At 33.5% G+C, this 72,089-nt stretch overlaps 2 protein-coding genes and 1 long non-coding RNA gene across 8 annotated transcripts; 1 reads left to right on the top strand and 2 right to left on the bottom strand.

Annotated features, from left to right (window-relative positions):
• Positions 1-88: 88 nt before the first annotated feature.
• Positions 89-3,900, top strand: LOC128993527 (diuretic hormone 45). 4 transcript variants are annotated; one of them, XR_008490764.1, is made up of 4 exons: positions 90-359; positions 958-1,166; positions 1,870-1,987; positions 3,597-3,900. XR_008490764.1 is itself a non-coding variant. In XM_054417492.1 (4 exons), exons 1-3 carry the CDS (start codon positions 123-125, stop codon positions 1,931-1,933), a joined length of 510 nt encoding a protein of 169 aa, XP_054273467.1. In that variant the 5' UTR covers positions 90-122; the 3' UTR covers positions 1,934-1,946; positions 3,597-3,900. The 4 variants fall into 4 exon arrangements, 3 of the variants coding, with proteins under 3 accessions (XP_054273468.1, XP_054273467.1, XP_054273466.1); XM_054417492.1 differs by having other exon boundaries at positions 1,870-1,946; XM_054417493.1 differs by having other exon boundaries at positions 89-359; positions 961-1,166; positions 1,870-3,900.
• Positions 3,901-41,953: 38,053 nt separating this feature from the next.
• LOC128992261 (zinc finger protein 883-like) lies at positions 41,954-59,219 on the bottom strand. 2 transcript variants are annotated; one of them, XM_054415746.1, is made up of 6 exons: positions 59,019-59,219; positions 57,709-57,978; positions 56,151-56,285; positions 55,149-55,212; positions 52,804-52,843; positions 41,954-44,736 (listed from the first exon to the last, which is right to left on the bottom strand). In XM_054415746.1, the coding sequence occupies exons 1-6, from the start codon at positions 59,045-59,047 to the stop codon at positions 43,643-43,645; spliced, it is 1,632 nt and encodes a 543-aa protein (XP_054271721.1). In that variant the 5' UTR covers positions 59,048-59,219; the 3' UTR covers positions 41,954-43,642. The 2 variants fall into 2 exon arrangements, with proteins under 2 accessions (XP_054271721.1, XP_054271722.1); XM_054415747.1 differs by lacking the exon at positions 41,954-44,736 and adding an exon at positions 50,216-51,891.
• Positions 59,220-66,737: 7,518 nt separating this feature from the next.
• On the bottom strand, positions 66,738-71,751 carry LOC128992644 (uncharacterized). 2 transcript variants are annotated; one of them, XR_008490727.1, is made up of 3 exons: positions 71,716-71,751; positions 68,239-68,383; positions 66,738-66,887 (listed from the first exon to the last, which is right to left on the bottom strand). It is a non-coding gene; the product is annotated as an uncharacterized LOC128992644 (long non-coding RNA). The 2 variants fall into 2 exon arrangements; XR_008490728.1 differs by having other exon boundaries at positions 71,649-71,744.
• Between the last annotated feature and the right edge of the window lie 338 nt (positions 71,752-72,089).

Here is a 72,089-nt window from a genome sequence, read left to right as displayed (position 1 = left end):
GCTGCCCGTCGCTGCAGCAAGTGGCGGGTGTCCCGGGACCTTACCAGGAAACCACTTCTTATCTGCATGTATCTAATGTCTCCTGTGTTGATGGTAGTGACGTCAGTTGCAGGAGAGCGCGCATGGCTGCACTACAAGCCGTGGTGGTGGCGGTGGCGCTGACTGGGGTGGCCGCGTACTACGACCAGAGCTCCCCTACTCTGCAGCAGGTAGCGAGTGTCCCGGCGCCTGACCCGGAGACCGCCTCTTATCTTCTACCACGCCTCGCTCACAAGTATCGTCCCCCCACGGGTGACTGGCTTGACGTCTCAGACCCTAGGCTATATCTGCTCACTGAGAACGAGAACGATGAGGCACAGGTAAATTATGGGTGTTTTAGACATATACATTTTAAGTATTTGTGTCAAGGAACGGTCCCCAAACACTAGACTTTGAATTAGACAGTTACACTTTGTTAGAAAACATAAATTGATTAGGTCGACCCCACATAAGAATGTACGATTAAGATTATGAATGGTAATTTGTATGTGTTGATTACATTGTAGAAAATTAAAAAAATCAATGAAATAGATTGAATAGCCTGGCTAACACTTGTTTTATTGTACATAAAATGGTTTAAATGTGTATTAGAGTGATTTGAATATTTGGCTATAGTGTTGCATACAGCCGTGAAAAATGAAGCTGTCACGAATAGGATATTTCTGTAAAGCTCTAAAACCTTGAATCTTGGTTAGCTATTTGCGGGTTGATAATGTGGATGAACGATCTAATAAATGCACAGGTTAAGGGAAGTCAGATTGGTTGAAGAGTTCATCTCAGTAACATCTTCCAATGTATTAGCTCAATGACAATTAGGAGTCTTCTACGATACGAAACAGCTAATAAACTTGATAAACTTCAAAATTTAAGCAGTATATCTACTACTATCAGAGCTATCAACACGATGTGTGTTCACAGCAGGAAGGCGCTCGACGACTGAAGCGGACGGGATTGGGCGGAGGCCCGTCACTGTCCATAGTCAACCCTCTGGATGTCCTGCGGCAGAGACTCCTGCTGGAGATAGCTCGGCGTCGCATGCGACAGTCTGAGGAGAAGATCCAGGCCAACCGTGAGTGGCTCAAGTCCATTGGCAAACGATCAATCAGTCAGGAGGATGCTGTCAACAAGTGAGTTCCAACGACATACGACACATTTATGTTGTCCAAAAGCAAAGTAACATGATTCACAAAGTAAATTGTGCAAAAAAATACTTTGGCACATTTACATTTAAAAGATCCTTTGTGTTTACCAAGCCGTTTTTCGATAGGTGAAAAATAGTAATCTACAAATGTTTAAATTTTATTGTACATGAAATGTTGAATACATACTACTGGTCTTATCTTACCATTTACACGTTCCATTTTATACGTGTTGCATTGACTTCAAATATATTTTGTAATTATTATTCAAGTAGAAAATCATCTCTTTCCCTAACAGACTGTCTTCTGGTTTGAATGTATTGTCATCTTTTCATACTGAGTACCATAGGTATCCTCGCCTCGATGGGACACCTCCTACCAGTACCTTCTTCATTTTGTTTTGTCCTTCCCTTCTCCTTCCACTCCTTTCTGGCCCTTCATCTGTCCTTCTTCTTCTTCTTCTTCTTCTTCTTCTTCCCCGTCTTATCATTATTATTCTTCTTTTTCGTCTTCTCCTTGTTCTCCATCTAATCTTCTTTCTCATTCTTCTCCCCTCTTCTTCACCTCATGTCTTTCTTTCTCCTTCTTCTCCTATTTCTCTTCCCTGTCCTTCTTTTTCATCTCCTACTCCTTCTACTTCTTTTTCTTTTTCTTTATCAGTTGTATCTAAATGTAATATATCTGTTTCCAGGCTGAGTGATGAAGTGTCCAGCGCACAGAAAGTGTCCGCGCCTCGCTGGACGAGCGCCTCGTAGACACATTCTACCCGTCAGTATCTTCTTCTTCTTCCTTGTCCTCAATTGTATATGGTTAATATACTTAATTCTGTTGTCCTGTTAACTGTCTCTTGTTTGCTTAGTAGTACGATGGCTAAATATTAATAAACAGGATCAGAGATTGGTTGTTGATCTTTTTCAATAATTAAATTTACTTTCCCAATAAAACCTGTTGTGCAATGCAAGTAGAGGTTATTGTTTTGATTTTATCCTCTTTTTAATTAATTAAACAATCTTTAACTTATGAGTTAACTAGTACATCTTCATGGATCGTACTTACAAATTGAACCTATTGAAAATAATTTAATAAATTGTAATAACATGTTTATGATTTAGTCTAACGTGTTGTTTGCCTTTAAAGAGCGCCGTTAGATTAAGAAAACAAACAAAAAACTAAGTATGATCGAAAGATTGTACGTTGAATATGTGGCAAATATAAATGGAACAAAATCATTCCATTAATAGTGTGGTACTGCTTCAATTCCATATAAAGTGTATCACGATTATTTAAGCAATATTTGCATCATAATTAAAACTTACTCGTTTAAAATGCTTGCCACTAAGACTGATAATTCGTATATATAATAGGTTACATAACTTGCCCTTCTTCAGTATAATGGGTAATTTCACCCGAAACTAGTATCCTAGGAATACTAATTAAGACTGAAAAAAGACAAGATACGTAACCTATTCAAACACATTTTGCTTGCGGGCCACAATCGTACTTCATCAAAAATGTACCGTACTTTACATAATTCTTGGAAGTCATCCTAAACCCAAAGAAATATAACTACTATTTTGTCAAAAAACATCTTTTTTGCATTGGAATTTTTAAAAACACTTCCAATTTTCCAATTGCATGTCTTCTTTTCCTCCCTGCTTTTTAACCCCAGTCCTACCTAAACAAAGAACCAATCTAGATAAAGGATTGAATCAGAGCCTCTTTGACTTCTCTGAACTAATTTAAAGTTTTGCAGTTATAATGGGTGTTGTCGTGGTCTTAACACGGCGATATTAGGTTCATTGTAATTTCAAAGCAGTTATTGTTAGCTCACAGTAGAAATCTCTATGCTATTAGTACATAATGTCAAGAAAATCACAGGAAAATGTCAATCGTTTAATTTAGTTATTGGTATTTTAAATGTTTTAAACTTTTCTTCCCACTTTTTCTACTTACAATAAGTGAAATAATTATTTTCAGGATATAGATTTTGCTATGCAATTATAAAGAAAACTTAAATTTGTTGTTATGTTATTAATTTTAAAAACACTATTTTAAAGTTTTAAATATTTTAAATATTAAAGTAAGGGTTTTTATTTATTTTGTCAGGTATATTTCTAAAATACATTTAGGATAACCGTTACGAACAGCGTTAACATTAGTTAATGTAAAAGTAATGTTCGGTTGTACGTTGTTAGACACTTATTTTCAATAATTACAAGTATTTTTTCATTTCAAAAATACGGTATCTAATTCATGCAATTCATTATTGCATTTTCAAATTGTATTTAGAATATGATTAGAAATAAAACTTACAACGAAATCTTAAAAAAAAAACAATTGTTTTTCTTTGTTTGAGTTGGTTAAATCTATGTTTACATATTTCCTAAAACTTTCTTATAGGTATTTTTCTGTTTGCAGGAGCAGACCATCCCCCAGCATTTGATACCTTTCTTTGTATCTGTAAATTAGCATCTATTGTAAGTAGTGTTAATGTACATTTATTGAGCAAATTATTTGTATTCATAGAGTAAGATTTAAACGAACGCTTCTTATCCAGTCCCGACTCTGGGTATTTTACATAGTTGTGCTAAAAGATATACTATAAATATATTTATTTTATAGGTTCCTTTATCAATGGACATATAATGATATTTTTATGTATTGCGTATTTTAGTTTATGTGATATTGTAAAAAGATTGTACCTGGAGAAATAAAAATGTTTGAAGTAAATTTCAAACAATTTGTTTTCGAATTTTTTACCCGATTTAACGTTCTTTAAAATGCAATAGCATAATCTTTCTATTATTGCTTGAGGATGCCTTAAGACCGCTTTTACTGTGCTAAAAAATATTAAATGCAGAAATTTGTGTGTTTAAAAACTTTTTTCACACAAAGTAATAACACGATTCCAACGTTTATTATAGAAACTAAACCGTCCCGTGTACAGTATACAACTGTCTTTGGTTGGATTCAGTTAAATAATATCAGGGTAAAATACATTAATTAAAAAACTCAATCCGACAAAAAATTGTATAACAAAATATTCACACTTATTTTTACTAACCTTTAGATTCATGTAAAAAATTGTCCATTGAATCGTTTCTTGTTAACGATCCAGTTTTCATGTTCATATCAATCCACTTCTAATTGCAAATTGAGGTCCTCAAAGCGTTGATCGTTGTTTTTACAGTTTTGATCAAAATAACAATTGGCTATCAAGGCATTATTGTTCATCAGCACAGTAACTATCCAGCGATGAAATGCATTGTTCATTTTAACTACCATGTGTATACGTAGAATCAGTTAAAAATCAGTTCCGCCCCAAAAATCTGTGTGCTTTGATGTTTTCGTTAATAAAGAACCCAATTGTATCAACTTGCATGTATGCAAATGTACTAAGATTTAATTACAAATTTTAATTTGTATGATTCTAAATCTGTCTAATTAGAACATCTGTACTAGGTGGCGTTCGCAGAGGCATCCACAAAATTGAGCGGAGTCATCAAGGGTTCATATTATATTGTTTTTGTCTTACTGCAGTAAAAACAGTATTTTTTCATGCATGCACTGCGGGTCTAAAGTAGCATTTTTAATATTTAGGGAGTAAAAATCGTTTTTAGCCTCTATGGAGTAAAAATCAGCTGTTGTCAACTCAGTTGTAAATTTCGATTGTAAACGATTGCATGTATCGAAAATATTATCGATTTGTGCTTCGTAATCATTTTAACATATTACAGTCTACAGTCTCTTCCCGTAGCATTTTAGCATTGCAGATACATTAATCCATTCCCAAACTCAACACTGCTCACCTTTACTACTTCCTTCACCACACCCTACGTCGTGGACCTGTTTCCCTCTCTTCCCATAGCATTTTAGGATTGCAGATACATTACTTTAATTGCCAAAGACAGTTCCCACACTCTGCGCTGTTAGCCTTACTACTTCCTTCACCATTTACTACGTCATTGGCCTGTTTCCTTCCTTTCTCATAGCATTTAAGTATTACAAATTCATTTATCCATCTGCTCAAACGGTTCCCCCACTCTGCACTGCCAGCCTTTACTACTTCCTTCACCACTTACGTCGTGGACCTGTATTCATCGCTTTCCATAGCATTTTAGTATTTTAGATACGTTAATCTAATTGCAACAAACATCCCCACTGCCCGTACTGCTAGACTTTACTACTTCTTTCACAATTTCCTATGTCTTGGGCATGCTTCCATCCCTTCTCATAGCATTTCAGCATTGCAGATGCATTAAAACTGCTACAAACGGTTTCCAGTTCCCAAACTCCACACTGCTCACCTTACTACTTCTTTCACCTGTTCCTACGTCGCGGATCTGTTTCCCTCTCTTCCCATAGCATTTTAAGATTGCAGATACCTGAATCTAATTGTCATAAACAGATCCCACACTCCGAACAGCTCGCCTTTACTACTTCCTTCGCCACTTCCCACATCGCGGACCTGTTTCCCTCCCTTTCCGTAGCATTTTAGGAATGTTGTGACCTTAATCTAATCGTCATAAACAGTTTCCATACTCCAGACTGTTCACCTTTACTACTTCCTTAACCTCTTCATACGTCACGAACCTCAAGCTAGTGTCGTCATTTGATTATAGTACCTGGGGACCGAGCTTTGCTCGGGGAAAATCATTAGTTCACTCTGAAAGCACCGTAGTATTGGAGATACATAAATCCACACATCTACATCCTACACAATATCCTACGTCATGGATCTGTTTCCCTCCATTCCATTGCATTTAAAGATTGCAGATACCTTAATCTAATCGTCATAAACAGTTCCCACACTCCGGACTACTCGCCTTGACTACTTCCTTCACCACTTCCTACGTCGCGGACCTGTTTTCCTCCCTTCCCATAGCATTTTAGGATTGCAAATACCTTAATCTAATCGTCATAAACAGTTCCCACACTCCGGACAGCTCACCTTGACTACTTCCTTCATCACTTCCTACGTTGCGGACCTGTTTTCCTCCCTTCCCGTAGCATTTTAGGTTTGCTGATACCATAATCTAATTGTCATAAACATTTCAAACACTCCGGACAACTCGCCTAGACTACTTCCTTCACCACTTCCTACGTCGCGGACCTATTTTCCTCCCTTTCCATAGCATTTTAGAATTGCAAATACCTTAATCTAATCGTCATAAACAGTCCCCACACTCCGGACAGCTCACCTTGACTACTTCCTTCATCACTTCCTACGTCGCGGACCTGTTTTCCTCCCTTCCCGTAGCATTTTAGGTTTGCTGATACCTTAATCTAATTGTCATAAACATTTCCAACACACCGGACAACTCGCCTAGACTACTTCCTTTACCACTTCCTACGTCGCGGACCTATTTTCCTCCCTTTCCATAGCATTTTAGGATTGCAAATACCTTAATCTAATCATCATAAACAGTTCCCACGCTCCAGACAGCTCGCCTTGACTACTTCCTTCACCACTTCTTACGTCACGGACCTGTTTCCCTCCCTTCCCATAGCATTTTAGGATTGCCCATACCCTTATCTAGTCGCCATAAACAGTTCCCTGACTCCTGACAGCTCGCCTTGACTACTTCCTTCATCACTTCCTACGTCGCGGACCTGTTTCCCTCCCTTCCTATTGCACTTAAAGATTGCAGATACCTTATTCTAATCGTCATAAACAGTTCCCGCACTCCGGACTACTCGCCTTGACTACTTCCTTCACCACTTCCTACGTCGCGGACCTGTTTTCCTCCCTTCCCATAGCATTTTAGGATTGCAGATACCCTAATCTTATCGTCATAAACAGTTCCCACACTCCGGACTGCTCGCATTTACTACTTCCTTCATCACTTCCTACGTCACGGACCTGTTTCCCTCTATTCCCATAGCATTTTATGATTGCCTATACTACTTCCTGCACTACTTCCTACGTCACGGACCTGTTTCCTTCCCTTCCCATAGCATTTTAGGATTGCAGATACCTTAATGTATTCGTCATAAACAGATCCTAGACTTCGCACTGCTACCCTTGACTACAATGTATCGAGTAATCTTAAGTATAATCTTTGCTCAATATTAACAAGTGATGTTTTTCCTTTTGTACTGTATTTGTAATTTCCTAGTATACTGTGGGTAGTTGGCTTATTACGAGCACATGCTAAAACTTCAAATCTTTTGTTTACTTTTTACTTGTTATTTAATTCAGCCAACATGGTTACCTAGCAACCCATAAGACTAATGTTAAAAAATGTGATTTTCAGTTTCATTTTTCTACGGATTCCTGAGAGACTTTTTTAACGCCATATAGATGTTGGCACTCACCGATATGGTCTTTATCACCATGCAAAATTTGAAAAACCATTGATTCAGCCGTCTAGGAGGAGTTTGCGTATTACGAAATGCATAAAAGTCGACGTATAAGAGCTTCGCTCGCTTCGCTCGCTCCGCTCAATTATAATTTAATGTTTATCTAATACAATGGAAATCTAAAAATTTTAGTTTGCGTCAGTGTGACTGATATTTTCAATACATTACTTTTAACTGCAAATTCTTCCAAGATTTATTTTTCTATTTTTTTACAGGTCCCTGATACCTTCAAACCTTCAATATCCTTAGAGAATTGTACTTTACCAAGATCATCTCAAAGTATATTCGCTCTCCAAATGTAAATTTAAATCATGACTATGGATATAAAAACTAAACCACTTCTTTTCAAAGTATATTAACATAACTTTGCAGCTTTGGGAGATTTGTGAGTAAGCCTCAAGCTCTTAAAATGTTCCCCAAAGAAACATTCGACTAATAGGAATATCCAAAGTTTGAAACTCAAGCAGTATTCTTTACACTGACTAATGCATATTTATGTGGACATTTGAAGCTAAATGTGCATATTTGTCTACATAACTCTAAGGTATGAAAACTACACTTGCACAGCAATATTGAATGCATTTTCAAAACGTGTACATGTTGGTTAAAGGACCAGTTCACCTTTGTAAAACTTTGATTTTAATCATTCAGATGTTAAAATAACAACTTACATCCAAATACGTTTTGTAAAAGATGTTTTAACCTCTACATGTGCAGCAAATAAGTGGCCCTTGTTGATTTGTTAGTAGTGTTTAAAATTTAACTTAGAATTTACAAAGTGGTTGCTAAAGTATTTTGAACTTTTATTTATCTCGTCGTGTTAATGGACCTGGTATTTGGTATTAATAATAAAATATCATTCCATAGTCTAGTAATTCTCTTTCAAGCTGGAATAGCATAGGTTTGCAATTTATTTAAAAGTCAGTGGTTTCAACAATATTTCTTGCAATAAAATACTGCATACATTAGTGATCCTGTTGAGCTAAACAAAGACTTCGTTTGCTTGGAAAAAGTTTGTTTTCCTACAGTTACCTAACAATGTACATGTTCTCTCACTGATTTGAGAAAGCAAAGGGCCAATTCGCTCATCAGTGAGACAATGTTAACATTGTCTCACTCTAATAACTTTGTCTCACTCCAGATTTGCAACGTGAAGGCACGAAATAGTGAGCGCGTAACATGCAGGCAACGTCGTATGCGCGCGAAATACGTTGGCAGTATTGGCTGTAAATCAGCTGGTCAGCTGTTGTACTGTTGTATTTGTCACTTCACGTTAAATGTTATATTAAAAGTTCACTTCTGTGTAAACATAGGTTATGTTTCTTCACCAATTTATTTGTTTTATGGTAACTGTAGGAAAAGTATAATGTGCAACTCGAGTTCAAAGTACAATTGCCTCACTCGAGAAACCATTCCTCACTCGCCTACGGCTCGTGAGTAAGGATTTCTCTTAGTGAGTCAATTGCTCACTTTTCTCACTAGTTGCACAAATAACTATTGGGTAGAGCAAATGCTATTTTGGGTAAGGAAAAGTTATGTTTGGGACAAGCAAAATCTTTCTTTTTTTGCTAGGTAATCGACGAATTTTGGATAGCTCAGCTTGTACGGAAATAAGCTATTTTCGTACAGAGTGATGAAAATAATATTGCTGAAAAATGAGTGTCAAAATGAGTTAAAGGGGAAAATAAACCATGGAAAGGTATTCAAAGTACTCCAATAATTTCGAAAAACCCCGCTGTAAGCGCTTACCAAATTAACTGTGTAAGTATTAAATTATTTCCATTCCATTTCCAGAGTTTCAGACTAGATAGTTGTCCAAGTTATTTCTGTATTGCTAACTTCACCAAAACATATCAGTAAACAGACTGTTCAAATGTTTATAGTTCGTGACTGCGAGGAACCGACTTGGATATATACAACCGAATGGGTTGTAGTCTATAATGCATTTGTATTTCAGCTCTAAATCTAGAACTGTGGGTAAAATACTGACACTTATCTTAGGTACAAAATAAGACTTTTTAGAAGGCTTACAGGAAGGTTAAATTTGTTTATAACTTAATCATGTTCTACAATCTACATCACAGCAGAATAAATATATTTATCATAGTAACCAATGTGAGATGGATAAAACAGAAATAAAATAGCTTTTACTAAAAACATTAACTTGAATCTCATGTAAAAATTTTAAACCATCTACTCTGTTTTATGTAAACTTCATTACACTTGTTATCAGTTTTGGATTGATTTAATAATATTTTTTCCTAGCGTATTACATGGATCCATCTTTTCTAAGATCAAACTATGAAAACCCTTTCTCAAGTTTAACAAGATCCACTGTTGATACAAACACTGTTTATAAAAACACAAAAGGTTATTGTGCACTTCAACTTTACTCTTATCCAAGGATATCACCTCAAGAGCTTCGAGTATCAAGAGGTCTGCCAAGGGCGTTACCTAGAGGAAGGAATCCATTATGTATCCAGGTCAACAAGGATTGAAATAACACAAAACAGCAAACGTCAAAAACTTTACATACTGCTTTGTTTTTTACTATACCTATTTTAACTGTGCACAAGTAATAATCAGTACATTTCCTACATCATAAAATAACTTTAGATTATGTGGGTGTATAGTTGGTCATGTAGGTCCGATGAATTTAAACAGCCTTGTTAGCAATAAGTACTAGCTGTTTAAGAATTTAACGGATGAACTTTTTGTCTCATCAAATTAACAACGTTATTTGAAGAACGTTATTTCAAAACATAAGGATTGCTAGATTGTTTTATTAAATTTGACTACCACAACACTACAAACATGTTTCAAATCAACAAAATTGTTTCATGTCTAGTTCAATATTTTGAAGTTTTGAACTGGAGACTGAAGGTATTTAAACCATTATATAAAATTAACTAGCTTTGATTATTAATGCTTGAATGAGATGATCAATTTGTACCTCAAGGCATGTAGTATTGGAAATCATACTTGCTCTACAATCTAAATTAAGAGTAAAGGGTTAATTTTGTTGACGACCGTCCAATTTTAAACAGTGTTAGGTATAAATGTCAAGAAAAATTGTTAATTAATCAATAATGAGGTTAATCAATTATTTAAATGTGAGGGTTGGAGTGATTTCAGAAATTTTTTAGGAAAGCATGGCTTTTCAAGTGAGTTTGCTGCAATCGTTTTTATTCTTGAAGTAACTTATTTATTTGAATTAAGCACTTTTTCATTTCACAAGTTGACATCTACAATTTTGATGTCTATTGACTCAGTTTGTCCGAATTCTAAGCCACAGGATTTCAATCAAGTCAATTATCGCCACTGTTTAATTGCATTGACCAGACTTCATTCTCTTCTTCACTTATTCAATCTATTTTTATTTTAGAATTCAATTTTTCATTTATTATACCATTACTCATGTATGGCTGTACAAAAGTATAAACGATTACTTTATTTATTTAATATTGTAAATCTAGAAATATTTTTGTAAGTTATGATCAACTACAAGAAAACACTATAAGACATTTTAAACATTACAAAATTTACCAAATTAAACCCCTCACAAGCAAATATTGTAAAAATTAGAAACATCTGTTTCAAAAAGCTTGTTAATTCACCCGATTGTTGACAATAATTAATTCGAACTCTTGGTTAACTGACAGCTCAATAGCTAGCTTTAAAGACTGTGTAGTGTTTTAGATTTAATCTTGATCAACAAATAATATTCTATTTTAAAATTACAAGGAGTGGAAGGGTTTATTTCATTCACATTTTTGTGGATTGTGTTTAGTATTTACTAAATCATAAGTAAATACCCCCGCCGCAGCAAACCTACCGACTAAGCGAATTTCCATTTGTCTGAATTGATATGCAATCAAATCTATTAAAATAACGTTAGGTTTAACCAGTATCTAGGTTTGCTGCTACAAGGAAACTAATAAAGCTAGTAGTTTTTTTTTTTTATATTAATAGCTTAGTATAAAATAAATAAATTGGCCAAGTTTGATCCAAATATATTAATAAACAAGCAAACTACATCATTTTACAATATTCTCCATAAGAGGGGAATTTCACAACATGGGAATTTTAAATATACAATATTTTTAATTTTTTCCGTTACCAATAACCGTACAAAAACACTTTGATTAGTAAATTTCTTAGTTTTTAAGCTCTTTAAAAAGGTCTAGAGAGAAATTGGACATTTTGTGTTTTGAGGGTCAAAAATGAGAAAAACAATTTCTTACCCGATAAAAACCTGTTTGCATGGCCAGATCATGCTGGTTAACGAATGGTGTTTTTGGCCTCTGGTGACATCAAAATGAAAAAGTAAATCGGTACCGGGCCTAGGTCTTGCCATGCCACCTACGGTAATAGCTACTTCCCTATGGGGAAATTCGATCAAAGGAAAACTATAGTAATTTTGAGGTTTCGAGTTAATTTTTCGTCACAACTGCTGTTTTAGTAAAATTTAACAAACCATGTTTAAAATCATTTTATCGCAGATCAATTTTATATGAGATATTGTTTTATAAAATCTTTTAACCTAATGAAAATATTATAAGAGTAAGTAATTCTATAGAAAAGTAAAAATACTATCACAAATCATTTTACCTCTGTTTTTATTGTTTTATTCCTTATGTGTCTGCACTGCTGTACTTTCTTCATACTCCAAAGTCATTTATTACTAGCCTACTGAAAACATTCAACTCAACTCAAAATATCTACAAGCGAACGAAAACACAAAAGCTATGCTATTTATTTTCAGACTTTATTTTTTAAAGTTCCACTACAAAACTATACACTATTAATGTATAAAGTCAGAAGTGTCATGATAGCCTCATAAAGCATTCATTACATCAAAATGTAGATTGTATATTATACATTTCAGTTCAAAATGGACAACTAAAATACATCCATAGTGTAATTGGGTTTCCTATTATAAACCATGCATTACTATTTGCTTTTGTTGTTACATAGAATTTTAAACAAGAAGTTATTCAGTCGTATTTTGTTTTAATAGCTTTTTTGTATTATTATGAGTTGTTTAAATTAATAATCATTTAGAATCAGGAATTGTGCGGGTAAAATGTTTTTATCTATTTTAATTAGTCGTATTCTACAGACAATTTATTTCATGTTGTTTTAATAATACAGATTATTTGTTAATATAATAAAAATGTTATATCTTATTCCAAAGTGTATATCTTACTCCAAAGCCTTTAAGAGCCACTTCACCGGTAATGCACAAACAATCTTTGGCATTTGTAGTTTATCTAGTTTTGGTTAAGATTATGTGTTTTATTTTGGGTCCTTTTGCGCCATTCTTATTTTACGTTTTAAAAGGGGGTGGGGTAAAAGTTTCTTAATTACAGGTACTACAGGAAATTTAGTCTAGTAGTAGACCACGGAGCTTCGGGTCCTGAGGTCCTGAATTCAAATCCCGCCAATCACCAAGGGATTTTATGATTTTGTCTAAGTAACAATACATCTGCCCTAGTATGAGGTAATCTGAAAAAAGGTTCAGTGCTAGAACCTGCACATAATAGCATTTACAAGTGAATCATAATACATACCGGTTGTCCTTCTACATTTTATCTCTATTGTATTTGTCCATTCACCCTTTTTTCGATTTTCATTCCAATTTCTATACACTATTTCCATTGTCTTTCTGTTTACATCAGTGATTTTCTACGTGTCAATTAATGAGGATAAATCTCAGGCACAGATGGAAGGTGTGTTAACATTAGTATGTCAATATAAGCACTAGAAGCTAGTGTTTTGGCATGTGAATGTAACATAAAAACCAGAACAATTTTCCTTCTACATCGTATGTCCATTGTCTTTGTCTATTCATACCTCTGTTTTGATTTTTATTCCAACTTTATCACCATTTTTTACCTCAGTGATTTTCTACTTAATCAGGATAAATCTCAAGTGCAAGAATAAATGATTTCCTACGTGTAAACTAATCAGGATGAATCTCAATTGCAGGAATCAACGATTTTCAATGTGTAAACTAATCAGTATGAATCTCAAGTGCAGGAATCAATTATTTTAAATGTGTAAATTAATCAGGATAAATCTCAAGTGCATGAATCAATGATTTTCTACATGTAAACTAATCAGGATAAATAATCTCAAGTGCATGAATCAATGATTTTAAATGTGTAAATTAATCAGGATGAATCTCAAGTGCATGAATCAATGATTTTCAATGTGTAAATTAATCAGGATACATCCCAGACGCAGGTGGAAGGAATGTTTGACTTCGGTCAATATACAGTTCGTCACCAGAGATTGACATTATTCCTAATGAGGAGAGGGTAGGAGAGGGAGGAAGTTGATGAAGTTAATTCCACCACTTGTTGAGTGTACAGGCTAACAAGCATACTGTTGAGTACAGGTCAATATAATCAACATGTGGATTTGTGCCTTTAAATACATCTGGGATTGACCACCGTATTGAAAGGGAAGTGTGTCTTTTCAATATTGAAATAGATTTGTTTACATGGGACACTGTGACATCTACCTTATCAGTACTGCAATATTCATTACACTTGAAAAACCTACAACAAATAAAAGCATACAATTTTTAATAATTTGATCTAAGTTATTAGATGATCAAGTTAATATAAAAAGATAAGTTGTAGTAAAAAAAAACTCTATTACATTAAAATTATATTACAATCATAATACTAGACGTTAGTTAAAAATCGAAAACATTATAGAGACTTTAAGTTAAATTAAATCATAGAGACTTTTATGTGGGTTTGATATCCAGTTTTTCTGTAATTTATAAATTCTAAATTGACTATCATTCTCCATCCAGATAACCAATCGTGGCTGTTCATCAAAAGACCCATCTGTGCTGGATACAAGAGGTTATTGCACAACATAACAACACTCAAGGGTGCCCTAGTGGCTAATATCACCCTGTATAAGCTGGGCAATAATCTTAATTTGTGTACTATTACGACCCATTGTACCATGCATCACACAATGCTAGGACCATTTGAACAACTGAGATGACTACATTCATCTAACCAAACCCAACCTAATGTAACATAAAATAATCTAACCTATAATATCCTATCCTATCCTAACCTAACATAAAGACCGATTCAGGTAATCAACTTTTGAATTCGTACTGGAGTATTGAATATTTCTTATCGTTCACTGTTTATATTGAACGTTGACTTTTAGATACTGAAATAGACATACCATCCATATGGACACACTCTCGCATATGTTTTTTTATTAGTTGAATGAATCAGTCACAGAGCGCGCTAGTGTCTACAATTAGTTCTATTTCTTTCTTATTTTTTGTACTGAGATAGATGACGTGACATGAAACGATGAGCTTACAATAAGTCGTCCTATCAGTTTCGCTTTTAAAAAATCCGCATGTTTTACAGAAATTAGTAATATAAATTATAAATTAGGAATATCTGTCAGTGGTTCACTTCAACTACAGTACTTCCATTTTGATTGAACATTGTGACAACTTCAACATGAGGATGAAATGTCTAGTTATAACAATAGTAAAAGGTTGAAGTCACGTAATTTTAAACATACCGTACACAAATGCTTTAGCTGATTCAAACACTGTAAAAAGTATACGCCATGCTTTTCATAATCCAGTAAATTTCGCATTTCAATACATTTTTACAATTTTCTTGGGTAAAACAGGGTTTCTGAGCTTTTCAATTTAAGTTTCATCCAAGCAATATTATCTCCCTCTGTAAATGCAGTTGAATATTATCGGAACGCTGATTCAGCAAATGCAATGTGGGTTTCTGTATGCGGGCTGAAGGCCAGTTATTAGAAATCCATACTTGGAACTCTGGTATTTTGTATAAAAATCATGTTTACTTGTGAATAAAAAGGTCAATAAATTTAAATTTCAAACAAATTTAAATTTCAAAAAGATTTAGTTCAAAAACTTTATTCTTGGTTGGGTAATTATCAACTTTCAGGCAAAAAAGCGTGGCCTCGGTCAAGAGGAATGTGTTATGAAATCAAATTCCTGATACTTATGAACAAATAAAATTATTTTAATTTTCGGATCTCACTATTATTATATTGGAATCCTATAATTCAAATAATCCGGATATTATAAGTCAGATATAATTATTAGGATTACTTACCCCACTGAAAGTTGGTCATTGACGAGATCTGAACCTGAATACCCCTCCTAAAACCGAAGTATCTCCTCTAGCCCATATCCGTATCACTTTCCTTAGCTGTGGTATTTAGCTTTTGTTCTAAAAATAATCAGTTTGAAAAAGTAATAAACTTGTAAAATAAAACATGTTGAGTAGTTAAATAAATTACTCCGTAGATTCAGTAGCCTATGTACTTTATGTGCACTATGTGAAACAATGAAATGGTGATCAAATGCAAGGGCATAAACTGAAAAATTGTGTATACTGTTTGTGTGGCACAGTTATTAGTAATTAATTTCACAATAGATACTTTTAGTATTACACATTAATTGATTTTTTATAGAGGTTGTAATCCTTCGCCATAAATTATATGGATCAGTCTCATTCATTACATCACAAATGATTTTATAACAAAAGCCTTACTTTAATTACCAGTCTGCCTGAATTGTTTATTTCCATTAGCTGTTACATTGCATTACTATTACGATTTAGATGCCAATGAAAAGCAGGCAACAACGTATTTTAGTACTTTTCCCATTAAATGGTGATAATCCAATGTTAGGTTGTAATGCTATAGGAATTGAGTTTAAAAGGCATTATACAGTTAACACTGCTATACACTTGGGCAAGGCATAATCGACATTTCATTTATGGAAAGTATTTATTACCTTCCATCTGACTCATAATATTAAATTGTACAAGTATCAGCAAATATATTTAGTTAAGTGTGAAAATGTATGGTTTAAGTAGTGGTACATTCAATTAATAACTAATTAATTCAATACTTGATTTAATTGATAGTAAATTCAATTATTTCTAACTGAGTTTACCTGCAAATAAATTCTTAATCAGGAGACAAACAGGAATCGAGATAATTATTGAACCTTAAGTCAAATAGACCACAGTCTTTTTTATGGTTCCTTCTTTATCACCGAGTTTTTTTAACCAATGGGACGTTTTATTTCATACATTTATCAATTAAGTCTACATGAAAAATAAATTAAAATTCTCACTTGCTTCCGCATTTAAAATTGCCTTCCATTTCCATTCTTGGTGTATTTTCCATCAAACATCTTTAGAATTAATGTTTTCTTTCTTGATTTCCTTTTCTTAAAGAGACTTACCTTTGTACATAGATTGTGTTAAGACTTCCCAGGGTAGTCGTGTAAGTGTTGACCTTACGTTTAACCCTTAACCCTTCCGAGGTCTCGGGGGTTGAAGTGGAATTAACCTCCCATCTGGGGCTGGAAAGGTATTTTCTACAGGAAAGTCATTTGAAGTAAACCCTAATGAATGTGTGTAATTTCTTGCAGTTGAGTTGCTTTTTGTTTGTTTATAGTGAAATACCCAGTTAATTCCCCATGGGTTTGATAATTGAATTATATATTTTTCACTAATTTAACTGACTGTTTTATTTCAGATTACAAATCTGGGAAAATAATTTTTGCACTTGTGTATAATTTAATTTACAAAATGGACCAGAAGATTCGAAATATATTCAACAGTAGAAAAGAAAAATTATTAGTTACCGTTTATGGGTAGAGATTGTTTTTAAAATGTATTTAAAATAAAATAAAACCCCTCCAGACTTTTAAAACCTATCATTTGCTTACTAATTTGTCATCAGATTGTCACTAACAATTTGAGATACATGTGTACGGTTTTAACATAATATGGTATGACGATTTTTGCGTTGTTCCGTTGACATGGAATATCTCGGTTCTATTAATTGTACGAAAAAGAAGAAAATAAGAATGATATCAAACTCTAGAAGGTCTAGAAAGAATTGGTCTAATAACTTAACTACCATATTATACTGCTTCTGAAGACAGCACGAAATCTAATAACATTTTACCAAATGTATGAATCATCCTATAATCAGCATGTGCCCACCACTATACAAATTAAACTTTTCCCATAAACTACTGTATAGAGGATTTTTTATTTAAAACATATAAATTTAATCTCAACCACACAACACACATCAGCTGTCAAAGTTCTAATGACAAATGCTGACATTCGTATGGGTAACGATCTGATGTATTACTCTATCATTTCATGTTTCATTCCGTTTTTCTGATAAAAGGGGTTACATTTCCAAAAACTAGAGTAACAAATTAATTTAATATATTTTAATTTGGTTTTAATGTTTAAACTGTTAATCCATTCATTAATTAGTTATTAATTAAATACGATGACACTCAAAATATCCCTATAATTTGTTAGTTATATCTATGGTTGTTCGACTGACTTTAACGAGATACAAACTTATGGTTGGATACTTAAACTGGGTAAAAGTTGATATAATATTCTGTATGAAATTTTAAATGGATTTAATAAGACAAAAGTTTCTTAAAACACCATTTAATAAGCATGCTTAGTACCGAATATACTTGTAGTATGATAGTAAAAGTGTATACATCACCTAACAGTCAGTGTTTACTTTTTTTGGTTCTGGCAGTTTTGCCGCCTTGATCGCACTTAAGGCGTCTTTTACAGCATCGTTGGTCTTTGCTTCTTTCCCCTTCTTACCGAAGTCTTTGATGAGAATGTAGGTAGATCCGCTAGAATATGGGTCATCATCGCACTTCCAAATCGCTAGCACACCAGCCTGGGAGTTTAGATACACCAAGTGATTCTTGTATTTGACTTCACCATAGTTTGATGTCGGGCATGTCTGAAAATAAAATCCTACTTCGGTTTGATCATACGTACAGTCCAGGCCGACATCATGTCCGTATTCGTTGATTATTCTTGAATGTCCCCTTGACCATTCAGCGTCGACAACCTCCTGATAGCATTTCAGCTTTCCGAGGTCCTTGGACATCATGTAGACGGTCCAAGTACGGTCGTGCCAAAAAATGCGTCTTTCTGGATCATGGCGGCCTTCCCATAGCTTCAGAATGTTCATCAAGTCCGTTCCCAAGCATACTGATTGAATCCCTGTTACACAGATTGCCACCACAAAGAAGATCTTGAAAATCATGATAGAGTGAACGCGAACATCGGAAACTGAATGCCACGAGTCAGTGAAGGTTAAAAACTGTCGTGAATTTAAACAAGAGTACAACTGAGGTGTTCACACAGCAGCTCTGCAACAATTAGTAACAGTTCCAACTGTTTGGGCCAAAATAAATGATAGCGAAGCAATTAAACTGTCGTTTATAAAATGTGTACACCACATATCTAGGTGATTATACAGCTGCATGTGTAACTGACTAACTGATCAAGTATACAAATTCTAACATACTTCTAGAAGAGCCTCTGAAGTGTTTCACAATTTTAGTTCTTCGCCCTATCCTCTCATAATCCAATGTATCACAATAACCCATGCTAGCTGGATTTAAAATACAGTTTTCTTCTTGCAATATTGAGCGGAGCAAGCATAAAAAACAGATTCTTTTGAGATTTTTTGTAACCACTATTTGATAGTTCGGGTTAAAAGCGTCACTCTGGGTTTTATTGATGAAATACAAATTGTATAACGCTAGTGACACGAATATTTTGTAAATATTAAAAATATATGTTGCAAACTCGGGTGTAAACTCAACTGTACAGTTAAAAGGGTTAAAGTAACATTTGGATGCACTTTTATGCTCAATTTTCTTTTTTACAAACAAAGGTTATAGATGATTTCAATTCTGATCTAAAACTGCTTAATTCATGTTGAAATTCTTTTTATGTGAGTTTGAGTTTCGTAAGGTCGCCATTTCAGAAAAAATATAATATAGTAAAGTATCAAAGTAGTTTGAGATGTTGCCAAAATTTTGTTTTTGGGGGAAAACAAAAAGACTATTCATATAAAGATAACATCTCAAAACAACTTCTAAATTGTTTTCTATTTTAACAAGCATCTGTTTAGTAAATTATTCCAATTATTTCGTTCATTACGATTTTGTTAGTGTTCATTATACCATCGATACGTCGAACTATTGACAAGAATGCAACATTAAGCTAAAACCCATTAACGAAATCAAAACATAAATTTCAATACATGCGATTTTATACAATCGAATTTTACATCAGAGTTTAAATCAGCTGATTTTCACTTCCTATGGAGAAACATACCTACCTTATACGGCTGTTTTTTTTTCTGCAGTATGACTCTCCATTTGGAGTGTGAATCAGTGTTTTATTAAATATTTGATAGTTTTAATCGATAGTGTAATGCAGGTTAAACTTATATAATTCATTACCGGGACAACACCACGCATATGGAATGGTGTTAAAGGAAGCAAGATACAGGAGTAACTAAAATTCAAAGATAACCTCTTGGTTAATTTTACCAAAAATATTTAGGTTATTGTATAAAATTTATTGACAAACTTTTTACACACTATTTACAGTATAGTACTATTGACTATTGGATACTGAAGTAGACTAGAGAAAACACATTAATTCCTCATTTACTGCCTGATCGTCCTTAGTTTTACCAGGGTAAAACGGTTATTGCAACTTATGTTATTTTCCTATAACACCACTACCTACATCATAGTTACTCCCACCAACCCTTGATAAAGGTTGTTGACAAGTTAATGGGAGAAAGTATGTCAGCAATGAATGTTTTGTGGTACGGTTCGCCTACATCAATAGAATCGGTGACAAATCAATCGGTGACAAATCAATAGAAAGTAAGGATGTAAAGTTGTCTTTTAACCCAAGATCAGCTGATATCTTATTGCTGGATATAAAAATGAACCAAGTGTATTTTAAGCTAGTATGCCTGTACAGATTACAAAAAATTCCAGAAAACTCATTTTTAATAGATTTATCTCAGCTGATGTTAGAAATAAAAAATAATGCAATTATTATATTGGTGACATAAATATTAATCTTTTGGAGGAAAGTGCTATCATAGATAAAACATACTCCCTTAGTAGATTTCTCATCCTTATGGAACAGCTGAAGACAATTTTATTGTTAGTTCTGTACGGTTTATGTAAGAGGTCGTGTTTTGTTTACAATTTGTTTCCCGTTATTACAGCCATTTAAAACCTCATTTAACCAAATAATACGATCTAATCATAAACAATAACTTGTCCCCTAGTTATATAACCAGTAAAGCACAAATCAAGAAATTAACCCTAAAATAATAGAAACAAAGTTTCGTCGACACTAGCGCCTTTGTGTCACGTACATGAACTAGACACGAAAAACGTGCTTCAAAATTTACAATGGGATGAGAAGTCTACTTGTGTTGGTTAGTCTATGGTGCTATATCTGAAAGCTACAATAGTGTCCTAAACAATAATGGGTTTATATCCATAGTTAACTCTCCTACTAGAATTACTCACTTTACAAAAACATTAATAGACCACATGTTTGTAAGAAATAGATATATGCAACAGTTTTCCAGTGGAGTATTCGATTTAGGTATCACTGACCATTGTGTTCTAGGTCTTAAATTTAGATATTTGTCCAATACAAAAACTGTTAACACATGTGATGATAACATAAACCTTAAGAAACAAATACTTGATTTTGATCTTGTAAAAACTAAGCTTAAGAATACTAACTGGGAAGATATTTATTCTGAATTAGATGTAAACAATTGTTTTAGTATTTTTTATGAAAAATTAATGAACGTTGTTAATACTAGTAAAAAAACTGTTCATGTTGACTCTAAACTGAGGAAAGCAAAGTTATCGAGTCCTTGGATTACAAAAAACATTTTTAATCGAATAAAAAGGAGAAGAAAGCTTTATATACTTTCCAAAAAAAGACCATATGACACTGCTTTCAACACCTATTTCAAAAGATTTACAGACAATTTAAAAGTTGACATTGACACAGCAAAAAACTTATATTATTCAAATAAACTTCAAGAATGTAATGGTAATATTGCCCAACAATGGAAAATCATTAATAACTTGACTGGAAATGTAAAAGATAAGAACATTGATAGGATTGAGCTAAACGATGGGACACTGATAACAGAGCCTGGCCTTATCGCCCAGGAAATAAACAACCACCTTGTCTCAATACAGGCTGGACAACCAATCACTTTCCCTGCAGCAATTCTACCTCCTATGTACATCTGTCCACAAACGTTTTTTATAGCACCAACTACAGTGCAGGAAATAAAGTCAGTTGTTAGTAATTTAAAGAACAAAAAATCTACTGGCTTTGATGGCATCAGTGTTAGTTTACTTAAACATATAATTGACGAAATATCTCTTGTTTTAGAATACATATTTAATATGAGTTTCAACAAAGGTATTTTTCCAGAGACACTCAAATTAAGTTTAGTTGTACCCATTTTGAAAAAAAATAATTCTTTTAATTTAGAAAATCTCAGACCCATTAGCTTACTTTCAGTTTTTTCTAAAATACTCGAGAAGCTCATGATGATTAGAATTGAAAATTTTTTAAATAAAACACATTTTTTCAGTAATAAGCAGTTTGGTTTTATTAAAGGCAGGTCAACAGAAAGTGCTTTATTGGCAGTAACCGATCACATCTTCCAAGGATTAAACTCAAAACTGAAAACAACAGGTCTATTTATTGATTTTAAAAAAGCTTTTGACATGGTAAATCACAACATTCTTTTAAATAAATTGCAAAACGTAGGAATAAGAGGTACAGCTTTTGAGTGGTTTAAGAGTTTCATCACAAATAGGAGGCAACAAGTAAAAATAAACAATGACTACAGTAATCCTCTCATTGTACAAACGGGTGTGCCCCAAGGGTCAACGACCTCAGGTATTTTATTTTTAGTGTTCATCAACGATTTATTAAATCTACCTTTTAACGGAAATATCTTTGCTTTTGCTGATGACATTGCTCTTTTTTACACACAAAACGATTTGATGTTGATGGAAAATTTAATAAACGATGATCTTTTACTTTTAAGAAATTGGTGTTTGATCAATAGAATGCAGGTAAATGTAAACAAAACCAAATTTGTTAATCTCCACTCAACCGGTTTTGAATTACCATCTCCTTTAATTTTTCACTCCTCAAATTGCAGTCCACAACTATGTAATTGCCAGCCGTTAGAAAAAGTAAAATCTATAAAATATTTAGGAGTTCTACTCGATGAAAAAGTCACCTTCGAACCTCATATATTAAATCTACATGCTAAGATACGAACACAAATAAGAAAATTTTATTTTTTAAGAAATTTTTGTAACGAATCACTTTTGAGAACATTATACTTTGCACTAATCAACTCAAGATTGCAATATGCCTTGCCATGCTGGGGAGGAACTTATAAAACCTTGATAAATAGATTAAGAACAACACAAAACTTTTTTATGCGGATAATTTTGAAACAACCTAAAAGAACAAGTTCATTTCCACTCTACCAACAGTTAAAAATTTTGCCCATACAGCACCTTTTTGTTTTCAAAGTTCTTAGACTGTTTTTTGTTCGAAGTGGAAACAGAGTTAACGTCATACCAAATATTACACACACATACATAACAAGAAGCATTACCAATAATACTCTGAAACTACCCAAAGTAAATAAAGCTATTTTTCGTCACTCTTTTCAATATCTAGGTCCAAAATACTATAATTATCTACCACTTCAAATAAAGAATAGTTTAAATTTAAAGCATTTTAGCAAAGCAACGATAATTTGGCTTTCTTCTCAGCAGGACATAAATTATATCAATAATATCCTGTTGTAATAACTTTCATTCTTTATTAAAACAGTTCTTGTTTTTGTCCATCAGATGCACAGTTCAGGCGGAATTCAATGTTTTATAACAGATGCTAGACCATAAATTACAACGTCATGTTAGCTGATAAGTTAGTTTAAGCAAACTGGTTACACTACTGGATCAAGTAGCCAGTTCTATTTCTCTACATCTCATGTATTGTTATATTGTGGTTTTTTGTGGGAAATAAACTTCATTATTCATTATTCATTATTCATTCATTATTCATTATTCATTCACATTCTTCCGAAAAACACAAGTCGCCAATTTACCAAATGGGTTCGAGACAGAGTCCAGATGGACATAATTGTGTTAAGCATTCATTGTGATCGAACTGGAAAACTTACTTACAAGTTGATTACTGATGTGGAAAACTTGTCCCTTTAACTTCGAGATACAAACTTGATGTACATTAACAATGAGTAAAAGTAGATAAAATCTTTGGAAGATACAATTTGGTCATATTTATTCATCCTATTTTACCATACGATAGATTATTAACATTATTTTTCTTTGATGTTTAGGATTTAAATAAAATGTTGGCTTTGAATTAAATTGCAGAGTCCAAACAACAAGCACGATTAATATCTTAAGGTATTAATATATTAAGGTTTAGCTCAATAATGTAAACTAGTGTACATGTTGCTCGAATTCGAGCAGTTATAAAGTATTACAGGAGTTTTAGAGTTATTTCAAAATGAATAACAGTCATATTTACAATGAGTTTAAAAGAGTCAACTCAAAGATTACCGGTGTGTAACTCAGACCATGTTTATTCGTTATTGATAAACCTAAAGCGTTCCGGCCGGTTTTCTCCTTCTCAAAATGCCTAGCTGTACAGACAACACAGGTCATTGATAGAGGGCCAATTGAGAACGAAAAGTCGTTTTGGGGTAGTGTTGGGGCGCATTTGTAACCTAATAGTTTAGATTGTCCCGGGTCAGATACTGACTATGATGAGTTAAGCCTATTACGCGCCACTGTTCTGTAGCTGCGGTCGTTATCACGATTACGCCTCCTGTCTATGTTTCGTTGTCGTCGCGTCGGAGGAATTTAAAAGAAAAAAACAACAAATAAACAAATCATAGCTACACAAAACAACGATAAATGCACAAATTTAAGATACAACCATACTAACACGATCCGTCTTGGGGCTTATGTTTACACAAACTCAAATAGTACTCAATGCGTTTCGAATTGAAAAATAAATAACAGCAATTAAATTATACAGCTGATCAAAATGTAAACAATTATGTTACTCATAAGGATAACATGGGAACTTTCGAAGCCACTGGGGTAGAGCCCAACGGACTTTAAAAAAATGTAAGGCCAGTTTGCAAATCTACGCGACACGCTCTTTCCAATGAGACGTCAATGGATAAAATCGGTTAAGAAATGGCGGAGGAGTTCAACCGACAAAGTTTCATGTAGCGTATTAATTATATAGATATACTAGCTGACCCGGCGAACTTCGTATCGCTTAAGTTATAGGTTTCCCCTAAGACAGACCGATGGAAAGAAAGTACCGTTACGTTTAATTTTCAAGATGATCTCGTTCGCATCGCTCAATCACGTCCTGGTTGAAGTTCGTTCGCTACGCTCACTCACCTTTGGGTTGGAGCTCGTTCGCTACGCTCACTCACCTTTAGGTTGGAGCTCGTTCGCTGCGCTCACTTGCCTTCAGGTTAGCTCGTTCGCTACGCTAACTCGCCTCCAGGTTGAAGTTCGTTCGCTACGCTCACTCACCTTTGGGTTGGAGCTCGTTCGCTACGCTCACTCACCTTTAGGTTGGAGCTCGTTCGCTGCGCTCACTTGCCTTCAGGTTAGCTCGTTCGCTACGCTAACTCGCCTCCAGGTTGAAGTTCGTTCGCTACGCTCACTCACCTTTTGGTTGCAAATTAGCTGTTGTCATAAATGTAAAAGAAATAATAGTGCTGCACCCTGTTGGTAATCCTTGTAACTTTAATGCTATTGAACATCATAGAACAGAACCAACTTGTTTAATTGAAACAGCTGTTAAGATTCATTAATTCCATTTCTCATAAGCCGGGTTTACACGTTGCCAGTTGGCGAGACAATTGTCTTGGCCAGTTGGCATCACGTGGTTTTGGAATTGTCGTAGGCCAGTCCAGTTGAACGCGGACCTGTTCACACGTGGCCGACAATTGCCTAGGCATTTTACATTGGAACATGGCTGAGTGCTCGTCGTCTGTCGTGTCCCGAGAGGACCTAAAAATAATTTATAATAACTTTAAATACTCAAAAACGGCTGATTTTAAGAAAAAACTTCAAAAACAATTTGATTTAGCATTTTTTATTCCCTATCAAACCGAGTTCCAAGTTAAAAAAGATCCAATAATATATAGTTGAAATATTATGATTTTAATTGTAAAACCAACGCATTTTAAAACTAAAAATAGTAATATTTCAACTATTTCTTTTCGATCTTTTTGAAGTTGGTATTGTTTGATAGGGAATACAAAATATTAAAAAAGTGCACCTGACATTTTTTCATAAAGACAGTCGTTTTAGAGTAAGTTTAAAACATTAAAAAGGCCGCCATTTGAAATTTTAACAAAGTTTTAAAGTTTCATAATGATCGGTTGAAAAAGTGACGCAAGAGAACTAGTGTACTACCGGTACTGTCAGGTAAGGAGGCAAGACAGCGCTACTGGACTGGCCTCTACACCGTTTACACGGTGCCAATTGTCACGACAACTGGGTTTTCGAAGGGTGGGGGCCTCACTGGGCCCAGCTCATTGTCCTCAGTCTACTCCCGGAGACAACTGAATTTCGGGACAGTTGGCGGGACAATTGGCTTGCCAATTGGCCTGAAGTGTTTACACGAAGCCAGTAATTCCAAGCCAGTCAGTTGTCTCCTGACAATTGTCTCGCCAACTGGCATCGTGTAAACCCGGCTATAAGGTTAAAATGGGAAACTCCAGAGCCACTGGGGTGGAGCCCTTTTAAGAATTTCGAAACGGAAAATAGTTTACGTCCGATTCGCATACCTACAGAATTTACACACCAAATTTCATAACGATCGGTGAAGTCGTTCCGGAGGAGTTTGCAGACAAACACTGTGACACGAGAATTTTATATTAGAAGATAGATGTAACAATAGATAATGTGCTCAATGTTGTTACTCTTTATAATATTTTTATGTTTAATTTGAAGAGGGAAATTAATATAATGAAAATACAATAAACTCATTTACAACAATAAATAATTTGATTCAGTTACACGGGGTAAGTTAATAACAAAAGTTGTTCATCTCAAAGAGTGTTTTATGAGATTAGCTAACCTAATGGTTTCCAGAAAAAAATGTTTGGTTTTAAACAAGTTAATTTTAAGTGGCTTATTTTTTTTATATACACACGACTGGATTTTTATACAGAGATTTACGAATCTTTTTTCAAACAAATCAACTTTAGATGAGTACATTTTATTATAGTAATCTTCATGGTAGGGTGAAGTGTGCTTTTTAGAGCCTTCTAGCCAAAATGACGTTCAAATTGTTTATATATGTATTTTAATAAGTTTGCTTTGTTGTGTGTTATTTTAATGTTAATATATATATATATATATATATAATTTAGACATTATAAAATTATATTTCGTTATTGTTAGTGCCAAGTAAAGTTTGTTAACTATGTTAACTAATAAATCATCCAACTTTTAATTTTAAGTTATTATTATTCTAATACATGACGTATATAAATACAATATACAGTAACAATGAACTTGATATAATGGGTCACCGTAGGGATATAAATAAAAATAGAAACAAATAACTTCCAAGTAACGTATAAAAACGTTATTACTCGAACAAAGCACATAACTACAAAGCAGTACGCCTCACACAACTATTAAGGTCAGGTAAGCTACCACCTTTACAGCAATTTTATGACAACAATGAATACAAATCAGCTGTTTTACAGCTGATTTACGCATGGAATACTCCAACGAGAGAACTGTTTTATGTTTATAATTTCGACAAAATCTAATTTATATTTTACTGAACGTTTAGTAAGTAGACAATTGTGTTTATTTGATGTTTTGTCGTTTCATATACTTACTTATAATTATGAAAAAGTGTTTGTTTTAATTTATTTTAAAACATTTATTTGTTTTAATTTAATTACATAAGTTGATATGTGCAACTTATGTAAGTAGGTTACAAATACGCATTTTTGTTAACTATTATCATAACTATGATTTCACTAAAGAGAGAAATTAAATTATTACTGATAAAACTATAGAATTGATACAGTTTGGGATACAAATTTAATTTTTTAACAATAGAAATCTAAGTTCAAATCAAAAAAGAGGCAGTAGTTTAGTAACATTGAAAAATATGTTGTGAAAATGAGTCCTTGGGCCTTTTGGTCCGTTCAAATATTTTTAGTTCAAATATGTTTTTTTTTTCCATATTTAATTTGTTTCACACATTCTTTTGTACTAAAAATAGCTTGTTTTTATGGTTCCTTCACAGTTAATTTTGAACATTAAAAGAGTTAGGTTTAAGATTTCTGCAGCCTCTAGAAAAGAAATCTAAACAAATGTTAAAAGCAAATTATCTCAACAGATGTCACAATCTGTTTTGTAGTAAATATAACGTTCATTTGATTTTTTCCTATCTGAATTTGTCCCATACTTAAACAAAACAAATGCAAATTTTCTAAGTCTTTTTAAGGCCTTCAGATACATTTTAATCCAGAAGTAGTTAAAATATTTTCACGAATACACTCTTGACATTAGACAGTTTAGTACACTGATAAACAAAGCTTTCTGATAACATTTATGGGCAATAAAACCTAACGATGCCTTCGGGCAGTTTCATCTACTGCATACAGGATAACATCACCGAACTGTGGAATATTGTAGGGATAATCTAAAAAAATCAAAACAAAAAACTTAGCTCTTGATCTCCAATAAATTTTAAAAAATTTCAGTAATTTAGTTTTCGTACAAAAGGTTTAAAACTTTCGGAGTGAATCCAAACAAAAACTAAAATATTGGTTTGGTGACTGGTTGGATGAAAAAAACTTATTGAAATTTAGTGTACAAATCATAATAAAACAAAACAAAACAAAACATATTCCATAAATTTTCTACACGCCAAATTTTTCACAAATAAGTTGAAGTCAAAACTATGGGTCTTGACGTAGACGAATATATTTAGGCGTAGTAAAAATCTATTGAGGAATATTAGTTTGAATTATTCTAGCTAGAAAATCATAGTGAGTCAATGCAAGTGTTTTGCTTCGAAGTTGTCGGAATTAGTATCGTCTAACTAAATTGTACTAACATTAAGCCTGCGGTATAAAAAATCTATTTGTAAACAGAAATAGACCAAACCCCTTTGAAGTTTGATATTGCTTGAAAATATGTGTCTTCTAAACCTCTTGGAAAGGGTTAAATATATGTTGGGGGAATAACCATTCAAACTGTCTTTTGACACACAATGATATATGAATAATTTAATTGACGTTGATACCGTATTTAATGACATTTCAATTTAAAACCATTTAAATATAAAAGTAAAATCCTAATCCTAATTTAAAAATAAGTCATGATAAATTTTAACTCTCAGAATATAGTAATAACCTGAATTTTCACCACCTTAAACACTCCCGTAAAAATACTGTAATGTCATTTTATAAAGAGAACATATTCAGTGCGACAGTAATATCGTCCATTTATGATCCACCGTAATTATTTTAACAACATTCCAACAACGAGCACCTGTGTTTAGCGTTGGGTTGATGAAAGGCTTAATTTCATTAGCGTCTGTGTGTCTTCGTCAACATTGGACCTCAGGTAGCAAATGCATTCTAGGAAATATTTTATTTAATTAGAAATACAGAGGGAGTCATATTACTCAGGCTTGTTAAATACCTATTCATGAAGATGAATTTTAGGGTCCGGGTTTGTTGTTTGGTTAGTTTTTATTAAAATCATAACATCGTTTCGGACGCTAAAATTTGTTTAAGGTAAAAGAAATATGCATAAGAGATAAAAAAAATTACAAACTGGAATTTTATTGCAATAATGCACATTTTAAAAACTATGAAAAGTCTACCAATTTTAGTAGACAAGGGTACTAAAATGACTACAAGTAATATATATATATATATAAATATATCAGGGAGTAAGAGGGTCTAGTGGCAGAGCACAAACTTCAGTCCCAAAGATCTCGGGTTCAAATCCAGCCAAATATCAATGGATTTTATCGAAGTGATGATGCCGTGACCCTTTAAACCTAGCCTTTAAGTAATGTAATAAACAAGCCCGAGAAAGAACCAATCAAAAAAGGTGTCCAACTGTAATTTATATCAGAGAGTAAAAGTAAAACATTAAAGCACGTAATTAATTTTGGTTGAACACGTCAAGAACATAAATTATCTTCTAATAGACAATTGTGTTTAGACGAGAGACCCAAATGAAATCAATCGGCAGTTTCTTTTCCAATCTCCCAATACGAAAATAGCTGAAAGAGTATATATCTTAAGTTATCGCAACATTTTACTCATTCCAAATACAGTACCTTTCTATCCACAAACTTCAATATCTACCTTAGAATTAAACTTATTAAATAATATTTCTAAGTCAAAACAAACACAAGATATTCCACAAACCTATAAATGCATGTTACAATGAATTTTGGGAATTTTCTCCTTTATGCAAATTATACATCTCCCGTATTATAACAAAGCATAGTCCAGTAAACACATGCAAAGTTTTTCCAAGTGAGATACCCTCAAGTTTAGTACATCTCGGCGTAAACATCCAGTCGTGTGTATAATCTTCTAATTCTCTACAGTAGACAAGGTTTTAACTGAATCATTACTACCTGGTAACTATTTCTACCAATACTTTTATTTTCTATTTAATTTTTTAAAGGATGTGTATTTTCCGATTTGAATGGGCCCAAGAGCAATCACAACAAAGTAATGTAAGAAACTTTCATTCAAATTGCAACCCATAGAACAAGAAGATAATATGCCAGAGAAGTTCTTTAATGGGTAAAAAGTCTTTGAAAAGAAGAGATTCTATTCAATGAATTGTTATATGTAGATGTAAAAGAAATTGAATACTAAGTCGGTTCGTGGTTATTTCAAGTTCAAGTTTATTATTTCAATATGTCCAATGGAAAAACTTATATTGAAAAAGAGTGTAATATGGGTCTTCTTCTGACATTGAATTGAGAAACTTTTGATATCCAAACGGTAAACATAGCTTGAAGTTTAATATAGTTTGTAACAGTGTTTCTGTAGTTGTATCGAGCATTTATTAATGCTATCTTAAGTTGTAACAACTTAAGATGTTGTTCTATAAAGGATATACTGAGTAACAACAAACTCAAAGCAATAAGAACTAAGAGTTATATTTTAGGACAGGCGCATTTGAATGTATTATATACTAGCTGTTACCCACGGGCTCCACCCCATTTTACTACATTAGTATTAATAAAACTATTGATTGGTTAAGTTAAGATGAAATAAACAAAGCAGAATACAAACAAATAAATAACAGCTGAGGTATTTTTAACATTAGGTAAATGGAAAGTTCCCTTTGGAAAGCAATTACGACCTTATAGGGCAACTTATGAAATAATGGATAATTTTGAGCAAGGTTTCTCGTCATGACGAACATTTTAAGTATATGGTTTATGGGGGTGTGACTTGTAGTTTTCTCAAAAGTTCATGGGTACTTTTGGCTTTATATAGACTAGCTGTACCCGCGGGCTTTGCCCCGTTTAACTTCACAAGTGAGCTCGTTCGCATGGCTCAATCACGTCCTGGTTGAAGTTCGTTTGCTACGCTCACTCACCTTTAGGTTGGAGCTCGTTCCCTCCGCTCACTTGCCTTCAGGTTAGCTCGTTCGCTACGCTATCTCGCTTCCAGGTTGAAGTTCGTTCGCTACGCTCACTCACCTTTTGTTTCCAAATTGGCTGTAGTCATAAATTAAAATACCCCCGCCGCAGCAAACCTGCAGACTAAGCGAATTTCCATTTGACTGATTGGATTTACACTGAAATGTCTACTTAAAAATATAACATTTATTCCCGATTTAAATAGAATTAGTTTAACAAGTACTTAGGTTTGCTGCATCAAGGAGGGTAAAATTGTTTTTTTTTTTTGTAAAATGTTAATAGTTAGTAAGAAATAAAAACATTTTCCAAATTTGATCAAAATATGTTCATAAACAAGCAAACTACAACAGTTTACTTATTCTCCATAAGAATAACATGGGAATTTTAAATTTACAATGTTTTGGAATTTTCTCCGTAACCGTTAGGCGCATAATAACGCTTCAATATACTAAATTATTTGTTTTTTTAAGCTCTACAAAATGGTTTGGAAATAAATTGCAAAATTTTAAGTTTTTTCGGTCAAAAATGGGCAAAACCTATTTTTACCCCATAAAACCCCCCGTAAACACCCGTTACCATGGTCCGATCATGCTGGATCGCGAACTCGTTCGAATAAACGTAGGTTTACACGTTTGTGCCAAATTTCATCAAAATCGGATCATTTTTGCTTGAGTTATCGTGCTGACGGACACATATATATATATATATAAATATATATATATATATATATATATATATATATATGAATTTGAACGGATGGTGTTTTTGGCTTCTAGGGACCTCAAAACGAAAAAAAAAATCGGTCCCGCGTCCAGGTCTTACCATGAGTACTACGGTAATAGCTTATTCCCTGTATGGGAAATTCGCTAAAATATTCCCTGTATGGGAAATTCGCTAAAAAAAATAATAGTGCTGCACCCTGTTGGTAATCCTTGTAACTTTAATGCTATTGAACATCATAGAACAGAACCAACTTGTTTAATTGAAACAGCTGTTAAGAAATTCCTTTTAAATATGAAAAATCATAAGGTTAACATGGGAAATTCCAGAGCCACTGGGGCGGAGCCCGAAAGCCTGATCAGAATAAAAACTACTTAGTTTTCCTATTTAATGTCCAAAGAATCGATGTACCGAATTTCAGCCTCCTAGGTAAATAGGAAGTTGGAGAATTAGTGATGAGTGAGTGAGTGAGTGAGTCAGTCAGTGAGGGCTTTGCCTTTTATATATTTAGAAGATATAATCAGCTTAAGTTACATTGATTTTCAGTTTAGCTATTTAAATACGGTATGAGCAAAGAGAACAGATACCTGTGAAAATACATGCATATACTACCTTTACAACAGTTAATAAATCAGGTATGTAGACTAATATTAACAATAACTGAAAAACGCAAACTAGCAAAACACTTATTTAACTTAACCTCCAACACCTATTTCATTTACCAAAACAACTGTATTTGTGATTTATGATGTTATTAAATGTTCATATAAAATTTTGACGATTCAGACTTCCTTGATGAAGGTCAAGATGACAATTAAAAGTTTTCAGACGTATAAATGTTAACTGCCGAGGTTTGGACAATTAATAACTCTGAAGGGTTGTTATGGTAGTTCTCTGTTTTGTGCTGTTAAATTAAATTGATGTGCTAATGCTATAGTCAGAAGCTGAAAGTTACACTAATCAATTGACAGCGAACTTAAAAGAATATTTTCGTTCCATCTATTTTTGTTAAATTCAAAGAAGGAGCCTCGTTTAATGTAAGGCTATGTGTTTCTTACATAAAATGTTTTAAGTAATAAGCATTTTGCTGGTTTTAATCCCCTACACAGATTTATATCGTTTGAAATATTCTAAACGTCATCTAACATTTAATATTTTTTAAATACTTTTTACTTAGTCTGGGGCTATGCTATTTGATACTTTTAATTTAGAAAACATACAAACAATTACAATTAATTATTCTTAAAAATATCCCTTGTGTAATTCAAGTAATAGATTTTATTTGTAACTTTTATATTATAGCTAAAAATATTAACAAAGTCAAATTATTGAAACTGTATGTAACTTATCAACATTAAATAATTATAAAGAGTCTGATAGACTTCTCATAGCAGGAAATCGTCCCAGATTAAATTTTCAGTGTATTGCCATACATATCAAGTGGGCTGTAGGCTTCAATTAAATCATAATCATACTATTACATATTTTACAAACTTATCATTGTCAAGTAGTTTGATGCAAAAGTGGCTTCTGAGTTTTATTAACATACCTAATAAATTTGATTTCTAAAACTATTTAAAAAGTTATTCATGAGGATGAAACTGTGGAACAAACATAACAAGCACGACAATGTTTTAAAGCTCTCCTGCAAAGTTCGTTTTGAAAACTCTTACCACCGGATTCGTTTAACTCGGTAAACGCAGGAAGTGGATTATCTCAAGTGTAATTCTGTTTCCATATTCTTCGATGGAAAAACTTGTATTGGCATGGGAATAGGCTCAACTGAATATTGTTAAAATAACAACATTATCTCCTACATATGCCTTGGGAAACAACTAAAGTTTGATTGGTTTTACCTTATTCCCACTTAGTCAATATTATATTACAATCATGACATATGAATTGTGTTGTTTTGAAAATTATGTATTTTTAAGGGAAGGTGTTGTAAATATTTAAAAAATTTGGTTTTCTTTTCCGAGGTTGTTTGGCTCTTCTACCAGACCGATTTTCATGATTGAGGTCTCAAATTGAAGGTATGCACGCACAGATTTTACGTCAAGCATCGGCATATATCGGGTGTTCAAAAAGTCCGGACACCTCTTAATATCGTTTTCACTAAATTGGTTAGAAAATTCAAACTTTGCGCAACTACATAAATGTATAAAAACTACTTTTTGCAAGCATTGCCATTTTTTAGCTTTACGGGGGGGGGGGGGCTACGAGGATTAAGTACAAAATCTTTGTTGTAAGCATAAGTTGATATGCACATCATTTTTAAGGGTACATTGATCGATGATTCAATGGATGGATTCGAAATGCATTGAATTTTCTGTTAGGTATTTCCCAGAATTCCACAAGTATGTATTGACCGGCTCATTTAAAGCCCTTTACGTATTCCACTAGTTCGAATATTCTATGTGTAAATCAGCTGTTTTACATTCATTGTTTACATAACATTGCATTGTTGTACATGTGGTATATTACCTGACCTCAATAGTTATGATGTTCTGCTTCACATAATATATGCTTTACGTTCGTGCAATACGCTATATTATTTACGTTACTTGGAAGTTACGTTTGCTTCTCTTATTTTATTTATGCATCCACAGTGACCCATTGTACAAAAATACTTTACAGTTTGTGTAACTAGTGTTTTGTATGAATTGCATTACCCTTTATGTACTCGAAATGTTAAAAAAGAAACACGATAATTTATTTACACACTTCAGGCAACTTCAGCCATGACATTCAGTCACCGTATTTTATTCGATAGTTTATATATAATCAACAGCAATTTAATATAATTGAATATGAGAAATTTGAATAAATGTGTTGTCATGTTGAATATATTATTATAATGTTTTTAAACATTTTAGGTACGTCTGTTTGCGTTTGAAATTGATCAATTCAACAATTTTATTCTGCATACACCACACGAAAAATTGCTCACATCCTAAAATAGTATAACCAGGCACAACAACAATGTAGTAACGAGGTGGTAAAACACATTGTAAGCGATTTTGTACCGGAAAATTACATTTTCACAAATCTCGGAAAAGATAAAGAAATAAACTATAATCGGTGAATATTAACTTCAATAAACAATGAAATGTTCAAAATATAAAAACTAAATTTAATAAATACGAAAATTGTACCACTTGATATATGTAATAACAGAGCGTTAACATTTGACATTTTTACTGAAAAAGCCACTTAAATATAAGTTTATAAAACTATTTTGTTAGAAATTATTTATTTTGATAATATGAGTTTGCAAATTCCTGAAAACACCTTTTGAGTTCAACTTTGTAATACAACTTATTTTGTGTGCTTCTAAATTAAAAACATCTATTGTTGGGAATAACTTTACTTTTACAAAGTATTTATTTAATCTGTTGAATTTAAATTATGATTACAGTCATTACATTTTTATAAAATGTTTAGCATCTTAATATGAACAAGCATCTTTTTAACTATGTTTCGACAAAACATTTACCTCTTTAAATTAGTTGGATTGTTTAGATAGGCCTACCAAACTTGAAGTTTGTATCTCACAGTTAAAGTCAGTCGAACAGAAGACAAGTTTTCCACATCAGTAATCAACTTGTAAGTAAGTTTTCCAGTTCGATCACAGTGAATGCTTAACACAATTAAGTGCATCTGGACTCTGTCTCGAACCCATTTGGTAAATTAGTTCTTTCACAGAATATTGGTCCAATGGTAATTTTTGGTCCGATGAATATGTGTGATATTAAATTAAATACGTAAGCTTGTATTTTTTAAGCAAGCAAAAAATGGAAAATATCAAGTATAAAAGAAGAAATTCGCCCATTAATACCACAAAGGGCATTGAGAACAGAACTACTAAAGAATTATATAAGTATAAAATTCAATTCAAAAACTTCAAAAATACTAGTGATTTTTGCTTACCGGCTCTTAGCTAAGGCATTGAGTATGCACGTAACCTCAATGGCTAAGGTAAGTATCCCGGATCATGCATACTCATGCTGCAAAACTAAAGGAAAAGCCCTCAGGGAAAGTAGTCACATCTTTTTTTTTTTAAAGAAAATAGCCCACCTTCTATTAATTGTTGTAGTGCTTATAGAAATTGCTCTTAACTCCATTGAAAAGGTGTTTCCTTAATTAGCTTTATTTTTTATTTTTGCTTTTCATATGTATGTAACTTAATTTTAGAGTTACTTTTAGTCCATTTTAAAATATTTCTTCAAAAATTTCACTGTAAGATCTATTTTCTCTGAATGTAACCTTTGAATATTAATACAACGTCAATGATGTAACCCATTGTTTAACGAGTACTAAGATTTGGTGCTACAGAACAGAAATTGGTAGCTTAAGGAAGGAAATAAATAAATCAGAAAAATTTTACTATAGAAAAAAATATATAAAATTATAAATAGACTAGCAGAGTACCCGTCCTTCGTACGGGGTAGGAATATAAGTATAAAATGCTTATTGCAGTTATACTCAAGCTTTGCGTTTGCAATAAGAGAGGACACAGTTTGATAAAATTTGCTTTTTTAAATTTACAATATTCTATAGGTACACATCTACCATAGCCATAATGTTCTACCACTTCACCTAAACAATAGAGAAAAATAAATTATCAACAATTCGCAAAATATCACAAATTATTCATGAAATGAAAAACATAAACATAACTGTAAACAATCCTACTTGACAGTTCTCATTGCGAATCACAGTTTTTTGTTGCTGCTTAGTTCAAATAATCTGTTTTCATAAATGCAAAAAAATATAGTGCTGCACCCTGTTGGTAAATCTTATAACTTTTTAATGCTTTTCCATATTTTTACCAACACCAACTTTTTTAGTTGAAACAGCTGACTAAATTCTTTAAGTCCCTTTAAATATGAATACTCATAAGGTTAACATGGGGAATTACAGAGCCACTGGGGCGGAGCCCGAAAGGATTTTTGAGATAAGAATATGCCTATATGTTAATCGGGAATGTAAGCTATCATCATGCCAAATTTCAGCCCAATCCGTCCAGAGGTTTATGCGTGATTGAACTTCAAACACACAAACAAACAAACAAACAAACACACAAACACACAAACTTTCCCATTTATAATAATAGTAAGATTATTATATCATGAGTTTGTTATTAAACTTAATTAACTTAATTTAACGTGAAAATATTGAAGTGGAGATGATTTACACAGAAAACAAATTAGTTAGGTATATGTTTTTATAGGTTAAATCAGTTCTAAATTGATGGTTATATTTTAACAGGTTCGCTTGATTTAGACATATTTTTTATGTAATTCAGTATAAAAACTAATCTCTTCACACTCGTATAAATATGCTCTAGACTCAACAGCATTTAAAGTAAAGGCTACTACATTTTTTGTCTCACAAACCATTGAAACTACATTATACAGCAGAAAACCCCATCTTAGAGTATTCGGAGTATTTATTTGCACTTTTTACTACAAATTTTGCCGTTTTTATGCCGCTTTAACTCATTTCTAAGCGTAGATTCATTAGTGAAATTCATTAGTTTTGAATAAAAATAAAATTTTCTTAAGCCTAGCACAAAACTGTCTACCAGCAATCAGCTAACTAATTAATTAAAGTCAGTTAATTGGTAGAGGAAACCCGATGTCAAATATAGGCCACTAAACTGTAAAATAGATTTATTATTATAGAGATTAACTCTTATACAATGGCCCAGATAAAAAAAACTGACAATACTGTAATGATACTATTTTTAAATACAGCATTTTTACTTCGGATTTTTTAATTGTGTCAGTAATGCGAGTTTATTTAGGCGAAGACAATGATTTTCAATGACTTGAGGTGACAGTCCTTTGCACAAAATGTTGCGCAAATATCACCAATAGTGAGCACGATAACATTATATTATAGTCTATAGTTTGTTTTATACATATTTTATAATATAATGGAAGCTGTACATATGTAGGCATATGTTTATTTTTCAACGTCTCCTACAAATTAAACCCCACGATGCTAGGTCCCCTGGTACTATTATTTAAACCCCGTATAAAGCTGCCAAATTCAAGGTAATACTTAAGTGAAAATCCAATCAGGTAAATGAAAATTCACTTAGTCAGCAGATATTAGAGTGTTAGAACCATTGACTTTATATCTGTTAGAACTGTATTGACCTCTGTCCACCATGTAGGCCTTTACATACATTAAAATGAATAACGATGTTTGAATATTGAATAATTAAACTTTTAGGCAAACTCTGTAAATTTTCCAATAGGCATTGGTCTTGTTAGTTGGAATTTTTAAGTTGTCAGAATTATATTTAGGCTGTTTTCAGGTTCTTTCTATTGGGCATGCGAAGATGGATTTGAAACATATAAAGAGAACGAACATGCCGGCCAAGAAGGGTATGCTTGCATTGAGTGCAAGTCGCAAACAGGAACCAGATTTGAATGTGATCATGGCCTCGATTGTATTACGAGGAACACAAATCCTGATGGATCTAGGACACGTCTGTGTCTCCAATACCAACCCACGTGACTTGTAAGAAAAAGAACCTCTAAAGAAATGCCACATAAATTATGTTCGTTATTTTTAAACTTTAATTACCAACATTATTGAGGTAAGCTTGACGGTACTGTATGTTGAACAATGTTGAAATATCAGTGGAAAATTAAGCTACAAAATTTATCCTCACCATAAAACCCAAATTTTAATAAAACACCAACAATCAGTACCCCATAACCAACATTAACATTATAGAATCGATAGCCCATAAGCGGAAGTTAGGTATTATTAACATCATTCAAACTTCTGTCCTATACGACAAGGTTTCAGAAGTTTGTTTTTGTGTTTTTTGTTTTCGTATTTTCCATTTGGTGTTGTATTTTTATAAAACATTAAGTGCAGGTCATGACCCGAGAATTTCCTGTCTACCACAAAACTTCCTGCATTAAAATATATATGATAGTATTCTTACTAAGCTAACAATCCATCAAGGGCCTATTTAATCGTTAAATAAAATCAACAATTGGCTTACCGTATAAATAGTTTAGACTTTTACATAAGACCAAAGTACTTTAAGAGTCCTTGGAGCCTAGACGTTCTAACTCATAAAACAAAGAACTAGGCTACAAAGAAAGTTTCTAATCTCACAGTATACTAGATATTTAAACTACAATCACTCTGGTGTTTGAACAAATATTTTTGGACGGTAAATAACTCTTAAGCGGCTGTTTTAAATTAACGAAATTTGACATTGCTCATATTGCGGGCAGATCCAAGATGGTTGTTAGCTTCCAAGGACTCTCTTGAAGAATAATTCAAAACTACAAAGAACATAATACTAATAGATATTTAAATTATGATCACTTTGGTGTTTGAAAAAATATTTTTGGACGATAAATAGCTCTTGAACAGCTGTTTGAAACTATCCAAGATGACCTCCTAGGACTCTTAAGAAGTGAGGACCCAATTGGCCTCTCCTTGTCTAATAAAAACATTTTCTTTCACCTTCGTGTTTACAGTGTGGAATTAACTTTTAACTCGGGGCAGGCATTCTTGAATTGTGTAAAATTGATTCAGTTGGTACCTTTTCAATAACTAAGTTTATCTTTTAAATATTGTAACATAAAGATACTTGACAAAAATCTATTCCAATACAAATTTTATTAAAGTCATTATATTTAGTAACAAAGAAATAACACCACTCTATGGCAGAAGGGCAATGCGATTCTGTGCCTGATTGGCAATAAAGTTTAATTAACTTTCGACTCATATGGATAACGAACGCGTTAAAACTATAATTAATTACTTTTGTAGCTGTCCATAGTTGATCGAAATATTACTGAATTTATTACCAATTCATGTTTAAAAAACTTTGTTCCAAATACATTTTTGAGAAGTGAGTTTTATGCCTTTGAATTTAATCAACATTCTTTTAACACCAATAACTTCAACAATGATTATCAATGTATTTTTTTTTTTATTTGGATAACAACCTTAGTAGAAGTTGGTGTGAAAATATTGATATCAGAAAAGGAAATAGAGGATTAGATTCTACTAGTATCTTCGCAACGGTGGAACGTGTTGCTGTAGTGTGGTGGAGCGGGAGACTTCGGTCCCTGGGATCACGGGTTCAAATCCCGCCAAATACCAACTGATTTGATCTAATTCCGCAATCCTTAGGTCTAGCCTGAACATGAGGAAAACTTTACCGGGCTAGAACCTTACGTCCTAGGATGGAAAATATAAAAAGTATCCACGCAACAAGTTATGATACAGAATAGAACAAGCTGCATACCTTGGCCCTCTTCTTTGAAAAGGCTATGTGTTTCAATCACTTTGTATATTGTGTAAAGTCATTGACTATTGGATACTGAAGGTAAAATCTATAGCTTTGGGGAAACATAAACAAAGAAAATGTTTACTTGCAGTTGTATCTTAGATCATAAAGAGTAATCAATATTTACTTTCAAACCCCACCATAGGAGCTTTCATTTCTTAAAGCCTGGTGTAAAGGCCTAAGGTAAAAAAATGAAAATCGTAAAAGATCTAAGTAATGATGGACACACTACACTCTAATATGGATTTGTGACACAAAAATGAATTCACGCCAAAAAATCGTGTTTTTATAAAATTATTCCTCACTTGTTTCCCTAGTATATGTAACACTGTATTTCGGTCTGACTTGACAAATTTGAACTTTTTATATTAGTGATAAATGGTATCTGTATTTTATGAACTCAATACTAGAAAAAAATTCTGGCAACTGAGAGCCTATTATTCACTATAATGATGTGGTCATTAAACGCTCTTGACATGGCTATTTTATCTTCACATTTTATAACATGGTGGACATTTTTCAAACATTCATATTTTTTACTCGTCGATGATTTATGTTGCAGATTAAATAGCCGTGTAAAGTGATATTTCACGTGGCAGAGCGGATTTTACAATTTTTACTTGTTTTACTCCTAGCAAATACAATATACAAATTAAAACCTACCATAGCAAACATAAAGTGTTATTTTTAGAAATTAAAAAGTAAAAAAGAGGTTAATTATTTCAACAGATCCGGTACAAAAACATTTTCTCTTAGACTTTCTGGCTCATTGGGTATTTTTTAGTTTTACTGCTACAAGAAAAACATTATAGTTTCATTTTAAAAGCCTACATCAAAGTCAAGAAATTCACTGACGCAGCATGTCCACAAATAGGTAATATACAGAAATTTTCCCCAATCTGAGGTGATCACTTTTAAAACCATTGGTTAAAATACTTCAAACATACAGCGCAAATGAAGTTTTCATAAAAATATTAATTATATACAATAGCTATGTTTTAAGGGAAACAGCCAAAAATATTGTCACTTAATTCTATGGTAAGGGACTTATTCCAAACATTTTAATTGTATGAGTAACAAAGTATTATAAATTTTAGGTGGCAAATAAATAACAGTAGCTAAGAAGTTAATTTTCGCCCCTGTTAAGGTGGACAACTGAAGTAAAACAGCCACCTCGCCCCAAGCAACTGCAATTCAATATCTTTTTAAATTAGTTTCCTGCAATTTTGTAAGATTAGAAGTCAGTTTTCACCAAGACCCATCTTATTTTATTTTCCTCCAACTCTTCAAATGTAAATTTGTTATGTCATGTCCGATTTGATTTCCTATGATAAAAATCCTGTGGATCAATTTTTCATTTTTATAATTTTTAATTGTTTTCTCTATTGTATTTACTATATGTTTATACTACCCATTAATTTTTTTTGTAAATGGTTTTTAAATAAAAGTTTATGATTGAAAAAGTGTAAAAAACACCAAAACATATTAAGACTTTCATAAAAGGAACACTTATTTCCATTTTGTTCTTAGAGATTTATAAATATAGTGTTGATTTATTCTTCTTAATTTAAATTTGACCTTGAAATGCACATTTCATGATCATGCAAGATTTTGGGATTCAAATTATTTTACAACAATTAGTCTAAAAATTTCTTATTTGTGCTTTTACATATATTTACAAATATACAAAAACACTATCACCTAAAAAAACAATAAAACTCTTAAAATAAAACATAAGTTAAGTTATCATACAATTAAAAAAATCCTATCTTTAGCTGGGCTACTAAAGATTATTTTAGCACATTTAATAAAAACTATCTAAATAAAACAAAACTGGTAAAGCAATGATCGTTGTAACTGATTTCTGTATAGGTGGATTGTTTTGTGCATGATTAACCAAAACCCTATTATGATGAACAATAAAATTCAAACAACATAACAAACAATAAATAATTTAAATGTATAAATTGTTAGACATATAGTCTAACTTTATAAGTAACTTTATTGTATATTTATTTAGTCTTAACAATGTACTCTTTTATTTGAGATCTGTAAAATCAAACCACCCTAAGCCTAAAAAAAAGTAAATTTAAGAGATTTGAAAAGCGCACTTATAATCTAGAACCTTTTATTATTAATGGTTTGCCAGAGATTTTACATACAAATATAATTCTAACTAATAAGATATTATAAAATAATAGACAATAATTTCAATTCCTACAATGTTAAAATTCAATTTGCCAAGTTGTTTTTGCATTTGATTTTAACAAAAATAAATGAATTACTTACAAATTTAATTAACAAATATAAAAGATTATTTACTGCACAAGTCAAACAGAACCTTGCTTACTATAATGCTCAACTCAAAATAAAGATCTGATGTAAATGTTAGTAATTTTTATTAATACCGTTGTACCTTACAAAACTATGTTTAGTAATTGAAAATACTATGAGATAATACTTCTGAAAAGTATTTAAAAATTGCAATTGCTAGTAAGTTTAGCAAAATAATAATTCAAATGTCTTAGCACCCACATACATCCTAAACCAAAGAGACATTTTAATTTGTTCATGTTTCTTTATTTTACAACATTAATTGTGGGCAGTATTCAAGTTACTTATTCTAGTTACTTATTTTTATATTTTGCACTTTTACTCAATTTAATTCATAATTAATCTAATTTTAATTCTACGCATATAACAACAATTACTTTATACCATGAGGTATTCTAAATAATATTACTTAGTGTCATTAAAATAATAAGTAGCACTGTGTCATTAGTGGTATACTTTAAATTTATTATATAAAATATCGGTAGGTAATTAAGTTTTTTTAAGATGTGATGCAATTTTTCATTATTCCACTTGCACAACAGATCAAGGTTTAATATTTGTAATTGCAGCACATAAAATAAAGCTTTATGAAATTTTTTTCATTCACTAATAACTATCTTAAAGTTGCATATTTTTCATCCCAGTTTCAAGGACTTGTATTTTAACCCAAATATGAGTGAAGGATGAGTTTAAAATAAGGTAAGATGCTAAAATCAGCTGTGTCATTAGCCAGGACCATATATTAAAACCCCAATGTTTTAGGACAGCTGGGTCCAATTTCAAACGATCAAAAAGCTGCATACTTTTCTCAGGATAGAAAAATCTATATCCAAAAATTAATACAAACACTGATTTGAATGATACTCATCTTAATAACAAGTTAATCAGTACTAAAACAAGTAAATTAATATACTTTCACACACAACTATTATACAATCAGTACGTATTGATAATTCTTTATATAAAACATTTTTTCTACTTTTACACCAATTCCGTTAAATCAGTTAGCTCTGTTTCTGTTTTTCTCTGGGGTGCGTGGTGTAATGTTCGTGTAGTTTCAACCGGCTGAGAAACAGTTTTCCACACACTGTACACGCTAGTGACGGAGCTTGTCTTTCGTGAGCCCCTGTATGTCTCTTCAGCGCTCTCAGTCTAATAAACCGAGCATTGCACACCTCACAAACATACGGTGGTAACTTTCCGTTGTGTTTGTACTCGTGATCTCTAAACGTCGATCGACTGTTACACGCAAACTTGCACAAATGGCAGTTGTACGCTTTTTCGCCTGTGTGCGCTCGCATGTGCGACTTGAGCGTGTACGCAGACTTACACTTGAAGTCGCACACTGTGCACGGGAACGGCTTCTCATCCGAGTGAGTACGCAAGTGTTTGTTGATCAGTCCTCGGTACGCGCAGCGATAGTTGCAAATATGACACTGGAACGGTTTTTCACCCGTGTGTTGCCTCATGTGTTCCGTCAAGTGTCCGGATTGTTTGAATTTTCTCTCACACAGTGTGCAATGGTACGGAGTTTCACCAGTGTGTACACGCATGTGTTTACCCAAACTGTTTTTTGACGAACACCTAAACGAGCACTCATTGCATGCAAACGGTTTCTCCTTGGTGTGTGTTCGGAAATGCTCCTTGAGGTACGTCACTCGTTCCGTTTTATACGGACACTCAGTGCAAGCGTAGACGTTGTGATGTTTACTCAAATGCGCTCGCAGTCTCAGGTACTTATTAGTCTTGAATTCACAGTTGGGGCAAACGTACGAGAAGTGGTCTGGATGATCGTCCAATAAATGTTTTGCCAAAATGTCTTTGTTGTTTGTTTTAAAGTCACATATAACACAGTCAAAGTACATTTTGCTCGAGTTTTTTATTCTCCTGTAAGGACGTAGACCGCGGTTGTGTTCTCCGTACAGGTTGACGTGCACCTGGACGTGAGCCAGGAAGGTGTCTTTTCCGAGTGATCGTTCGCCGCACACTTGACAAAGGTAGGTAAGGTAACGTCCGGCCATTGGACTGTTGTATTCCGATAACAAATCTGCTCTCAGCCCAGTTTCATCGTCCTGATAACCGAAGTATTCTGGTTGATCTGAAATAAACGCAATTGTTATAGATGTTGTTTGATAGCCCCAAAAAAATAAAAATGGAAAAAAAAACAATATTAATTTAATTGAAAACTTGTAGCCTACTATAAAGAATACATTGATAAAATTAATCTATACACAAGACATAGCATAAACTAACAAAAATAGACTTCTCATCGCATTGTAAAATCAGAAAAGTGTGGTTCATGTTCCTGACGTTAAATGCTAGTGTAAACAACATTTTACTCTTTTTTTATAATTTTATGAAATTAATTTTATGATTAAGCTAAAAAAAAAGGTACTTATAAACAATAGCTCGGCCTCTGGTTTTATAACCAAACAGGAAGACACAAAACATCAAATTAACCCTGAAATAAGAGAAAAACATTTTGTCAACACTAATTTATGTTTTGTGCACCATTTTGTGGGTTCAATGTTACCAACTTCCACACGTAAAAAAACAAGCTTCAGATTTTACAATGTGCTGAGAAGTCTACTTGTGTTAGTTAGTCTAGTAAAATTATTTTTTTAAATATATTGTCCTTATTATCTCCTAAGTTAACTCCAGTTTTATATACCTACACTTGGTGAATTAAGTTTCTTCTGAGTCCCAGTCTTTAACACTTAAAGTGAAGCATATGTTCTCTTTTAGAAAAATTATAACAGAAATTGTAAAACTAATAATTAGAAGTCATTGGTAAAAAAAAGTGCACTTTTCAAATACTCTTAATTATTCTACTCTTTATGAAGACTTGGTTCAAGCTTTGCCAGCTTTAGTGAAAACTTTTATGAATTTTATAGTTTATATTTTTATTTGTAAATATAATATTAACAACTATTATATGGACACCTTTTGTGATTTCATCAGTTATATGGAAACTAAAATAAAAGGCCGTTTTAAATTTATAATAAGTATTTATTTCAACACAATCAGGATATTATATGATCTACGTATAATAATTTGAATAGCTGGTATAGATTTATTAAAAATTCTTACATTTTAATGGAACAATGGTTTGATAGAAAGTTGATTTTACATATTGCCATAACCTACCATAACAAATGGATATAATGCATGATACTTACATCAGTAGCTAGAAAATTAAAAACAATGGATGATCGGAAAATATTAACTATACTTGGTTTACAATATTTACACAGTTTAAGGAGAAGTTCCCCCACCACTTTTTTTATCTAATGTAAAGGTATATTGCTTAATAAGCTGTTGAGCTATTGTTTCAAAGGTAAGGGTCAAGTGGAGGGGATAGATTTCTTCCCCTAAAACCGCCTAAATATTGTGAACGAAGTAAAATAAGACCAATTTGAAAATTGTTCTATCAATACAATATAGTATATTTCATCACTAGAGCCTAAAGTGACTCTTTTTGACCCGAGGTCCAGTTTTACGGTCGAGACGAAGCCGTGGTCGGAAAATGAGCGAGGGTTAAAAAGACACCTTTTACCCGTGTGGTGAACTATATTTTTTGTCATATTGCATCATTATTATAACAAATAAAGCTAGAAAACGAAATAATTTTTATGTAAAGATAACCTCTCAAAATGACTTCCAACTTGTTTTCAATTCTGCTAATGCAAATAAGCAGCTGATTAGTAAGTGATTCAATAATTTCTTCTATTACTATTGTACATTATAGGATCAATATGTCGAGCGATCGACAACAATAGGCTAAAAACTTCCATAATGAATCAATAGATTAATAATTTCAATCGATACAATTTTCACAATCGCAATTTACAACTGTTTACAACAGCTGATTTTTACTCCCTAGAGACTAAAAATAATTTGTACTCCCTAGAGACGAAAAATAATTTGTACTCCCTAGAGAGTAAAAATGCTAATTTAGCCCTGCAACGCATACATTAAAAATGACTTTTTTTGCTGCAGTATGAGGAAAATGTAATTTATGTATTACATTTTTTAACAAGATATAGGCTAATGTTAGTGTACGTAATGTTGTACTGTACGTTTTGTTAACTAGATTTTTGTTAGTGATGGAAAATGTCCGCAATTATCACTTTAAGTAACACATTTAATAGGCAATTCTGACATCATATTTCTTTAAGCACTAGATAATAATTGACAGGGTTCAGGCTTTGACTATTGGTAGAACATGAGTAGCTATCCCAAAGTCAATGGCTAAAACTAAAAATGTGTGACATTTGTGAGAGTATTACTTTACTGCAACTAAGAAATGCATGAGAGAAGTTTACCAGGTTTCCAAGACAACAAAGAACCTTACATTATTGTTGTACAGTAGATTGGCCGAGAACTTCCCCGCTACAATACTACATAAAATAGTTGTACAGTATAGAGGTCTAAGGAGCCTGGTGAATTTGTTTCATGTATTTCTCAGTGATGATCAGACATTTTCTCAAAGTGCATTGTTTACAACTTAATCTAAAACATGTTATAAGAAGGTTAGTTAATTCACTGTTTTTTGTTTACAGATTGGATTTTCTTTGTAAATTAGTTATAGTGAAGTGAAAAATATCATCTGCGGCGCATTTAAAGTTTGTAAACATAATTTTCAGTTCTTGTAGGGAAAGATATTTTTACCTTATTGCCATATTTTGAATCTATAAACAATAACCTGAGGCAATCAAAAGTTCCAAACAGATTCTTTAGCTGAGATATCAATAATATTTCTAAACTAGCAAATACTTGGTTTCACATGGACTCAGGTTCACATGGTCACATGGACAAAACAGCAAGTTACATGAAAAGTGTAAACTGTTCATTGAATGATTTCTTACACTACTGATCAATCAAAGTGACAAATACAAGAAACAATGAAAGCACTACAATTTTCCTCTACTGCATGTTACTTATGTTTATTCTATACAGTGTGGTGTGAGAAACATTAAGCTCAGAGTGAATACAAATCCTGACCTTGAGGATTAGGCAACGGCCATATTAAAATATAAAGGCCCAGCATACATGGGCATCCATTGACCATTACCATACTTGGGCACCAGGGTGAACATACAGACTGAAAATTCGGGGAAGTTGCGTAAATTTGTTGAATCGGAAACTATGTGGGAATTTTTAAATTGCACGGCGAAAACCTGTTTTCCGGTAAGTCCAGAGTGCACGCCGATTCAGATTCAGATTTTCGGCGGCAGGAATGGCACTTGCATTTTAATGGAGGTGGCCGTAGTGGCTGCCGGTTTCAGAGCCCGCGCGCAGGCACCTGCTTACCGGAATGAATTATTCATTCTGGTTTCAGATTCCGATTCAGATTTTGCTTTACGCATACTATTTAGTTAAATAAATGATGTTTTAATGGTAAAATATTTAAATTTTTTTCTTACTTTTAGGGTTACCACTAAACGGTCTTCAGGATTTTTTGTTTATGTAGGTTACACCAGTTTCTCACAATACAATGTCCAATTTTAATAACAAGTTTCGGTGGTTTCGGGCTCCATTCACCGCAATATAGAAAGACGCTCTATCATTTCTAGCAATAGGAAAATAGTTATGTAATATCATGAACACCATTTTTCACTGGCTATAACTTCACAGCATCTTTAGACCCTATAATTTTACACTTTAATTCCTCATCCAACAATTCCATAACAACGAATTACTTGCATCTTTGCTAACCGAGGCAGTCCTGGCAGCGTATTTCCTGCTTCCTCTGTGGCCACCAACAAAATATCTGACCCAGATTAACCAAGTGCCGAAAATCTGAATCTGATTTTGAATCTGAATCGCCGTGCACTCTAGACGTACCGTAAGTCTGTAGTCATGGCAAAATTGTTAACACATTCCGAGGTAAATTTGAAAACATCTTCTGCAGTCACGGCAAAATTGAGAGCATCTTCAGTAGTCACGGCAAAATCATAAACATTTTCCGCAGTCACAGGGCATCATCGTCTCCCTCTATCAAATGTAAAATAGCAGCCGTGGAAATTTGCACTCGGCTCGACTCAGCTTGATTTAATCCAAGCTTGGCCCGATAATAATTTTCCGTCTGTACGGATCTCATGCCAATCGTTGGTCCGATCAAACCCGAATATATGGAGTACCTGCAGACTTCTAGTAAAAGTTACACTTGGTGACTAGGAATCACGGCTGGGAAAACCAGGTTTTAATGTCGGAAAGTCTGGAAAATTTAGTGAATTTTGTCTAGTTCTGACCAAAATAACCGCTTTTTCAGATAGTCGAGTAAAAACGTAAAAGTTAAATAATTCACACTATGCCATTGGCTACAGTAGAAAGGTATTCAAATTTTTAAACAAAACAACAAATATAATTTGACAAAGCAAATTTAGGTTAAAAAAAGCTTAAAATCAAACATCTAAATTATAATCTTTTTTTTGGGGGGGGACACAAAACACACAAGTTTGCATTTTTGTGTGTGTATTAAACTTCTTTAGACCCCTAAAACAAAAAATACAGTTTGGCCCAAGATCAAACCTAGATCTTACCACAAAGATTATGTATTGGCTGCTTCCCTATCAGGGGAACTGATGGAAATGGTAGTTGTTAACTGATATAACAGCTTTTCTTACTTTCTCAGACTAAATAAAGCACCAAAACAGTTTAATCAGTAAAAATTGTTAACTTAACTAAATTAAATAAAAGCAAAGGAAGTCTTGTGATATTTCATTAACAGTTACAAAAACTAATTGAGGTTCTGAGTACCACAACAAAATATATCTTCAAACTTATTGGTAACTGTCTTGAATAAAAACACCTTTTACGTAGTACTTTTATACTTAAATGATTATGGTTATACATTTTTCATTAGTCCCGTTTATTAAAGTTTTAAAACATATAAAGCTTGTACATACAATGCAATACTATATAGCAAATGTGTTAGTTGAAAAATCTTAAAATAAATGTAATAGTAAATAATATATATTTGGCAATAGTTTCTCATAGGTAACAAAGAAATTCGTAGGTACTAGTACTAAATATACCTTAGATGTGGGCAATTACAGAAGGAACTCAAATTCTTGAACGGTTAGTCCCTATCATTCATCACTATACCATATCTTTTATGTATTTTTTTGAATGGTTAGTTCCTATAAGTCATCACCATAACAATGTGTTTTTTTTTTATGGTTAATCCCTATGAGTAATCACCATATCACATCTTTTACGAGTCTTTCTTGTCATAATTTAGCAAAAGCAATTCAAATTTTAAGGGGGTTTGTATAAAATATGAACATCATAAATCAAAACGCAATGTGTTAGCTGACCAGTATGTTTAGAACATTCAAAGAACCATATTTTAAGGCATATAGGGTCGCTAATCTTGGGTTACGTCACAGAACAATGTGAGGAAGTAAAATTGTTCTATTCCCATAGAACATCTATAAATAAGTATTGCCCACTTCTAAGGTATATAAAGTAAGTACTAATTGTATAGCCTAAAATTAAATCATTTCAGTCTAAAATATAATATAAAGGTTTCTATAAGAATAATCAACAAAATGAATTTTATATTTACATATACACAATTTCTAAATACTAATAGGATTTACATTTTTAAATTAACTGGTATATTTTACAAAGTATTAAAAAATATTCTAAATATAGCAGGGAATATAGCCCACATAAAAACAGCAAAAGGATACAATAATTCATCATAAAAATCCTATTTGTTAAACAGCCAAACAGAAAATTTTACAACAGTGATATGTCAAAACCGAATCTCGAATCTCAAAACCACCAAACCAAAACAAATTTCAGTTTAGAGATTTGATCAGCAAGCTATGATCTAATTATTGGTCCTAAGTAATAATCCAATTAAGTATTGATCTCATATTCATGTTATTATGTTAGTTAAAAGAGTGTTATTATGTCAGTGGCAGGAGCCAACAAAAAGGTGTTTATTTATTTTAGTTTAACCTGCATGATGAAATGTAACATAACACTTGTTACAAAACAACTCATTAGGTAAGGAGTAAGGTACTAAGTTAATAACTCATAAGGTAGTAAGGACAATTTTAAAAATATAAATAAGCAAGATAATGGACAAGTAAATTTTGGCTCCAGTTGTACAGATTCTTGACATTCACATATTGGGACTGATGATGATTGGAGTGTCTAATATAAATTAATCATTACTTACCACCTTTTCTATGTATTTACCGTCTTCTGAGGTAACAGTATATGTTTCAGGTGTTATTATAAATATTTGAATTTACTTTCCATAATTATTGATTACAATTTATCTACATGTAGTTTTGGGTTAAGGCGTCAGGATTCAAGATTCGGGATTTGATTTCTGTTTCAGTTTCGAGATTCAAAATTTCTTTCGACTATCACTAATTAACTTAATTAGACTGTCCAGTCAATACAGTTTCCCTTTCAAATTTCATCCCTTTCAGATCACTTTTGTGAATCTTCATCATATGACGCCGTATAGATTTCCTCTCCCTATATTTAATCTTGCAAATAGAACAAACGTATAAGCTAATCGGATAATTGTCTAAATGCTTCCTAACTATGTGGTTCTTCAGTTTCTCTTTGCTGTTGGTTACAAAGTCACATTTCTCACACGCTAACTCTAAAGGAACTTCGTGTTTCTTAAGATGTTTCGAGAGATTCCTCACCAGATTGGTTTTGTAGTCGCAATGGTTACAGACGAAAGTTTTCTTCTCGTGTTGCGCTGCTATGTGCCTGGACAACATGGAGCTGTAGCTGCATGTATAATCGCAATGTTTACATGCGTAAGGCTTTTCTCCTGTGTGTTTCCTCATGTGTTCCTTCAAACATCCAGCGTTCTTAGAGCGATAGTTGCACAGAGAACACGCGAAAGGACGTTCACCCGTGTGTGTTCTTTGATGTCTCTGGAACGCACTGACTTTGGCAAACGCTAACCCGCAAACATCGCACTTAAACTGAGCCGTTCCTGTGTGTTTCGTCATGATGTGCTGAATAAGATTGCTTCTATGCCTAAAGATTTTGTTACAATGCGCACAAAACTGAACGTTTTCCTTGGTGTGTTTGTGAATGTGTTCGGTTAGTGCAGCAAAGGACTGCGCCATATGTCCACAGATTGAACAAACAAAGTTTTCTGGGACTTTTCCTTTTGAACTTTTTGGCTCTTCGGTTTTTAAGCGCCTTTTTGTTGAACGCTTCTTTGAGGTGGTTTTATGAGATGGTTTTGTGGTTTTACAAAGATCTGAAATGAAAATTGTACTTGCTAATTTTTTGAATCTTTCAAGAATATGTATTGAAACTGTAATCCACAGTGGCTTCAAAATATACTAAACATACATCCAGGGCTGGACTGTAAGTAATCCAATTGAATAAACCTAAATAATTAATGTGAGTTCCACATGTGATGATGAAACATTTTACTTTAAAAATTAAGAACTTAATCTAGTAAATAATCCAATGTGTAATATAGTCATATTTGACAAACATTTTTGATAGGAATTAATGAAATTTACTTCTTGATAAAATTCAATCAGAAATACATTTAGTGTTCATTATTCGTACAATACCCCTTTAAACTGGCTTGTGTGAAAAATGGCTTACTGTTCTTCCATTACCATATATTGCATTTAATGAGATTAATTAATAATTACAAATTTAGATTTTCAAAACTCAAATATATGTACTTTAAAATAAGCTCCTAACTTAACTAAACTGGGTAATCTGTTTCTCATCACAGTTAAAAACTAAATGCTGTTTACCTTACAGTCCCAACACTCTTAAGTACCAGGATTCCAGAGGACAGTTAGTATTTATGAGTAAAGTTAAGATTTGTACCGTTCTAACAACCATCCGGAACTCACAGATTTAAAAGTTACCAGACTATTAATATTACTTGGCAGCTTAAAAACCGTAGTTTTTGTTGAGATAGGATACCTTTGCATCTTTTTCATCTTAATCGCAATAAATCTAACCCATATCAACCACAGATATCTTATTGTGCATAACATTTTTGAAATCAATGGTTTAGAAAGCAGCTTCTGAAACCAGAGTGTCATTCTGTTATTCATTTTCACCAATTTAACAATATATAAAAGCTGTTATTAAAATGTAATTAGCAATAGTGAAGATCTTAATTGAAATATACACAACTTACCACTAGAATCTCCAGCTGAACCTTCTTTTTTCTCAGAATCCTGCAAATATAGATTGAATATTAGTAGGCCTAATAAACTAAATTATTTGGTGAGGGGGGGATCGGAACGGATACAGTATTTTAGTTTTTGAGCACAGATGTGACTTCACATCTACCTAATAGGCCTACAGTAAGGTTTTCCTCTGTAAAACCCCTTTTTAACACGTCCTACCAAACCAATTATATGATTGAGGTGTCATTGTTAAGCTTATTATCGAGCGGAGTAACGAATGGTAACGAAAAGGTTAACGAATGGTAACTGAAAAGGTTATTTCCCTTAGATCTTTAATTTCTCGAGTTTACCTCATATCCGACCTCGGCATAACCGACTCCTCGGGATATCCGATGTGACTGACTATCTAATTGCTTCCTGTTTCGGGCGATAAGGCCGAGTGCGTTCAGCTAACCGAAAGGCCGATCACGGATGTTGCCGTAATCGTGGCAGACGATCACCACTACGCTGATCATGGGTGTTACTGCGATTGCGGGAGACAGTTATTGATGTCGCGGAGAATGCAATTTATGCTCCTCCCGATATCTAACTTTTTGAATAACTTCTTGATCAGCATTGTACGTGTTATTAAATTTACGGAAAGTAAATAAAAGAAACGTCTTATAACACTTAAAACATATATTTACGCTTATACTGTTACTCACAAGACGGTAAATATACAAAAAAGATGGTAAGTGGTGATCGATTTCGATTGGACACTCCAATCATCATCAGAATCAATAGGCGAATGACAAGAATCTTGAATGGCGTCCCTACTTATATCCTATTGGCCACCGGAAGCACCGGCCAATACATTTTTATAAGTACAACTGGAATCAAAATGTACTTGTTCATTAATCAACTTATTTCTATTTTTACATTTTTCCTTATAAATATACAATTCTTCCCAAGCATTCATTACATATCCTTTCTTACAATGCTTTAAAATATCTAGACTATCCTCCATTTTTCCTAGTGAGTGGCCGTTTTGTAGCAGGTGTTGTGCGACATTTGATCTTTCTGGTTTGTTGTTCCTCCACGCAGATATGTGGTTTTTGAAGCGGTTAACGAAGTTCACAGTCTGTCCAATGTAAAAGCTATCACAATCGCTAAATCAAAAGCTATCAGCATAAGCGTAAATATATGTTTTGTTATAAGACGTTTCTTTTATTTACTTCCCGCTAACTTTTTGGCAATTCCGACCATGGCCCGGTCCCGTCATGGTCAGATATGAGGGGTTCTACTGTATGAAAATTATTTTCAAACAGGCTACCTACTTATAAAATTATTGTAACCTCAAAAAAAGTCAGTAGATTACTTTTTAGATTGAATATTTACAATCAATAATATATTTAGTTTAGAGTAAATCAGTAAGTTTATTAACCTAAAAACTGTTTGAAACAAACATAACCTTTGAAAATTTAAATAGTAGGCCTATTGCATTTTTTGTTTTGCCTAGCAAACAAGGTTTAAAGCACTTGGAAAATGTGCTATTAGTGCACAGGTCCTCTCGTTTGTTTAAAAACTGTTTCTGCAGTATGTTTGTTTAACTGTCTTACTAGTTACAGCATTCGATATTGTAGGAGACGTTTCTCTGTATGGACGAGTTGTAACCAGTTCCTCATATAAATAGGACTTATAGTCCTTATAGTTAGAGTCAAAGACACGTAGGATATGTTATAATTTAAAATAAGTTGCCCTTTTGGTTTGACCTTATTAAAAGTAACTGGATTACTAAAGGCTCTTAAGAGGAACGTAGATGAATGAGTTGGCAAGAGCCGCGTCAAATTGGTATTTTATACAATTAATTTTACAATACCAGACATTTCACCCATGCTACGATGTGACGTCTTCACTGGAAAAGCTGAGACTAACAAGTACAGAGTGACTAAGAGAAACAATGTCACTGATGGATTTAGAAAAATCTATCAGTATTAGAGTTTAACAATAGTCAATGGTTTAACTGGTAGATATTTAAGTTCATCAACTCTAAACTAGTTTCATCACAGATATTTTACTACTTATTTATAACAGTGCACCAATTCAACATACTGTTATATGTTAGTTAAGTAACTCTTTAGCCAGAATAAAATAGGTGAGAGTTAAACATTTTGTTTGTCCCAACACTCTCAAACATAATTACTAGCCTAACTAGATTTGAAAACTGTATGAAATCTGCCATGGCTATTAAAGACTAACAGCTCAGAGAAAAATTGTTAGACAGTAAAAGATTTAAAGAGAATAATTTCTCATTCCTAGGCTTGGTTTACGTTCTGTTGCAAAACCAGTAAATTTTTATCAAATCTTTACTCACCTGTTCATCGTCACCATACGATACTTCGGCCAAATGGAACGCTGCCAACTCTGTGTCATCCTCACTACAGCAAAGAAAAAAATGTAATACATTGATAAAAGGTTAGGATAAAACTGGCAGAAATATTACTTTGACTAATAGTGTGATGGGTTGAAAATGTGGTCTAGTCTAGATTGACCAATCTGATCCGTCCACAGCTTAGGCATACTGTTCTGATGTGTGTCTGTTTAATTCCTACATAGTTTTTTTCATAACCATAAAATATTTTATAAACTGATTTAGAAGAAAATTCTGTCTAACTTGTGATACAACCTGATCATATTGGACCTAAAGAAACCTCTGTCTTCCTTGGTTGAAAATGCTGTCAGTAAAAGTGAAATAGGGCCTATTCTAATGTGTGTATATAGTGTTCAGTTTTGTGTCTCTTGTGCCAGTTTGGACTCTTTCCCATTTCTTTTTCATTCTTTGCATGGTGAGTTGCAGGTCATATTGTGTATGCATTTCCTTTATTATATGATGTTGAAGGAATTTCTTTTTATTCATAGATCTCATGTATATTTTATAATGTATTTTATAATGTAGAATTTGACGTTTTCCAATGACTTGTATATTGTAAGTTTTGCAGGAAATAAATTGATCTTATGTCTTATGTCTTATGTCTTATGTCAGGTAAGCCTGCTATCGTAACAAAAAAAATCCTAAAACCCTAGGCCCTTGTGCTCTATCAGAAATCTTTATGAAGCATATATGATATGTGCGTATAAAATCAAAATCTTGCGTTGACTATAGCACAATATAGCCTATAAATGAGTAGCAATTTAGTAAAATCTTTGCACATTTAATAGACTTGAGTACATTTTAAACAATGTTAACATTTAAAGATTTGAAAATGTCATAAAGGCTATTTAAAGAAATGGTTACAACTAGTATTCATCTAATATGTATGTAATATGAAATGCAATATAAGGAAATTGAATGGATCAAATTTCTAATTCTACTAACTCTTCTGGATAACTTTCGTCATCCATTTTTTCTTCTTCATCCTCTTGATCCTCCTGACTATTGTTATCCTTGTCTTCATCTTCTTCAGAGGATTTGTCTTGATACTCGTTGACCTCAGATTTTACGGTCGGTAGCCTAAAATACAAGTTCATCTATTTAGTGCTATATAATGGTTTGGAAAATTAAACATTTTTGTTTATCAGATTAGGTACACCATCAAAAGCTATGCCCACACCCTAGTGCTTTAAATTTACACGTTCAATTCAACATGCATCAACGCATCATGTTATTGGATGCCTTTTCCAAAATGGATGAAGACGAAGCTATTCTATTAGAGGGAATTAGTGTGGCATATTTAGTGTTAAGAACAGTTAAAAAATGTCAGAAAATCAAGGAGTGCATAAAAATGGATGGAGTAGCCTACTATAAAACTCAAGTATTAAAAGTATTAAAATGTGTATAGGATTTAGGTTACTGTGTTTAAAGGTGGGTCAGACCTTATTTTCTAATGTTTCTTCTTTATTCATTTTGCTCCAAACAACTACAATACAGACGACTTGTCATAAATGTTAAGCAGTTGATTACAAAGAAAAAACAGTTGGCAATTGAAGCGTACAGAAAATCCAAAGCTGGTGGATCATCTTCCACTATGGAGCTCCCTCCGACTCAATTTGGGCCTACCTTGAAGCATGCGTTACTTGTGTAAAGGCAAGCGTTAAGAGGAATGTGCATGGTGCATTCAAAGCACATGAGTGTAGGTGGACATACCTAATGATCTACCTACTAAATTAACTTATTTCAAGAATTGTATGAAATATGCAGAGTAAATGAAGCCTATAAAAGGTTTGTAGGTAATCATATTTTTAAGCCAATCTTTTACTCTCACGATCGCATTAAGCAACAGGGAAGATTACGCAGTACTGTAATAAGATTGACAATGTTGGGAGAGATTTTTACGATTTTACAGCAACTGCAGAATATGTTCACGATTTTGCTACGATCGCAAAGGATGGTGTTTACAACATTTTATAGCCTAAACCAATTGTAGTAGACCTACAACAATTCTTGTGTAATACAAATTATCTAAACATCAGCTTTTTTCTCCTAACTCAAATACCCCTGCTGCAGCAAACCTGCCGACTTAGCGAATTTCCATTTGCCTGGATTGATTTTAAATTATTAATCTATAAAATTAAAACACTTATGTTTAACGAGTACTTACCTAAGTTAGCTGCTACAGGGAAACTAATAAAGTGTGTTTTTTTATCAAAATCAATAGCTTAGTATGAAATAAATGAAAACGCCAAGTTTGATCAAAATTTATCCATAAACAAGTCAACTCTAAACTTGTCATTGTCAACTTAACGAGGTAACCTAAATAATATAAGGCTATTTAGCCTATATGTTTTGACTGATTAAAATCTGTCAAGTAGTTTGGTCTCTGAGCGCTATAACAAATTGGTCAGCTCTGGGTGGGCTAAATGATTTAAGATTTCAAAATTAAATTTTACTGTCAGCTAATAAATTTGTATAGAGCCGTTGTCTAAATTAAACATACCACACAGAATTGTTTTCCTGAATTGGTTTTCCATCAACTTCTTTCGAACTACTTGGTTGATTCAATTTTGGTTGGCTTTCTGCAGTTCTAGTTTCATTTTCATGAGTAGTCCTAGATTCTGATCTGTAGTAGTTTATCTGATCTGGGTTTTCGCCATCGCTCATTTCCTCGTCTTCAGATTGACTAGAACACTTGTCAGATCTTTGACCTTCATCTTCTAAAATGTCCTTTTCTATATTGTCAGGAATACCTCTAAACTGCTCCAAATCGCTGAAAATCAATCATAAACATTATAAACAACAACAAAAATTATTAACATGCCAAATGATCTTATCAAATAATAGGCATAACTTATGTTTACCTAAGTTATAAAAATTCTTAATAGGCTAGGCTATAAAATGTTTGTTCTAAGTTAGCCTATATGTACAAAAGACGGAATGTTGCTCTTAGATATATTTCATTCAAACCCAGAATGAACATACTGTGTTGGGTATGTTTGAGTAGTTAATTCAATGAATGTTGAAAGAGGGATGGCCTAATGACTTCGGTAAGTCTTGAGTAGTTAGCTGACAGGTGTTACCTAAGCTTACGATATTCAAACTTAGACTGTATGACTGGCTAAGCCAAATTTAAATCCTTTAAGACTTGTCAGAACATTTTTCTAAGCCTGTAAACTTTCGATGTTTTGTTGACAAATAGTATTGTATTTTTAGCTTAGTAAGCCTAATGATCATTTGTAGCGATCACATTGATGTTGTCTATTTAATTAAGTATGGTCTATGTTTATGTTTAAAAACAATAAAAGATTCTGATTCTTAGACCAGAAGGATCTAAGTCAGGGCTATTTATCAAACGCTTAATGATCAAGGACATTTTGGGACCAGTTTTAAACTAGCCTTATTCTTTAACCACTAAATGTATCAACAAGGCTATGTAATCAAATATGTAAGTTAGGTCTCCAAACAATTAGCAAAAACCTGGACATATACGCTCTTAAACACTGCTAACTTAAAGGAAGGTCCCAGATATAATTTATTATCTTTCTTGGTCAAGTAAAGCTACGTTATGATTCTAAACTCCTTTTCAATCAGGCTAACAGAAAGATGATTAAGTTTAATTAATAACTTAATCTCAAATTTATCAACCTATGATGGTAATCAAAATGCTATACGTTAAAATCTTACTTGATTATATAAAATAACACTTTTAAAAAGGTTAAGCTAACAAAACACTCAATATTATTTCGAAAAACAACTCAAGGCCCTAGAAAGCGACCTAGTTGATAGTGGTTCATATAATTGACACTTTACCTGTTACTAGAGTTTCTAACTTCAGCCATTAATGATTGCGATTATTGTATTAATACTGTGGTAATATTTGAGTAAACCTTTTGGTTTTTATAATATTTGAGATAAAAATAAACATTCCAACACAAAGTAATTAACTACGACACTGAATCTGACATTACTAAATCAACAGACGATCAGAGATCAGACAGCGGATAGCAGCCATCTTTGACTTTGATTGGTAAAAGTAAAGTAAAAGTAAAGCCATTAGATAAATGCAAAGGCTACTGGAGAATATCATCGTGAAGTTAAGCTGGTTATACTGTCTAAATTGAACCATTACATTATAAACAGTTACATCAAACTGTTGGTTATTAATTAATTAATTTGTTATTGTTAGCCTGATTTCAATTTTATTATAACACACTATCCAGGATAGATGAGGTTTAAGTTGTTTCCCTACTGCAGCAATGATATAGTCTTAGACTATATCATTGCTATTCATCATGGCTATAGACTAACCAACCAACACAAGGAAGTATGTTTTATGGTTTTATCTATGATAGTCCAGAGGCAACGAAGACAAAAAAATACTAAAGAGAGGAATAACACTAACTTATAAACCAAATTTGGTACAGCTATAGGGTAAGGGTCCTTATACAACATGTACCGACCATGGGGATGAAGCTAAATGGAGCTCTACAAAAAGGTCCCTTTTTAGGATTTTTGTAAATAACTTGGAAACTATGACATCTAGCAAAAGGTTCGTTACATGTTTAAATAATCTATACTTAAAATTATCTACAAGAAAGGTCCTAATCATTTTTTTATATTACAGCATTACCATTTAATTTTTTTTAAGAGGTTGGCGGCCTCTTTTAACCTTGCAATGCCCGTCCACATAGACTAACCGCCGGTGGGGCACATGGGAGGGACGATGGCTGACATAGTGTCAGCGTTCGCTGCTAGAACTGCTAATTTGAACAATTTAAACTAAGTTAATTTTATAATTTTTAGTTATAAAATTTAACTGTCATAACCTAACCTAACCAACCAAACTTGCTGATTATATAAAAAATATATAAGATAAAAATGAAATGAATGTTTACTTATAATTTTTAATTATAAACTCAATTTAAAAATTTAGTATTTTTTAGTACGTCACGGCCGGCCTTTTCCAAAAGTCGTTCCCAAGTAATGTAATGGAGGTGCGCGCACTAGGACGGCACGGCCGTCACGGACGCCACCACCGCCACCGACGTCTGTCAGAAAGTTCGGAGGAGCGTCCGTGACGTCCGTGCTGTCCCAGTGCGCGCACCCCACGGCACGGAAATTTGTATCATGTCTAGAAAGACTCTCCTCTAGGTATCGAAGTAGACATTCGAACTTTTCATGGGTCATCCTAAAGTACTGGAAAAATTTTTCATTGTCCTCTACAAGATCGGGGAATAATGTGTGAAATTCACCAAAACCTAGTCGTTTTCTATTTATATTATGTATCCAAAATCTCGCTTTCCTCTTCCTCTTCCCCTCCTCTTCCTCTTCTCCTAAAATTAATCCAACTACCACCACGTCTTCGTCGATATCCATAGCTCCCACACTCTCACTGCTCACAGCAAAACAACTCAACTGCAAAATACATCAGTCCAAAATGCTGTGACGGCCGTGATGGCCGGCCGTGCCATCGCAGTGCGCGCACCCTCCCTGAAAAAGGCGGTGACGGTGGTGACGGCCATGACGGCGCAGTGCGCGCTTACCTTAAGCCACCGACTCACTAAACCAAATCAAAATCTTGGAGACAATTGAATTGCTTATGCAACAAACGTTTCTTCATAAATACATGCTGCATTTCACAGTTACAGCACAAGGCGCAATAAGGAGCTACCAGTTCACAGAACATCACTCTTCTCGAAGAAACTTTCGTATGCTGGAGCTAGAGCGAGACTCTACAACCTGCTTGCCCTGATTGTCAAGGAGGGTTCATAAACAACATTGATAAGGTAGATCCCTGGAATGGCTTGCTGATTCTCCACTTTACATTTGGTGAGTTCACGGCCCGTGCAAGACCCCATCTTCTATTGGACACGTGTAGGCCAGCTCTTGTAAAAAAAATACCATCGACATTATTCCGCGCTTGGTGCTCATTAATAAGGTATTCTGAAAAAGGTTTAAAAAAAAACATGCTTGCCTATTAATATATAGATTGGAACCAACATTAAAATAATTGTCTTCGGCTGATCCATTAGGATGTCAAATATACAAAGGAAGTTTGTTTAATCATAGATAAAATCATAACATCTATACGGGATCCCTTCAAGTAGGTAACCTTTCAAACTGGTGAAGGGACCTACCTGCCCGATATTGAAATCGGTCAGGTTGGTTACTTTTCAATTTGGTGAGGTAATGAACGCCCTCTTGCTCTTGTGGTGGGGGCATCGACTGCTCTCATTGGCTGCAAGGTTTCTGGGGGAGGGAGTAGTTGTTATGGGGTGAACAGTGCTGCCAACCCAAAAGTCTGGAGCAATAAACATTCCCATACAAGGGTAATGTGGGTAATTCCGATATTTACGGCTACAAAGTAGGCAGTATAAATGCCGAAGGAAATTATATGTATAAAATATCTAGTTAGAACTTTGCATAGGTGAAATACTGTAAATAACAAAATACGATATTAAGTCCATCATCTTGCGAACCTGTTTCTCTCCATGCCCCTGGGTCACTGCTAGGCTACTTTCTCTTGTAACTAAATATCTACAGTATTAACGGGTCAGATTTTATTAATTAACTAGGTGTTACCGTTGGCATCGCCCGACATACTTTTTCGTCTTTTATTCTTTACTATAAGCCTGCTGAAGTTGTCACTGACTTCGCTACGGAACGGAACTACCCTCTCTGGAACAACTGAATGATGTTTTTACCAAAAAAAATACTAAAGTATTCATATCTCCTTTCATTCATAATCATACTCCAAGCCAAATTTTCCAATGGTACAGTTAGTTTTCTCTAACTTTATTGAAAAGTATTTCAGATAGTCTAAAGTAGGATTAAAAGTAACACAAAAACATTATTTTATTTAGTGATATACTGTATATATGATGTTCCCCGTTACTGTCTCGGCATGCTCTTGATTTGATATTATTCTTGAATTTTGTTGTCCCTTCTGTACATTTAATAATTACTAGAGGGCCCATGCTACTCTACAGCGTTGAAATGAAAATCATATTCGAGCAATAATCAAATTTATAAATTTTTATTGAGTATCTTGATCTTAACTGATTCAAACGATAAATAGCTCAAATTAAAACCTTTAATTAACTTACTATTTTGCGTAAAAAACATGAAAAAACATAAACAATAGTGGACATATTGATTTTTAATCATAAAAAACCCTTATAAAAAAATAATTTATATGTTGGTTGTTCACATTGCAATTGCTTGTAGTCCGTCCGATTTGGATAACTAATTAATAGCTTAAATGAAAGCCGGCATTTCACTGAAGGTTCTTAGACCAAAATATGTAGGATTATACAATTATAACTGGTGAAATGCATCTTAAATTGAAGTAAGAATTCGAAAAAGTCAAATATATGTTTTTTGGACGAGTAATACAGTAGATCAATATATATGCCGATGCTTAGAGTGAAATCTGTGCACACCCTCAATTTGAGACCTCAATAATGAAAATCGGTTAAATTTATTTTTAAATATAAGAAGATAGGTGAGGATAGGACTATTAACGTTTAACGAAAACTATCACCGTTTTACAACAAATTGTGTAGCAGTTCCGGTTAATGATAGCAACCTATACTGAATTGAAGCTTTAGAATAGAAGATTTAAAATGTTTACGGGAGCAAGCTCCTAAAATGTAATAATGTCGGTAGCTATACTTGAGATAGTACACTTGATAGGTTTTTAACAGCTTTTATTGATTTATGCATTATTATTATATAATAAATAATGCTATTTAATAAAATAAAATATTAGTAATCATATGGTTAAACGTACGGACACTGACTAGTTTTTAGGTGTCGGAAGAAGCAAATTTTCACAGTTTTGAATGTAAACCTATTTTACTCGAAATATGTTTGAGATAGAAAAACACTCTTGAAATACAAAAGTTGTGGATAATTTAATTCTACACTACCGTTCTTCCATAAGATTTAAGATCCAAGCATTGTAGCTTATAAGTTACAGACCAAAATATAATATCTTGCATACTCGAATTTCTTCTGAAATAGATTTAATCCCCTAAACCACCCTTGAATTTAGAACTTTGCAAAACCCAACTTTGTACATCTACACCATATACATGGATTGCCGTCCCAATGCAAAATTCTATTATTCTAGGTCTTATATATGTTTTGAGATACATTATAGTGATCATTTGTCAGTGATATGCCAATCAATATAAAGGTAGGTCAATGGAAAGCATTTATCTACGTGGTGATCGGATGCATAGCAGCTTCAAAACGGATACGTCACAAAATTCGTGTTTGCCTATTAAATATATTGGGTATCTATATTTTTAATATATAGATACCCAATATGCCTATACACATTTAAACTTATGGGTCAATTTGCTGCACACAAAATCCAACAAAGTCTTTTAATAATATAGATACTTAAGGTTAAGGAAACTCCAGAACCACTTGGGTGGAACCCAAAAGTCAGATCAGGATAAAAACTACTTAGTTTTCCTATTTAATGCCTGAAGAATCGGTACACCAAATTTCAACGTTCTAGCTAGTCTGGAAGTTGGATTAGTAATGAATCATTGAGTGAGGGCTTTTACTTTTATATGTTAAGATTATTAGCTGAATATAACACATATGAAAGGTACAAAATAAAATCCATAAGTTAAATACAGTAGTAGAATATATAAATACGGAGCTCCAGACAAAGCTGTCTTTAAAATTTGAAATAGGTGTTGCTGCAGACTTTTAATTTTATTCAGCGAGATTACGCCCCTGAATTTAGTGTTACTCCCTCAATATGACAACACTGTTGGATAAATCTAGCTCAGTGGGATAAATGCAGGGATGCAGCAGGCACTAGTAGAGCGAAATTTCCCACAATTTCCATGTAACCGTTTGAAGCGTTTGACTGGTTTTCAGGTTATGTGACAAAATCCAAAACACAATTGAACATAGGATGCACAATAAATCGGATGTGTTTACTTTTGGGCTATTGACTTAATTATTACATCAAACAATTAAATGTATTCTGAACTTGTGTACCCGTTGCGAAATAGAGCGTACTATAGCTAGCCGCCATACCCGTGCTTCGCTAAAGGAGCGCTAAAGAGAATAATTTATTGTTATGTTCCATAGATCTGTTGTATGAAAAGTTAAATAACTCATAAAATAAATGCCTAACATTTGCATTTAAAGCATCAATCGAATTATTTTCAAAAACGTGTTTTATATCAACTAGACAGCTAGCTGTTATCCACGGGCTTCACCCCGTTCCGTTTGACTTCATAAGTATTAATAACACTATTGATTGGATAAGTTAAGTTAATTGTTAACTGATAATCATTTAGCGTTGAACTTACTAAACAACATCACAGATGCAATTTACGGACTTGAGAGGCCATCAATTCTGGACCTGCCCTTCAGATTTTTGTAAAGAGTTTTATCGAAAAATTTGTTGTTAACAGCTATTTTTAATGTTCAAAAGTTACTTTGTTGTATTGCATTGCATATTTATCATGAAAACATAAAAAGAAATTTACAGATATTTTTAGTTGTACATATTCTTTAAAGACATCAAGAGAGCTATCAAGATCCCTTAGTTCGCTGATGATATAAATCTGTTTGTGGAAAGTTGCTTCCCTCTATGATTATGAGTCATTTTGCCTTAGGCTTAATACTTTAATTTGAAATGGCAACCATACAAAGTAGGTATTTTAAGCCAAGTACCAGTATGCATGGAGATGAGTGTAGGATGGATGAGTGGCACGATTTTGTATCCTTGTTAACTAAGGCTGACATATTCCTTAGACACAGCTGTCAATTAATAGCCCATACTTTGGGCTAATGGAAACTATATGGACCTACAGTTTATAGTAGAATGTAGAATCCGAACCACATTTTTCCTTGGTATAAAAAAAATGGTCTAATTATCAGGATAGTACTGCGGATAGTCGTAGTAAGGGCGGGTTTGCATCTCGTTGGTCTTGTTAATTCAAACCACGAAGTATCACATCCACAATACATGCCTATAAATATCCACAACTCGTGGTACAACCTCCTAGTAGCTGAATTACAGGATGACACCACCGTCTCAGTCTCTTAATGATGTCTTAGCTAAGACTTGACCAAAGATAATGGTTGATTCCACCAAGAATAAGTTAAAAATTGTTGGCATTAACAAAATTCTCTGGATATTGACTATTTCCCAGATTCTTATTGACTCGCCATGTGCGTTTGGGCTTTGGGCCAGACATTCAGCACATCTGTGCCAAGACCTCTGGCATTCTCAAAATGATCTGCTGTGCAAGACACTGTTTGAGCATCCATGATTTTTGTATCCATACCTGCTATATATCCAGTATAATGCGCGGCAACAACTAGGGTCTTCGGTCTTACTGTGTATTCTGGTCGCTTTTACCAGCACAGCCTTTTTCAATGTCTTAGGCCCCCAATACGGGAAGAATTAATGAGCGTACGCCTAGTATAAATTGTCCTTAAAGTAGTTCTCGTATGTCAAGAAGTTTGCAACATAGATTTACATTGTAAGAAAGGGGATTAACCCCGTACCCACGGTGCTCATCTAAGCAGATACTGTTTACATTACACTTATAGTCCTCACCACCCTAAGTTGAGGCAGCCCAAGGCCGCACGGCGTATATCTAGTGCGGCCTTTGGCTGCCTCAACTTAGGGTGGCGAGGACTATAGTCGACCAGTTGGTGTGAAGAGAGTTGAACAGTAGCATGAGTATCGATTTACAAATTCCTTTCCCAGCTGACGTGAGCTAGGCGATGACCGGTAGGGCTGACTTCCAAGAAACATCGTTAACCTATAAGCCACACACCCTATCGGTAATCAGCCAATGAGAAGGGCTAATGAAGAAGATGGAGGGGTGACGAGTCTTGGAGCTGGAGGACCTGGAGAGGACAATCGAGGAGATCACCACGGGCCACCGGAGAAAGAAGATCGGGAGTTTGGGAGTGCGTGTATCGGTGCGTTTGCTTCTGGGACAATTAACAGTATGTAAAAAGAATAAAATATATAACTAAAGTTTTGTCAAACATACAAGTCATGTAATTTGTCAGTAACTAATTCTTTTAAATTTTCTATTGATTTTCTTTTCTTGTAAATTTAACGTTGTAAATTAATTTATCTTATTATTGTTGATTTTTGCCTTTTCTAAGTTTTCTTTTGCTGTTGTAACACTTTGTTACTTTTGTTGTTTTTCTAAATTTATATTTTTTGTTCATTACACGTTGAGTAACACCCTTAAGCAGTCTTATGTCTCATTAACCTAACACCTCTTGACTAAGCTAAGCGAGTGAATCATTTTAGGAAACTTAAACTTAAAGTGAGGCATGGGACTCGCAGTATAGTTATCTGAGACATGTACGAACAAGAGCAATAAAAAAATATATCTAAAAAAATAATATTTTATCTATAAAACTGTCAAAATAGTTAGAAGATCAAAATAAAATATATAACCATTTTACATGTTTTCTTTACAAATTACAGAGAAGTTTACTGGTAAGAATTTTAACAAAATTAACTGCTCTAGATAAATATAAGGTTTATTGGTAAAGTATAAAAACAGTACATAACAATAAAAGGCAACATATAATAATAACTATAGCTGCCCTGTACAGCGGCCAACCTTCTCCATAATATTTTTGTCCAGAGCTGGGGCTACATCTTTCTTCCTGAAACAAACATTTTAATCTTGGTAAAGAAAGTCACAATTTTAAAATACTCAGGGGTACCAAATTATGCGGGTTGGTGTAGTTGGTAGTTTCAAATAAAAAGGTCTTATTTTACAATAAATTACCATAGGTACCCTTAACTAAAAGTTTTTAACTGGTTTATTCCGCCTACAAACGTGCGACAAAAACTCAATCTTTGAGGGGCTTTCATTGCTTGTTAAAGACACATGTTAACCTCTTGCCACATTACCTTATAATGTGGCAAGAGGTAGATATCTTCCTGAGGAGGATCTAATTGGGAAGCTACAGGCTTTTATCGGACGCCTGAACTTGTAACTTCAAGAAAACAACTGTATGGGGTGCGCAATAATTTTATTTTTGGATGAAGTGCTTTATGGTCTTGGCCTGCCCCTGTTAACAGTTTTAACAGGATCAGCAACAGGTAAATTAAACCTTTTATATTTTGTCTAGGCCTATATTTCCCTGATCAAGTTAGTGCAAAGAAGTTTTTGTTGAATAATAGTTGTAAAGGCTTTAATTTCCTGAATTGAAATAAGTACCTGGGGACCGAGCCATGGCGTAGTTTATTTTGATTGTAAAAGCAATAAACAGGAATGGATGCTTTAGAAGAATTTGAAATTTATAAAACAATCAAAATTCAAGCTAACACATTATTAAATGACAAAATCAGTTTACAGTCTAACGCTCTGTATGATACTCTAATAAAAAACAAGAACAGCTGATGAACAAGGAGCAGAGCTGTACAAAGTCCACCGCCCAACCATCTTCCGCATCGCAGTCATGACCTTCATCTGCAACTGTGCGCACGTGGTTGGACATTGTAAGTTTTTTGTCAGTAAGCCTACTCGCTTTTGTTCATAAAACGTCTATGACTGTAAATAGTATATGTCCGTGTTTCGCATTTAAACTCTTGATGACCCTTTCAAAGTTACAGTGTTAAATGTTCTTGTACAAGATCTCATGATGAGGACTTAAGTCCTTAAAACCCGTAATCCATAAGGACTATACAGGATCACTCTGGCAGTACTGAGGTAATTTTATACCTTTTATAGTTGGTTCAGTGATCTAGAGACAAAACAACTCAAATATGAAAATGAATATTATGTTATTGATATATTTTAACGTAAACAGTAGGGCAATTACAATGTTGGTCATAATTGTTTTTATACAGTACATTTGGTGGCTTTTGTTCATAAATTCGGACTACTTAACAACTGTTTGGATTAGGCAGTATAGTACATCTTCCCGTTGCGAAGCACGGGCACAGCAGCTAGTAAATTATTAAGTGATTTAATAAATAACTCTATATATAATTTACAATAAACTATACCTTCAAAAACCTGGCTGTTTAACGGATGATATGGCAGACATACACTTATCTCACTAGGTGCTCTTCCTTAAGTTCTTTTACGGAGTACAGCGGCTTATAATTAGTATTCCTTTCAGCGCCTTCTGAAGGAGGGTGCATCCATCTCCTGCAAATGAGTAGGCAGTTATACATTTTAACAAACCCATAAATTGTAAACATGGGCTTATAAATAAACATAGGCATATATAAATAATTATAAACATGGGCTTGTAAATAGTAAGTTCTTGATATGTGAGAGGGTTTTGGTTTGTGTTACTTTTAATTTAATGGTAAGCTATGAACGAGGATAGCTATTCTAGGTACGTTTGAGATGACAGCAGGAAAAGTCTATATTTTGTGCTCTTCTGGTATAGTACTCCTGCACCCAGTGGCGGATCCAGAGGGGGGGCGACCGCCCCCCCTTGGGCATATACATATATTTTTGACTGCATGTAATACAGTAGTGCATACAAATTGCGTAAAATAATTTGTCTAACTTAGGACAATGAAGTGGTATAAAACTGCCATTTTTGGAGACTTGGTTTAAACAAATTTTTGGGGAGGGAGGGGGATTCCTACAAGTCGCAGGCACAAGTCGAGGCACATGTTGAGACCATGACGAGGCACATGTTGCACGTAGTTTGTCATGCCGTTTCCATTCCAGGCACAAGTCCCATGACTACAACAGGCAGACAAGGTGGTGTCCTCTTTTATTGTGATGTGGTGAGGTTCGGTGGCTGATTTTTATTATAGTGTTCTACAAATCACCATGGATGACATAACAGCCTCTGCTTTTTTATTTATGGCTGGTGCATACAATGAACTTAGAAGAAAAAGAAGAAAACTACCTAGGTAGTGGATAAGAAGTTTTTTTTTTGCTAAAAGAGCATTGGAAGGCGCATTAATCAATTGATGAGAGATTTGCGCGTACAAAGTGGCTTCAAAAATTTCCTCCAATGGACTCAACGAAATTTGAGGTTATGATTACCTGTCATTTATGAGCATGCGGTAGTTTGGAGGACCTGCGCATGCGCGAGTTGCAGGCACATGTGCCCGGCTGTTTCCATTCCAACACACACAGTTTGGGCACATGTGCCCGCGACTCAGGCTCATGTTTTGTCGCGCAGTCGGGGGGCACAAATTTGTGCCGCGACTTGAGCCAGGATGTTTCCATTCCTACAAGTTCGGAGATTTGTGCCGGCACAAATTTGTAGGAATGGAAACGTAGCTTAAGATCCTTTAAGATTGGCCGGCAATGATCCAAATGCCGAACAGCTGTAATAATCCTAAAGGTTCTGGACAGCATCGTTGTATCATCTGCAAATAATGATGTTTTCCCATTCAGATTAAGGCAGGATTTTGTATAGGTTAGGCCTAACTTATACCCTTAACCTCATTGACGGGTAGGGCAGTCAAATTCGAAACAAAAATTAAAAGCCGAGTAGGCTAAGTTTATGGAAAGATTTCATTAGCTTAGTGTAGCCTAATGTTTTTAATATCATAAAATAAAAATGTCTTAAAATATTATTAGACTAGCCTAGGCTATTCGTGGGGTTACAGCTCTTTTGCTTGATGCATTGAAATGGATTTGATGAAGTAGAACTACATATTACAACAAGTACTACCCCTGATCTATTGACTAGGCCTATACTTATTATTTATTTTAACGTCTGTGATAGAGCCTATATATTTGATAGGCTATGCATAAAAAATGTGACTGTGATAATATATCGCTATTGATCAAGTAGCCTATATACCGTGAGTTAATGTGTCTCGGACGAGGTCTATAGTAATCAGTGATTATTCAACGACCAATAAAATGGGCCTACTTAATTAAACTTACTTGATGTCTTTAAGATGGTCATGTTATTTTGTTATTAAATTTAGTATCAACTAAGTTTAGGCTTTTCTGCAATAAGTTAGAACAAATACTTGATGACTTTAAGATGGCAAAGTTATTTTGTTAGTAGTATCAATGAATGAATGTATGAATGAATGAATGAATGAATGATGAATGTATGAATGAATCAACTAAGTTTAGACTAACCTAAGTTACATGGTTTATTATCACACATAAAAATGTTTTGTTGGCCGTTTACCTGGCGGTAGGTTAGTTGCGCATTTGCTACCTACAAAATCCGGGTCCTGTAGGGTGGGTTATAATGCAGTAGGTTAGTTGCGCATTGACGCCTTGAACAATAGATCTCTTGAAATTGTAAAGAGCAATGAAGCGAAGGCCTACGAAAAAGCCAGTCTACCGAAATAGGCAAATCATTATGAATTTAATATGTACCATGTAACCTTGTGTAAGTTACATATAGCCATCCACCTGTCACGTGAAGCCACAATATTCAAAGAAAAAATCACACTACTCCAGCTGCTGAGAGTATCAAATACGTATAGGATAGGCCTATGTTATAAAATGCTAAAAACTCAAATGGTAAACTAAAACTGTCAAGATTAATCAGTGTGGCAGATTGCGTGTAATAAATATAAAAACACAATAACAACAATTCACAGGCTCAATTAACAGGATTGCGAAGACTGTAAGTAACCTTTATATTTAAAACTGTCATACCAAAAACTTTATACATTTGTCAGCATCTTATAAAAAATAAAAATATAAAACAAAACTAGCGCACCTGTTGCTCGAAATCGATCAATAGTCTAGTACCGGAAGTTATATTAAAACTAATTAGTCATAATTTGCTATGAGTTTAAAAACCCAACTAAAAGCGTAGTATGCAACTAATGGATAGACTATTTGATGTATCGATTCATTCGGTTAGGTTACTTTACTAACCAAACTTGATATATTGAATGAAATAATCTATTTACCGATCGATATATTTATTCAAATTATAGTGTAGGACGTAAGCTAAAGTGCAGTTTGATTTTATAATAGATATATTTTGAATATCGATTATTAATCAATATTTTCAATTTGATAGTTTCAATCGATATTAGCGAAGCCCAGGAAACGGGTACAGTTTCTTAACTGGGCTATGCTAATATCGATTGAAACTATCGATTCGATTAGTAAACCTTCATGCGATTTTTTTCACCATCAGCAAGTTTGATTGGTTAGGTTAGGTTATGATAGTTTAATTTTATCATAGATATATTTTAAAATATCGATTATTAATCAATATCTCCAATTCGATAGTTCCAATCGATATTAGCATAGCCCAGTTAAGAAACTGTACCCCAGGAGACTGTACCCCTAATTTATTTTATAGGCTACCAGAAGCTAATTTGAATTTGCTTGAAAAGTTATTCTAATGACCATGTCATGTCCATGTCAATAAGTTACACCTTTCAATTTTGTGATGACAAAAATGGTTCTTTAAACTGTAGTAGTTGTAACTTAGGCCTAAATTGAAAATACACACCTAAAATACAAATTTGTATGACAATAACGACAATTGAATGAAATTGACAAACAATAAATTCTCTTACTAGAGCTAGACAAGAAGACAAGAGCGAAGAGCAGCACTAGTGATGTGCGATACGTATCGTATCGTATCGGAATATCGCGATACGCGAGGGACGATACGATATTTGAAAAACGATACGTATCGTATCGCCTAAAACGATATTTGTATTTATATCGGCACATAGAGCGATACGATTCATGCCAAAACGATATTTTTAAGCTTTTTTGCGCAGGCTCTCGCAGGCCGAGCAAACTGAAAAATCTGTATTCTGTGGATGTGTAGTTTGAAATAGGAGTTTTTGTCGTCTCTATTTTTTGTTTTTACTTGATAATGTACCAGTCCCATCCCAGTCCAGTCCATTTCCACTAACGTGCTATCTACTAGTGCAGAGTTTGA

The sequence above is a fragment of the Macrosteles quadrilineatus genome, unplaced genomic scaffold (assembly GCF_028750875.1).
Source record: "Macrosteles quadrilineatus isolate MER2022 unplaced genomic scaffold, UCM_ALF_1.0 Scaffold_4__1_contigs__length_99947679, whole genome shotgun sequence".
NCBI classification, from domain to species: Eukaryota; Metazoa; Arthropoda; class Insecta; order Hemiptera; family Cicadellidae; genus Macrosteles; species Macrosteles quadrilineatus.
Note: the sequence above shows the minus strand (reverse complement) of the source record. Positions and strands in the feature narration are given on the sequence as shown.

What these genes read in the sequence shown, in the direction of transcription:
- LOC128993527 (XM_054417492.1), top strand. Translation starts at nt 123, where the DNA reads ATGGCTGCACTACAAGCCGTGGTGGTGGCGGTGGCGCTGACTGGGGTG. An exon ending in ACGAGAACGATGAGGCACAG is followed by an intron (nt 360 to 957) that starts GTAAATTATGGG and finishes GTGTGTTCACAG; the next exon opens with CAGGAAGGCGCTCGACGACT. An exon ending in CAGGAGGATGCTGTCAACAA is followed by an intron (nt 1,167 to 1,869) that starts GTGAGTTCCAAC and finishes ATCTGTTTCCAG; the next exon opens with GCTGAGTGATGAAGTGTCCA.
- LOC128992261 (XM_054415746.1), bottom strand. Translation starts at nt 59,047, where the DNA reads ATGGCTGAAGTTAGAAACTCTAGTAACAG. An exon ending in CAGGAAAACAATTCTGTGTG is followed by an intron (nt 56,286 to 57,708) that starts GTATGTTTAATT and finishes CTTGTATTTTAG; the next exon opens with GCTACCGACCGTAAAATCTG. An exon ending in GACGAAAGTTATCCAGAAGA is followed by an intron (nt 55,213 to 56,150) that starts GTTAGTAGAATT and finishes TCTTTGCTGTAG; the next exon opens with TGAGGATGACACAGAGTTGG.